The 72,089-nt window shown below is 46.1% G+C and overlaps 2 protein-coding genes across 2 annotated transcripts in view; both read left to right on the top strand.

The window, feature by feature from the left end:
* The window catches only part of LOC130119743 (peroxisomal membrane protein PMP34-like), a 20,448-nt gene extending 1,046 nt beyond the window's left edge, over positions 1 to 19,402 (top strand). The window contains exons 2-6 of the mRNA XM_056288348.1: positions 11,324 to 11,440; positions 11,680 to 11,828; positions 16,688 to 16,783; positions 16,935 to 17,020; positions 18,750 to 19,402. Of these exons, the coding sequence (XP_056144323.1) occupies positions 11,324 to 11,440; positions 11,680 to 11,828; positions 16,688 to 16,783; positions 16,935 to 17,020; positions 18,750 to 18,903 (602 nt within the window). The 3' untranslated portion in view covers positions 18,904 to 19,402. The remainder of the gene's footprint in view (positions 1 to 11,323; positions 11,441 to 11,679; positions 11,829 to 16,687; positions 16,784 to 16,934; positions 17,021 to 18,749) is intronic.
* Positions 19,403 to 40,669: 21,267 nt separating this feature from the next.
* On the top strand, positions 40,670 to 70,839 carry znf598 (zinc finger protein 598). The gene is made up of 12 exons (XM_056287790.1): positions 40,670 to 40,989; positions 41,923 to 42,035; positions 46,549 to 46,678; positions 47,180 to 47,391; positions 48,323 to 48,540; positions 48,739 to 48,838; positions 55,597 to 55,817; positions 56,290 to 56,374; positions 56,571 to 57,514; positions 63,675 to 63,840; positions 64,368 to 64,512; positions 69,523 to 70,839. The coding sequence occupies exons 1-12, from the start codon at positions 40,816 to 40,818 to the stop codon at positions 69,898 to 69,900; spliced, it is 2,886 nt and encodes a 961-aa protein (XP_056143765.1). The 5' UTR covers positions 40,670 to 40,815; the 3' UTR covers positions 69,901 to 70,839.
* Positions 70,840 to 72,089: the final 1,250 nt, after the last annotated feature.

Here is a 72,089-nt window from a genome sequence, read left to right as displayed (position 1 = left end):
AATTTCAGATCCATTAGTTGGACCTCATGTGATAGTAAGATACTAACTATCAACTTTGTAATACATTCTTATGGAACAATAAACGCCCAAGAACGAGCCTGTGAAAACTGCAGAGGCCAGTGGACAGAGGAGGCCTTGCGGTGCCTAACCTGTTATTTTACCATTACGCTTTCACTCTTAGGCATATGGCACAGTGGTCCTTGCCCCCGAAGAGAGCTCCCCCGTGGCTCCATCTTGAGAGCACCATTTGCGTTCCTCTTACGCCCATGAACTATATCACAGCCAAACTAGCCACACAGTATCGGTCACATCCTATTTTGTCCCATATTCAGTGGGTTTGGAAGAGAATAGCTCAGATCCTTAAATTTGATCCTTTTCTTCATCGATCCGCTGGGATCTGGCTAAATCCCAAGCTCTGTACAGATAAATCACCCTTCTCTGGAAGTCATGGTTTCAGAAAAGTATCACAGTCCTAGGCGACCTGTATCAGGCAGAAACATTAAAATCCTTTGAGGTACTTAGGCAGGAATTCGACTTACCACACACTCAATTTTGGAAGTATTTGCAGTTAAGACACCTGCTGCTACAAATTTTCGGCTCGCCGTCAATAGCCCCATCTAGTGGCGACACTCTAGAAAGAGTCCTTAAGATCTTTGGACGTGGTCATGAGGCTTCTGTCTACTACTCTATGATCCTTACAGCCTCAGATTCCAATATACAGACGCTAAAATTGACATGGGAAACTGATTTAAAGGTTTCATTTTCAGAGGCACAATGGGGAAGAATACTTAGGAATGGGAAAAAAATGTCAAGGGAACTGCGAACAAGGCTGATCCAATTCAAAATTATAAACAGAGTCTACTGGACGCCATCTAGGCTTCGTAGAGTGGGTTTGGTGGACAGCCCAGAGTGCTGGAGGTGTCTTGACAAAAATGGTACTTTAGTACACATGCTTTGGAGTTGCCCAAAAATACAGGAGTTCTGGTCTGCTATACACATCGATTTTAAAAAAATTACCAGCTTAGACATCCCTTTCTCTTCCAGTCTGTTTATTTTGGGTGACCCCTCTGCATTAAGTGATTTGACTCCACCGCTTGCTGACTGGATCCAGACTGTTAAAGTGTGTTGTTACCTTCTACTAATGAGACGTTGCAACTCGTTTCAACCCCACGGGGCTATAAACTTTAATAATAACTTCGGCACGTAAGGTTATACATCATCCTCGGTCCGTTATTCCAGGTGCAACAACCTAAACGACCCCTGTGTAAACAAGGAACTAAACAATGGTTCCTAACAATAGTTCCTATTGTTACACAGACTGCCCTTACGTTAGGACGGAAACTCGTGGTCAAAGAATGGAAAGCCTCCTCTGCACCAGCGCCATCTTTGTGGTACACTTCTCTTGATCAGCTGGCTGCCCTAGAACAGTTATCATATAGGCTGCTTGATAAGGTGGATGAATATAACTTGAAATGGGGGCAGTGCCATTCTTATATATTGAGCGTTTAATGGCGTTTCCAGCTCATAAAAATAACAGTAACATATCACATGTAATGCAAATAACTGAGATACATTTGGTTAGAATACCTGTTAACAAGCAATGCTGTAAACTTTTAAGCACTCCACACATCACAGTCATGTGTTTTCTTCTTTAGTTTGTTTGTTTGTTTGTTTGTTTTTTCCTCTTGTTTTTTTTTCTTTCCTTATTTCAGGATGTCTCTCCTATCTTTTATTTATTTTTGGTCTGGTTGTGTTTGTTTCGTTTCTATCGCATTCTGATTTAATGTCCATGTTATTTGTAACAGAAATACTTGTGTGTATATGTTTTGTTATTGTGAAAAAAATAAAAAAAACTGTGGCGGACACTAGGGGCTATGCCTCTCACCCAGCAGGACTTGTGAGCTGGGGGCGTGGTTTACGTTCCCGGACTCGCCGGTGCAGGGTTGTTCCTGCTGCAGTTGGTTTTTGGAGTTGAGGAATAAACATCAAACTCGCCTTGGTCTCCTGTGTTTTTCCCCATTCCTGCCACATTGGTGACCCCGAATTGAACATGTTTGGAGCAGAAGAGGAGTGTGAATCCACTTCGGCCAAGCCGCCCCAACTCTCACAGCCGGCCGTTCTCGCCGCGGCTGTGAAACTCCCAGAGTTCTGGCAGAGCGACCCGGCCTCGTGGTTCCAGCATGTCGAGGCGCTGTTCCACCTGCGTGGAATCTCCGCGGGTCCGCAGGTCCAGGCCCATCAGGTTGGCCCCACGGCGTGCCACATGAAAAACTGCATTGGGCACCAGCTTGGTTCCATAGCGGACAGTCACTTGGAGAGAGCCAACCAGATCGATTTTGGAGTCACCATACCCACAGAGGACAGCGGAGGGTGCGGACAGTGGCAGTGAACCGAAAAATTGACTGTAGGTATCAACATTCAGGAGAGACACACCTGCACCGGTGTCCAACAGCAGGGGGATGCACACATCATTAATGTTGACTGTGCATGGTTTGAATGACACTGGCCCAGAGCTCACCTTATGAATGACGGCGGTTGAAGACTGGGGGGTGTGGCCCTCTGACCCAGCCGGGGAAGATCGACAGACGTTGGCAAAGTGATTGTGCTTACCGCAGCTACGGCATGTCTAGCCACGGGCAGGGCAGTTCTGAGCCCTTGAAACATGAGACCGAGACCCACAGTTACCACAGGACTGTTGAGGGCGGGGCCGAGAACGCCGTCGTTGCAGTTGCAAGACGTCCCCAGTGGAGTCGGCGCCCGCCTCGCTCTGGCTGGGTTGCGTCCCGAGGGGCAGCCGTGAGTAGAGGGAGGAGTCGTTGGCAGCTTGACTGGAGGTGGCCCCTACTGTGTATTTAGCACAGCAGCACACTCAGCTGCTCCCTCAACCTGTAGTGCGATGGTAATTGCTCTGGACAGCAGCAGATCGTCTTTTTCCAGCAGGAGAGTCTCACGCACCTTTGCGTTGTTGGTGTGTTCGATTAGCTGGTCGCGAACCATCTCGTCCTGAAGCGCGCCAAACTTGCATGAGCTAGCTAGCCCTCGCAAATTAGCTACGTACTGTACCGCACAGACTCACCAGGCAGTTGGTGTCGCTGACGGAATATAAATCGCCGAAGGAGGGCACTCTGTGGAGCAGCGAAATGGGTGTTCAGAAGTCCCACAGCTTCGTCAAAGCTTGTGACGTTCCCCAGAGTCCCGAGCACACGATGACCCTCTGCTCCCAAGCAGTGTAGCAACAGAGCCGTCTTCCTAGCCTGGCTCACGTCGTCGAGCCCCGAGGCGATGATGTAATTTTCAAAACTATGTAGCCAGCGAGTCCATGGTACGGAGGCTCGCCAGGTAATGCCAGGAAGGGGGCAGGTGGTGGGAGAGAGATATCAGCCATCCTCGTCGCCAATATTGTATTTAGAAATCACGTCAGGACACAGCGCTGTCGCTCGACACAACCTCTCCGTGGCATTCTTTATTTAGACTGACACAGCATCAAAGGCAGACCCGATCAAACAACCCAGAGCCCGCAGGTATCACCAATCGATCCCAGCACAATAGAACAGCACCAAATCAAATGCAGCACTGTCGATGTGTGCAGACATAACAGGCCAACCAGGCATTGGAGACTGTTCTCCGCTGTCTGGTGTCTGCCAACCCATCCTCTTGGTCCTCACAACTTCCCTGGGTAGAATATGCCCATAACACCTTGCCATCGCCTGCTACTGGGTTGTCCCCTTTTCAATGCCTTTACGGTTATCAGCCCCCCCTTTTTCCTTCTCAAGAGGTAGACATTCCGGTTCCGTCTGTCCAGGCCCATGTCCGTCGGTGCCGTCGGACCTGGCGGCGAGCCCGTGCTGCACTGCTCAGGGCCTCCGGCCGTTACCAGCGCTTGGCGGATCGTCATCGCACCCCTGCTCGGGACTACTCCCCCGGTGACCAGGTATGGCTCTCTACCAAGGATCTACCCTTGAGATCGGACGCTAAAACACTGTCCCCCAGGTATATTGGTCCCTTTCCCATTGTCAAAGTCATTAACCCCTCTGTGGTCCATCTGAAGCTGCCCCGCACTCTCCGGGTTCACCCTTCCTTCCATGTGTCCTGCCTCAAACCTGTCTCTACCAGCCCTCTAGTTCCCCCACCTCCTCGTATGATCAACGATCATCCGGCTTACACCGTTCGTCGTCTCCTGGACTCTCGTCGCCGGGGTCGCGGCCTGCAGTATCTCGTGGACTGGGAGGGATATGGCCCGGAGGAGAGGTGTTGGGTCCCTCGTCGCCTTGTCCTGGACGCGAACCTCATCCGGGACTTCCACAGGACGCACCCTGACGGGCCTGGTAGGTCGCCCGGTGGTGCCCCTCGGAGGGGGGGTACTGTCACAGCCTCTCGCCCTTGACATCAAAGCGATCACCCTTGACACCTGCTACACCAGCTGACACCTGCTACACCAGCTGACACCTGCTGACCCCCCCCCTTCACCTCGGCAATCGCCCTCACCCTTAAAAGGCCTCCACTATGGACCAGTCTTCGCTGGAACGTCGCCTTTCATGGACTTCTGCCTGCCTGCCTACCTGCCACTGAGCCAACTCCTGCTCTACCCCTGAGATCGGCTACTTCAATAAAGATTTGATTCTTCCCTTACCTGGTTGTCCTGTCTGCTTTTGGATTCTTTCCTGATACGTGACAGTACGTTCCAGCCACTATGGACCCAGCAGACCATTCCACCACAGACCTGACCACGGTCTGCCAGGCTGTAGCCAACCAGGAATCGGTCCTCGGCCAGCACAGCCAGGTACTACAGGGGATGGCTGACGCCCTCCGTGGGCTCAGCTCAAAGATCTCCGGAATCCAGACCCAACTTAGTGCCTCCGCTAGCCCGGGATCCGCCCCTCCAGCTCCGCCACCCCCAGCGCCATCAACTTCGGCTAAGGAACCATGGGTTGCCCCGCCCGATAAGTATGATGGAGATTTTGGACTTTGTCGCCCTTTTTTGATGCAGTGTGAGATTGTGTTTAACCAGCAGCCCCAGTCATATTCCACGGATGGAGCCAAAGTCGCTTACATCATGGGTCTTCCCCGGGGAAGCGCCCTGGATTGGGCTACAGCGGTGTGGGAGATGCGGGCCTCCACTTCCTCATCCTACGCTGAGTTCACCACTGCTTTTCGCCAGGTTTTTGATCATCCCGTGCGGGGAAAGGATGCGTCAACAAGACTGATCTCTCTCCGCCAGGGTTCCCGCAGCGTCGCTGACTACTCAGTTGAGTTCCGTACGCTATCAGCGGAGAGCGGATGGAACAACGAGTCCCTCCAGGCCGGCTTTTCCAACGGGCTAAGCGAATCCATAAAGGACGAATTGGTTTCCTACCCCGAGCCTGGAGGGTTGGAGGAATTGGTTACCCTGGCCATTCGTGTGGACAACCGTCTCCGGGAGCGCAGGCGAGAGAGGACGCGCCGCTTTCCTGGTCACAACAACTTACCACGGGCCACACCTCCAAACTCTGGGGGCCGACCTCGCTCGACTGAGGTTGCCGTCCTCCGAGAAAGCCCGAGGCGTGACTCTTCCCCAGCTTCGGAGCCGATGCAACTCGGCTGCTTCCGGCTCAACCCGGAGGAGCGTCAACGCCGCATCACCGAGAACAGCTGCTTGTATTGTGGTCAGCCTGGTCACTTTCTCGCCTCCTGCCCTCACCGTTCCGTCAAACTAGCAGGCTCACGAGGGAGGGGGAGGATCCTCGTGAGCCCAACTGTCTGCCCTCTGTCTCCTCGTCCACGTACCCAGTTGCAAGCTACCATCAGTTTTAAAGGTCAGTTCACTAAACTTTTGGCTTTAATTGACTCTGGAGCTGACGAAAGCTTTTTGGATGCAAGTGTTGTCAAGCAGCTAGGTCTTGCCACTGTGAGTCTGGACCAGCCTCTTGAAGCTAATGCCCGGGATGGACGTCTCCTGGCCTGGATAACCTCTAAGACCGAGCCTGTGCGCCTCCTGTTGTCGGGAAACCATCAAGAGGAGTTAAGTTTTTTCGTTATCAATTCTCCCTTTGTTCCCATTATACTTGGTCATCCCTGGCTGGTTAAGCATAGTCCCCATATTGATTGGTCATCGGCCAGAATTTCAAGTTGGAGTCCCGTCTGTCATGCCATATGCCTCCAGTCTGCTCTGCCTCAGTCTGTCCCCTGTCAGGTGTCAAGCTCCGAGACCTCTGACCTGTCACTGGTGCCTCCAGAGTACCACGACCTCCAAGCCATATTCAACAAGCAGCAAGCTCTCTCCCTGCCTCCTCATCGCCCCTATGATTGTGCTATTGACCTGCTGCCGGGCGCTCCCCTCCCCAGCAGCCGCCTATATAGCCTCTCCAAGCCTGAGTGGGAGTCCATGGAGAGGTACATCAAGGACTCCTTGGCTGCTGGTCTTATTCGCCCATCATCATCACCCCTTAGTGCGGGGTTCTTTTTTGTGGCCAAGAAGGACAAGACTCTCCGGCCGTGTATTGACTATAGAGGCCTCAATAACATCACAGTCAAGAATAAGTACCCTCTGCCCCTCATGACTTCTGCTTTTGATTCTCTCCAGGGAGCCACAGTGTTCACTAAACTAGACCTCCCCAATGCTTACCACCTGGTCCGGGTTCGAGACGGAGATGAATGGAAGACTGCCTTCAACACCCCCCTGGGGCATTTTGAATATCTGGTGATGCCGTTTGGTCTCACTAATGCCCCAGCTGTCTTCCAGAGTCTGGTCAATGACGTCCTACGTGACATGTTGGATCGTTTCGTTTTTGTTTACCTGGATGATATCCTGATTTTTTCCAGAGACCTGTCAGAGCATGTCATGCACGTCCGCCAAGTCCTTCAACGGCTTCTGGAGAACCGCCTTTTCGTAAAAGCAAGGAAGTGCGAATTCCATGCCCCTTCAGTCACCTTCCTGGGCTACATCGTGGCCGATGGGCAGGTGAGAATGGACCCCGCCAAGGTCAGAGCGGTTCTTGAGTGGCCAAGCCCGACCAGCCGTAAGCAGCTTCAGAGGTTCCTCGGGTTTGCCAACTTCTACAGACGGTTCATCCGCAACTACAGCCGCGTTGCAGCCCCACTAACCGCTCTTACCTCCACCTCCAGACCGTTCCTGTGGACCCCTGTAGCAGAGGCAGCTTTCCAAGCCTTCAAGCACTGCTTCACCACAGCTCCTATCCTCATCCAGCCAGACCCAACCAAGCAGTTCGTTGTAGAAGTGGACGCCTCTGAGATTGGGGTGGGGGCGGTCCTTTCTCAGCGCTCCAGTGAGGATGGCAAGACACACCCCTGTGCCTTCCTGTCTCGTCGTCTCTCCCCAGCTGAAAGGAACTATGATGTGGGGAATCGTGAGCTCCTGGCGGTGAAATTGGCACTGGAGGAATGGCGACATTTTCTGGAGGGGTCTGAGCTTCCTTTTATAGTGTGGACTGACCATAAGAACCTGGAATACATCCAGTCAGCAAAGCGACTCACCGCGCACCAAGCCAGGTGGGCGCTCTTTTTTGGTCGTTTTAATTTTTCTTTGACGTACAGACCTGGCTCCAGGAATGCCAAGCCCGATGCTCTGTCTCATGTGCATGGGGAGGAGTCTGACCCCAAGCTCCAACCTGACACCATCGTTCCCTCTACCTGTGTGGTTGCGGCTGCGGCTGTCACCTGGAACATTGAAAGGGAGGTCATGGCAGTACAACAGACTAAGCCTGACCCAGGTAACGGTCCCCCCGGGCGCTTGTTTGTTCCAGACGCTGTTAGATCTAGCGTGTTGCAGTGGGCTCACTCTTCCAAACTTACCTGCCATCCTTGAGTAACCCATACCCTAGCCTTCCTCCACAGGCGGTTCTGGTGGCCTTCCATGACGGAGGATACTGGGTCTTTTGTTTCTGCCTGTCCTGTTTGTACCCAGAATAACCCTCCACTCGGGCCAGTGCCGGTCTGCTGCACCCCCTGCCTGTTCCCCACCGTCCCTGGTCGCATCTGTCCTTGGATTTCTTCTCTGGTCTGCCCGCCTCCGACGGTAACACCGTTATACTGACTGTTGTTGATCGCTTCAGTAAATTTGCTCACTTTTTGCCCATGTCTAAACTGCCTTCGGCCCGAGAGACTGCGGATCTGCTGGTCAGGGAGGTTTTCCGGGTCCACGGTCTTCCCCGTGATATAGTGTCTGACCGTGGCCCCCAGTTCACTTCTGCTGTCTGGAAGGCTTTCTGCTCTGCCCACCATCAACCTGTCATCGGGGTTCCATCCTCAGACCAACGGCCAGGCCGAGAGGGCCATATTGTATTTAGAAATCACGTCAGGACACAGCGCTGTCGCTCGACACAACCTCTCCGTGGCATTCTTTATTTAGACTGACACAGCATCAAAGGCAGACCCGATCAAACAACCCAGAGCCCGTAGGCATCACCAATCGATCCCAGCACAATAGAACAGCACCAAATCAAATGCAGCACTGTCGATGTGTGCAGACATAACAGGCCAACCAGGCATTGGAGACTGTTCTCCGCTGTCTGGTGTCTGCCAACCCATCCTCTTGGTCCTCACAACTTCCCTGGGTAGAATATGCCCATAACACCTTGCCATCGTCTGCTACTGGGTTGTCCCCTTTTCAATGCCTTTACGGTTATCAGCCCCCCCTTTTTCCTTCTCAAGAGGTAGACATTCCGGTTCCGTCTGTCCAGGCCAATGTCCGTCGGTGCCGTCGGACCTGGCGGCGAGCCCGTGCTGCACTGCTCAGGGCCTCCGGTCGTTACCAGCGCTTGGCGGATCGTCATCGCACCCCTGCTCGGGACTACTCCCCCGGTGACCAGGTATGGCTCTCTACCAAGGATCTACCCTTGAGATCGGACGCTAAAAAACTGTCCCCCAGGTATATTGGTCCCTTTCCCATTGTCAAAGTCATTAACCCCTCTGTGGTCCATCTGAAGCTGCCCCGCACTCTCCGGGTTCACCCTTCCTTCCATGTGTCCTGCCTCAAACCTGTCTCTACCAGCCCTCTAGTTCCTCCGGCCCCCCCGCCCCCACCTCCTTGTATGACTCTCGTCGCCGCGGTCGCGGCCTCTAGTATCTCGTGGACTGGGAGAGATATGGCCCGGAGGAGAGGTGTTGGGTCCCTCGTTGCCTTGTCCTGGACGCAAACCTCATCCGGGACTTCCACAGGACGCACCCTGACGGGCCTGGTAGGTCGTCTGGTGGCGCCCCTCGGAGGGAGGGTACTGTCACAGCCTCTCGCCCTTGACATCAAAGCGATCACCCTTGACACCTGCTACACCAGCTGACACCTGCTACGAAAGCTGACACCTGCTACACCAGCTGACACCTGCTGACCCCCCCTTCACCCCGGCAATCGCCCTCACCCTTAAAAGGCCTCCACTATGGACCAGTCTTCGCTGGAACGTCGCCTTTCATGGACTTCTGCCTGCCTGCCTACCTGCCACTGAGCCAACTCCTGCTCTACCCCTGAGATCGGCTACTTCAATAAAGATTTGATTCTTCCCTTACCTGGTTGTCCTGTCTGCTTTTGGGTTCTTTCCTGATACGTGACAAGAACTTTGTTAAAAGGAACACTCAGTGGTAGGGAAAGTTCTCAACAAATAAGGAGAAAAATCCTCAGCTGTCAATATTGACAGCTGATGATTGCTTATGGCATGAAACAGGCTTGTACTGTCTCATAAAGAATTTACTTGACTCACTGAATTATAGAGAGAGAGAGAGAGAGAGAGAGAGAGAGAGAGAGAGAGAGAGAGAGAGAGAGAGAGAGAGAGAGAGAGAGAGAGAGAGAGAGAGAGAGAGAGAGAGAGAGAGGGAGGGAGGGAGGGAGGGAGGGAGGGAGGGAGAGGCTTTTTTCCTGAAACCGTCAATGGTGCTGATAAAAGTGCACAACAAATGAGGAGTGGAATATCAATATAGATGTGGGGGGGGGGACTTTAATGCATAGCAGTACAAGCTTAATTAATTAATTAATTAATTAGTTAGTTAGTTAATTGATGTAATTCGAGTTACATCACATGCTGCAAGTCTAGCCTACAACTTCATTATACAGGCTGTATTTAGGAAAGGCAAGCGACGTCATCTTAGGTCATTTAATGCATCATTAGAAACTGATTTGTTTCATAGCCCGTGCAAAAGAACTGGGGTAACACACTTTGCGTTTTAATACATCAAAATGAGAGAAGCATTAATCGATTTAACTTTGCCTGACTGACTACACACTTTAAGGCTGTGAATGACGTGCAATTGATTTTCTATTAGTACATTATTGAACATGGCCCGGCCGTTATTGTTGAGCGAATTTTCAGTACGAGTCAGAGCAAACGTTTAAGACCGACGCAAGATTCTTGGGAATCTATTGGCCTTAAACTGAAGCTAATGGGTTGGGTTAGTTTTTGATTGACAGTAGTAATGTCAAATCATATGCAAGAAAATGTCCACGTCTGCCAATCAGACAATCGATAGTTGGCTGTAATGTTGAAGCGTATCCAAACAGGAAGGAGGACTGTAGTTCCCTAAACCGTAGCTGCCCCTTCCTCTTGGAACTCCCTCCCCAAGCACATCATATACTGCTGTGATCTGCCCACATTCAAGTCATTAATCAGGACTCGCATCTTCAGACTTGGTTTCATGTGTGATTAATGTTGTGTTGCATGTTTTTGGTGTGTTGCTTTTAAGCTTATTCTGATTTATGTAAAGCATCTTTGAGTATGATGAAAAGGGCTATATAAATAAAAAGCATTATCGTTATTATGTGATAGTTAGGCAAGTACAGGCAATAACATGCAGTTTTATAGACACATCATCAGCTGTCCAGCATCTATGGCACAGCTAAATTTGAAACGAGTAAGTTTGTATTTGCACTTTGGGTGTTACTGATATCGGCAGCATGGTGGCACAGTGGTTGGCGCAGTTGCCTCACAGCAAGAAGCTCCTGGGTTCGAGCCCCGAGGTAGTCCAACCTTGGTGGGTCATCCCGGGTCGTCCTCTGTGTGGAGTTTACATGTTCTCCCTGTGTCTGCATGGGTTTCCTCCGGGGCTCTAGTTTCCTCCCACAATCCAAAGACATATAAGTCGGGTGAATTTGCCGTACTAAATTGTCCCTAGGTATGAATGTGTGTGTGTGTGTGTGTGTGTGCACGCACGCACGCCCTGTGATGGCCTGGTGGCCTGTCCAGGGTGTCTCCCTGCCTGCCGCCCAATGACTGCTGGAATAGGCTTCAGCATCCCCGCGATCCTGAGAGCAGGATAAGCGGTTCAGATAATGGATGGATGGATGGATGTCACTGGTATCAGGAACATTAATTTTGATGCTAATCTTCTGTCTGCTTCTCTCTAGGTATTGCCAATGTGCTTGTTACCACTCCCCTCTGGGTGGTCAACACCAGACTGAAGCTCCAGGGTGCAAACTTCCGCAATGCTGATATCCAGCCCACTTGCTATTCTGGAATTCAAGGTAAAAATTCTCTGTGGGTGATACTGTTATTGTCTATTGGAGAACATGCTATGCTCTTTTTTACCTTTGTCTCTCAAGGTCAGTCACTGAGTGTTGTAAACACACACACACACACATACTCAGGGACTGTCAATTTATATGCCTTACTTTACTGCCTTCAGGGTAAAGCGTGAACCTCATTCTCTTTTTTAAAAGATTTTCTTCTCCCCTCATAATCTTGTTGTTTTTGTGTGCCCCAGATGCTTTTGTACAGATTATTCGTGATGAGGGGGTGGGAGCCCTGTGGAACGGGACCTTCCCCTCCTTGCTACTGGTACTGAACCCTGCCATCCAGTTCATGGTGTATGAAGGCCTGAAGAGACAGTTGATGAGGGGCATTCACAGAGAGGTGAGTGAGGAAGAGAGAGAGTGAGAAGTAAAAGAAGGATAGAAACTGTAGAGGCAAGGCAGGAGAGTGGGAAATAGGACAGTGGAGGAGTAAAAGCATGGTAGGTGGATGTGGCACACATACAGGAAAGACAGAATGGAAGGAAAGTGAAAAGAACAGAGAAATTAAATGATTTTAAAAAGAATTACAGCTATCATAGTAGGGTTGTGATAGATATAGAAATGTTGGAAGATTTATTTTTAATAGTGTTACACTGATGATATCGGTTATCACAGTCATTTTGGTTTTGTTAATTTTGCCTTACATTTTGATAGGATTGGCCTAAAATGGCTTAGGATTGCTGCACACAGTAAGAAAAGAGTGGAATTTAAAGGAGGGAAACTGCATCAGATTATCCAATGATCTGGATGAGAAGACACTTGATATGCAGAGACTTGGTAATCTTAGTCTCGTGAAGTTTTCTTGGCTTTTCAGAGAAGGGAAGTTATGCAGAAGTAATTATGACAGCATTAAAAAAAAGATTTGAACATAATCTATCCCCAGTTTTAAGAATAGTTTTATTTGTTCATGGAAATGTATCTGTTAGTGTTTACGCTCTTATTGAGCAGGGCACTGCTGCACATATAAATTGATGAGCCAAACCATTATGACCACCTGCCAAATATGCTGTTGGTCCTCTATGCGTTGCCAAAACAGCGCTGACCTGCCGAGGCATGGGCTCTACAAGATCCCTGAAGGTGTCCTGTGGTATCTGGCTTTAAAACATTAGCAGCAGATCCTTCAAGTCTTGTAAGTTGCGAGGTGGCACCGCCGTGGATCGGACTTGTTGGTCCATCACATCCCACAGATGCTCAATCAGATTGAGATCTGTTGAATTTGGAGGCTGGGGCAACACCTTGAACACTTAATCATGTTCCTCAAACCATTCCCGATCAATGTGTGCATTGTGGCAGGATGCATTATCCTGCTGAAAAAGGCCACTGCCATCAGGGAATACCATTGCCATGAAGGGGTGTACCTTGTCTGCAATGATGTTTAGGTAGGTGGTGCATGTCAAATTGATGTCCATATGAATGGCCTAGGGCTGGGCGATATGGAAAAAAAAATCACAATATTTTTGGACCAAATACTTCTATCGATATTGCGACAATATTGTGGGGATGACTATTGGTGCTTCCATAAAACGTTTAAACAATCAGATTTTTGAAAAATAATCATGAGTAATGCCTATATAATAGCTAAGTGGGTAAAGGCAAATAATAGAACAGCTAGAACAATCTGGTAAGTTCAAAAAAATAAATCACTATTGTAATGCAGCCTTTAACACCAGGGAAAGACAACACTTATGCCATATCATGCTATTACGATATCCAAAATCCCAGACGATATCTAGTCTCATATCACGATATTGAGATAATATCGATATATTGCCCAGCCCTAGAATGACTGTACCCAGGGTTTCCCAGCAGAACATTGCCCAGAGCATCACACTCCTCCACTGGCTTGTCATCTTCCCACAGTGCATCCTGGTACCATCAGTTCCCCAGGTAAACGGCACACACCTACACGGCCATCCACGTGATGTAAAAATACATGGGACTCATCGGACCAGGCAACCTTCTTCCATTCTATGGTTCAGTTCTGACAATCACGTGCCCATTGTAGGCGCTTTTGATGGTGGATAGGGGTCATCGTGGGCACTCTGACTGGTCTGCAGCTACACAGCCCCATACACACAGCCTCCCTCGGGATACACGAGAACTTCTTCCAGAGGTGGGAGTTGAAGACCTCATGGACAGGGGCCTCTAAAAGACATTCCTAGCTCACCCTCACTACGCGTTTGGATTTGCCAGGTTTCTTCGGCAGCCTTCCCCGCCATCTGATCCAACTCACCACCAGGTCGTGATCAGTTGACAGCTCTGCTCTTCTCTTCACTTAAGTGTCCAAAACATATGGCCGCAGACCTGATGATACGACTACAAAGTCTATCATCGATCTTCGGCCTAAGGTGTTGTGGTACCCAGTACACTTATGAACTACCTTATGTTCGAACATGGTGTTTGTTATGGCCAATCCATGACTCGCACAGAAGTCCAATAACAAGGCACCGCTCGTGTTCCGATCAGGGAGGCCGTTCCTCCCAGTCACGTCACTCCAGGTTTCTCCATCATTGCCCACATGAGCGTTGACGTCCCCCAGCAGAACTATAGAGTCCCCAGGCAGAACCCTATCCAGGACACCACCCAGAGACTCCAAGAAGACTGGATACTCCAAACTGCTATTCGGTGCATAAGCACACACAGCAGTCAGAGCCTTCCCCTCCAGCGACTCGCAGTCATATCGAGGCAACCCTCTCATTCCCCAGGGAGAACTCCAACATGGCAGCGATCAACCGGGAACTTGTGAGTATCCCCAAAGATTCCAGCCCCTCTCCAGGAATTTGGTGCCAGAGCCCATGCTATATGTTGAGGTGAGCCCAACTATATCTGGTTGGTACCGCTCCACCTCCCGCACCAGCTCAGGCTCCTTCCCTCCCAGAGAGGGGACATTCCACGTCCCGAGGACCAATCTGCAATGCTGGAAGTCGGCACGCCCCAGTGCCCACCTTTGTCTGCCACCCGGCCTGCATTGCACCCTATCCCAATGCTAATCCCCACGTGTGGTGAGTTCACGGGGTGATGGCTCCATGTTGCAGTGAGAGAAGCCATTAGGCTGAAGAAGGAGGCCTTTTGGGCATGGTTGACCTAGGGGTCTCGTTAAGCAGCAGACAGGTACTGGGAGGCCAGAAGGGTTTTGGTGGTCACGGAAGCAAAAACTCGGGTGTGGGAGGAGTTCGGCAAAGCTATTTAGGAGGACTTTCGGTTGGCCTCAAGGAATTTCTGGCAAATCATCTGGCAACTCAGGAAGAGGAAGCAGGGTTTGACTAAGGCTGTGTTCAGCCAGGGAGGGAAACTGTTGACCCGGACTGGGGATGTTGTCGGGCGGTGGAAAGAACACTTTGAGGCGCTCCGGAACCCGGCTATCACGTCCTCGGTGGTGGAGGTAGAGTCTGAAGACTCGGGGGAAGGGAGCCCCATATCCTTGGCAGAGGTCTCTGAGGTCGTTAAGAAGCCCCACGGTGGCAAGGCACCGGGTGTGGATGAGATTCGCCTGAGATGCTGAAGGCTCTGGACATTGTTGGGCTGTCTTGGCTGACACGTCTCGTCAGTGTCGCGTGGAGGTGAGAGACAGCACCTGTGGAGTGGCAGACTGGGGTGGTGGTTCCCATATTTAAAAAAGGGGACTGGAGGGTGAGCTCCAATTATCGGGACATCACGTTGCTCAGCTTCCCTGGGAAAGTCTACTCTAGGGTGCTGGAAAGGAGGCTCCGACTGATTGTCGAACCTCGGATCCAGGGGGAACAATGCAGATTCCGTCCTGGCCGTGGAACAACAGACCAACTCTTTACCCTTGCGGAAGTGCTGAGGGAGGCTTGGGAGTTTGACCAGCCAGTCTGTGTTTTGTGGACTTGGAAAAGGCTTATGACCATGTACCCCAAGGCACTCTGTGGGGGGTACTGCGAGAGTATGGAGTACTGGGGCAGTTGCTACAAGCCATCCAGTCCTTGTATAACCAAAGTTAAATGCACTTATTGTAAGTCGCTTTGGATAAAAGCGTCGGCTAAATGACTGTAATGTAATGTAATCTGTGTCCACGTTCTTGGCACAAAGTCAAACACGTTTTTGGTGGGTGTCGGACTCCGCCAAGGTTGTCACTTGTCTCTGATTCTGTTTATGATATTCATGGACAGGATCTCAAGGCGCAGCCAAGGTGAGGAGTGTGTCCATTTTGGGAACCTCAGAATTGCATCTCTGCTCTTCGCAGATGATGTGGTTTTGTTGGCTTCATCAGAACGCGACCTCCACTACGCACTGGGGCGGTTTGCAGCTGAGTGTGTAATGGCCAGGATGAGAGTCAGCACCTCCAAGTCTGAGGCCATGGTTCTCTACTGGAAAATGGTGGATTGTTCCCTCCAGTTTGGGGATGAGGTTTTGCCTCAAATGAAGGAGCTCAAGTATCTCAGGGTCTTGTTCATGAGTGAGGGTAGGATGGAGCGGGAGATTGACAGGCGGATTGGTGCAGCATCAGCAGTAATGCGGACGTTGTACTGGACCATTGTGGTGAAGAGGGAGCTGAGCTGGAAGGCAAAGCACTCAATTTATCAGTCAATCTTCGTTCCAACCTTCTCTTATGATCATGAGCTTTGGGTAGTGACCGAAAGGGTGAGATCACAGATACAAGTAGCTGAAATGAGTTTCGTCTATAGGGTGTCTGGGCTCAGCCTTAGAGATAGGGTTAAGAGCTCAGACAGCCGGAGGGAGCTCGGAGTAGAGCTGCTGTTCCTTTGTGTCGAAAGGAACCAATTGAGGTGGTTCGGGCATCTGATTAGGATGGGTAGATCCAGAACTCACTGGAGAGACTACATGTCCAATCTGGCCTGGGAATGTCTTGGGATCCCCCAGGAAGAGCTAGAGGGCGTTGCTGGGGAGAGGGATTTTGGAGTGCCCTACTTTGCTTGCTGCCACCGTGACCTGACCCCGGAGAAGCGGCTGATGATGAGAATGGGAGTTGTAAAAAAGGTCTATGTGATGATCCACCTTCTTTCCTTGTCTAACATTTATTCAACTGTCAGATTTGAACCAGACAACCCTGACAGTCACACGCTTACTTTTCTAACCTCAACGCTATTCCTTTCTATGACAATAGAGTAGAGTCGTACAATTTCACATATCGGTAGACCAGATACTAAAAACCGATAGAATTTATCATCCTAATAGAAAAAGTTGATGATGTTTCTATTTTTGTTTTTTCCTCTCAAGCTGTCATCTGTGGAGGTCTTTGTGATTGGGGCTATTGCCAAAGCACTTGCCACCACCATAACTTACCCCCTTCAGACTATACAGTCCATCCTCAGGGTAGGCTAAATGTGTGTCTGTGAGTGTATGTCATATGTGAGATGCGCATGATTCATCTGGGATACTTGCAATTTTTACTTTTGAGTACATAACAAAAAACAGCAGATATCTCAAACATTTCTATTTTGTGGTTTTAATGGTTTTTCTCCAGTTTGGTCAAATGAAAGGGTCAACAGGGAAATCCCAACTGCTGACCAGTCTGATGATGGTCAAGAGTTTGCTGGTCAACAGAATGAGGTGGGTAAATACAATTCTGCACAAGTCAACATGCCTGTGTTTTGTTTGTGTTTGCTTGTTTGTTTGTATTTGTTTGTTGTGGCTGTGTTTTGTTTCCTTGTAAAATATTCATTGTTTTACTTGCATTTCAACACTTTTATAAAGATGATGTACCATATTTAACATCTATTATTAGACAGCACCTTTGAAGAGGGGAGAATAGCTTGACAACTTGTGTGTTTATTAATTTATTCTTTTTAATTATTTTACACTTATTAAATTACACCAGTGGCTGCTTTTCATGAAGTGTGTCTCTCGTCTTTTTTTTAGATATGACAAACTAGTTCTCAAGGTTTGATATTTTTAATGAGGTGGGGGTTGTCTGGGGTTTAGTAGACTTTTAACTAAGGCTCTGCATTTAAACATACTATACAATGCCAAAGAGGAGGTTTATGGATGTGGTGAGAGAGGACATGCAGGTGGCTGGTGTGACAGAGGAAGATGCAGAGGACAGGAAGAGATGGAAATGGATGATCCGCTGTGGCGACCCCTAACGGGAACAGTCGAAAGTAGTAGTAGTATATAATGGATTATTATCGAAACACTATCTTACTTTTAACACCTGCTGAAAGATGTGAAAATGTTGACATATGATTCAATAAATAAATTGTGTTCCTCAAATCATCATGACAAGTAATTTGTAATTACAGTATCGAGCAAAAGTTAATTGTGAAACCCAACTTTCAATCCATGTTCCCTTGTGTGTACACAAATAACGCAGTTTAAATTGGCTCTAAAACATCACATAAAGTTGAATTGGTTCATCTGGACCCAACGTTCAGTGGGAGAAATGTTTCATCACTCATCTAAGTGACCTCTTCAGTCTCAACTGACTGCAGGTATCCCCACCTTATAAACAATAGTGTCATAACGACCGAAACCAACAATCAAATTCATATGCAAATTGCTGTGATCATTAACTAGAGTTACAGTGGCCATGTGTACTATTCAGAGAGGATTGGGGCATTGTAAGATGACGACAGATGTACTGCTAGGCCCCCTCCTCGGTTCAGGGATAGTTGTTTCCTCTTCACATATGCCTGTTTTCCACTGCATGGTACTGGCTCAACTCGACTCTACTCTTTTCAGCTCTACTCGTTTTACTTTTTGGGATTTCATTTTCCACTGCAGATAGTATCCCGTCACGGCGAAGCCCCGCTGGTCATTTGTGGGCGTGTTGACTAATTTTTTTTAATATTTAAATAAATATACATATATTTATATTTTATTTATTTATTTATTTATTGTAGTATTTTCATGTCACCTTTTAGTATCGGTTCAGCTCACTTGGAACCTTGACGGTGGTGGTACCAAAAAAAGTATCTGGTCCCAGGTACTATCCCTAACTTTTTCCCAATGGAAAGCCAAAAAAAACGAGTAGAGTTGAGTCGAGTCAAGCCGGTACCATGCAGTGGAAAAGGGGCAGAGATGGCCTCTTTGACTCCCCGTTCAAACCAGTGTTCCTCCCTATCAAGGATGTGCACATCCTCATCCTTGAAAGAGTGGCCACTGGCCTGTAGATGGGTGTAAACGTTGTGTCCAGATGAACTGATTCAACTTTCTGTGATTTTCTTACCTTGATTATTGAGTATACATGACAAAAAATCGCTCTAAAGCAGTTTTTTGACTTCCGTATTTTTAATACTAACGTTTTTTTTCTTTCTGTTTTGACCCCTGTGCCCTGCTGTAGGAAGTACGGCATGTTGGGTCTTTTTAAAGGACTGGAGGCCAAGCTGCTGCAGACGGTCCTGACGGCTGCCCTCATGTTCCTTCTCTATGAGAAGATAGCCAGCAACACCTTCAAAATCATGGGTCTGACGAAAGCTGTGCAGAGCAAGCGATAGCCCCCTTTTTTATTTCATATCCCTCCATTCAGCTAAGTGTGCACCTCATAAAATGGGGAAAATATGTACCTCAGTAGGTATTTGCCATGTACAAAAGACTATTGAGTATTTTAAACCGAAGCCACGTGGCCCTGTAGGATTCTGCTGTTGTACAGTGTGAACACAGGGCTGTTGATCTCAGCAACTTTAAGTTTAATGTTTTCCTCAGGGACACTTTAACGGGGGAGATACACCAACACGTTGGCTGTTGTGGGGATCTGGTCTTTGAGGCCACCTACTTTTTACTGAATTTTCTTTTCATTTAAATATTTGTACCTGCTGGTGTATCTTTCCCATGAGAAGGTATTGTGTAGTAGTTGGTTATCGCCTACAGTCATCCTGAGAGGTTTATGGCCTGCATATATATATCAAAGAACTGTGCTTTTCAACTGCAGTCATTTTGTTGATGCAGCAAAGACTCCTTTGTGTGCCACTTGAGCTACACATAACATGTCTTTTTTATTAAAACCCACGTAATCTGAAGTAAGTTCAGAAATGTCTGTGCTGAAACACTGGAAGTGTAATTTGCCTTGTTCGTATAATAGGATATAGGTTATAATAGCTGCCACAAAGACCTGGTTGCAATGCTGCTGTTGTCAAAGAGACAGGCTATTCACCTCAATGTGAAGGTGTCCAGGACTGCATGTGAGAAACAGCATGTATTCTTCAGATACTGACCTTTTTGTCAATGTTAAGTAGTAAGAGCATGTTAAACATACATATACAGTGTGTAACGTCCTCACACACACATATCAGGAACACTGTCATTTGAAACGAAATATTTCCCCCAGCCCACAGCAGTGCAACACAAAGAAAAAAACACATTAAAAAATTACAAGAACACATATATCAAACTAAAAAAAGTCACTGTCCAAGAGACCGAGCGTAGGATGACTGTCAGAACTGCCAGTCTGCATGGGCTAGCAGTTAGCTTAGCCCGCACCGCTTCCGTGTCCTGTCAGACTGCCCTCAGTGTTTCCTCCTCAGGCGCAGGTCCAGCAGGTCCATGGTCCCTGGGCCCATTGGACACAGCAGACCAGGGGCCTCATGTATCAATTGTTACTATGGGCAAATTTGTTCTTACACACCCATGGAATTTTTTAGCCCTCAAGATTGTCTGACAGTCATTAATAGAAAAGCATGCTGGTTATTTGTAATTCATTCCTCCTAACATCTATTGTCTACCTCTTAAAATGAGCAATCACCCAGGCCTGCAAAGACATCAGTGTTAGCCAATCGGTGTCTAAATTCAGGGGTTATCCAGATTCTACACTGGTCTCTGAGACCAACTTCAGGGCTAAAAAAATCCCATGGGTGTGCAAGAACAAATTTACCCATAATAACGATTGATACATGAGGCCCCAGGCTCCCCCAGCTGATCCAATGCCAGTTCTCCCAGCCAGATACCCTGGACACACCTCCCCGCACTCCACACGAAGACACTAAAAATAGTCAACGCAAGGCGGCGGCGCCACCAGACAGCCCTCGGTGTTATCAGAACTGCCGGTCTGCATGGGCTAGCAGTTAGCTTAGCCTGCCCCGCTTCCCCGTCCTGTCTGACCAGCCACGATGTTTTTTCTTCGGGCGCAGCTCTGGGCAGGGCTGTGGTCCCTGGGCCCACAGGATGCAACAGACCAAGCTCTCCCAGCCGATCCAGCGCCAGCTCTCCCAGCCATCAAATGAAGACACAAACTTAGACACAGACGTGGACAAACATCCATTACGTAATAGATAACAATAGATAACATCCATTACTAGCAATAGTTTAGAAACACCCCCACACAACAGCCATTAGTATAAATACAAAGAACATCAGTCCAAATATAATTAGGAATAAAAACAGTGTCATGGAATAAACTGATAAATAAATATGAATTGATTGTTGGGTCAGATAGGTTAACTACAGTTGGAGAACATGAAGGAGACAGGCCCTAATACAACATCTGTTGGATGAAGGTAGTTACCGTATGTTATTGTATATCTGTGTGTATATGCTGAAAATGTCTTTTATAACAGCTCTATGTGAATGTTTACTGTACTTTATGTAATTGATAACAGTTTTTTCTTGCACTACAAATTGATTTTATATCTTTCGGGACTTGTTTGCTTTCACAAAAGGTATAGCATGGCTTTTTTTATGCTGTTTGTGGTGTTATTTGCCATCACTTGACTAATCTTCTGAAGTGGAGACATTATTCTGTCCTACGTGTTTGTGGCCATGTATAAACAGGCCGACAGATAGCCAACATGAAGAATCCCAAAGAAATACAGAGTCCCGGTCCAAGTTGAGGAACTTTACTGAAGAACTTTGAGAAATCAAACTTTTTTGTAAAGCTGTATAGGGGGGCAATACAGAGAAAGAATGTTTCAATAAACATCGCATAAATTATAAAATGTTATCACATGTCTATGACATAACTACATAACACATGTAAATAACTGCACATGACTGCATGTAAATAGCTGTACGTAACTTAGGAATTACGAAATCACACATGACTTATAAATGATTTATGAACTAATTGTAAATAATGTACGTATAACATAGATCAGTATGCTATAATATAGGCGGAATACGCAGACAGAATAACGTGACATTTCTACCACGGAGCTGACACAGCTAACTAGCAACCGAAAGCCTGGCTGGCTAACTAGCTAACAGAAAATGGGAGAAGCTAACGTTACACATAGCTATTTTCGTATTAACATGAATACAACGAAGTTCTTATGACGGACATCATCGATCACTTAAATAATGTCGCAACTGAACTTACAGACTATTGTATTTAGAAATCACGTCAGGACACAGCGCTGTCGCTCGACACAACCTCTCCGTGGCATTCTTTATTTAGACTCACACAGCATCAAAGGCAGACCCGATCAAACAACCCAGAGCCCGCAGGCATCACCAATCGATCCCAGCACAATAGAACAGCACCAAATCAAATGCAGCACTGTCGATGTGTGCATACATAACATCCCCCCCCCCCCCGGCAGGATTTCAAACATGAAAGGTTGACACAAAGTCCTCTAGGTGGCCAGGGCGTAAACGTGTGCGAACAGGTCGCGGGGCGGCCTGAGGCTGGGCAGGCCGAGGTGGGGAGGGAGATGGCAGGGGAAGCTGAGGCCCAGAAATGTCTGGGGCCCGTGTAGGAGCTGCATGAAGCCCCGGGGCGTCTCGCCATGCTGAGGGAATGGCTATGGTTGTGTCACCAGCTGTGTGTGGCGGAGCTGACACCTTCCGTAGACGACTGGAGTGCCACCGAGTGCCATCGCTGAGGAGGTAAGTGGCTGGGCCCAGCTGACGGGTGACTTGGAGAGGAGAGGACCAGTATGAAGCCATTTTATTGTCCCTGTGGGGCCTGCGGACCCTGACCCAGTCTGACACATTGATGTCTGGCACCCTGGTTCGTTTTGACTGGTCAAACCGTTGCTTCATCCGCGTCTGCTGACGAGTGACTGAGGCTCTGACCCCAGAGGGAGGTGCCTGAGGTGTGGAGGGGCGGAGCCTGTCAAGGGGCATGCACAGTTCCCGGCCTAGCATGAGAGAGGCTGGGGAGACGCCTGTGGTCGAGTGCTGTGTGGCCCGATAGTGCAGCAGAGTGTGACGGATGGCCTGCGTGAAAGAGCACCCTTGGGCCATGTGTGCTCTGAGGCCGTTCTTCAGTGACTGGTGAAAACGTTCAACGCCGCCATTGGCCTGGGGGTGGTAGTACGCAGTGCGTATATGACGGATGCCCTTGCTTTCGAGATAAGCAGTGAACTCAGCAGAGACCAGCTGAGGGCCGTTGTCAGTGGTGATGGCCTTTGGGAGGCCCCAGCGAGAGAAAAGAGAGTCCAGGAAGTCGATGATGATCTGTGAGGTCACAGTGCCGGAAGTGGTGAGTTCAGGCCATTTTGAGTGTAGATCGTAGGCGACCACCATGAAGCGTTGGTGGTGGGGAACTCCATGGATCTCACCACAAATGTCCAACTGCAGGTGTTCCCAGGGCTGAGAGGGCCAGGCGAGAGGTTGCAGGGGTGGGGGAGCCTGGTGGCCAGTCTTGCCACTCACAAGGCAGGCAGAACAGTCCTTCACCAGAGCCTCAATATCTCTGTCTATCCCCGGCCACCACACCAGGTCTCGGCAGCGCTGTTTCAGTTTCACAATGCCCAGGTGGCCTTCATGCGCCGTATTCAAAACACGTGCACGGAGAGCAGCTGGGACCACTGTGCAAAACCCACGTGCCACGCAGGTGTCGTTCCAGCAGGAGAGCTCCTGTCTGACTCGGGCGAACGCAGCCAGCTCCTCTGGGACCTTGTGAGGCCAGCCGTTCTGGATGTAGGTGCGGAGCTGGGAGAGGACAGGGTCCTGTTCGGAGGCTGCCCTGAGCTCCTGCAGAGAGACAGTGGCCTGGAGGGGTGTGTGTAGCATTTGGACAATGTCCTTTTCCACACAGTCAGTGTCCGTCTGTGGAGCTGGGGTGGAGACAGAGCGAGAGAGCAGGTCGGCGACAACATTGTCTCTGCCTGGGGTGAACTGCAGGCTGAAGTTGTACTGGTGGAGGCGGTCAGACCAGCGGTGCAGCCTCAGGGGTTTGTGGCCTGTCCCAGATGTGGACAGCAGCGCTGTCAGGGCCTGGTGATCTGTCCTGAGGGTGAAGGAGCGGCCATAGAGGTAGAGGTGCCACCTTTCACAAGCCCAGATACAGGCTAACGCCTCACGCTCACCCACGGAGTACCGCTGCTCGGTCAGGTTGAGGGCACGGGAGGCGAAGGCAATGGGCTTCTCCACACCGTTCTGGGTTTGAGACAGCACGGCCCCTATCGCTGTGGCTGATGCGTCACAGGTCACAAAGGTGGAGCTGGAGATGTCGAAGTGAGCCAACACCGGTGGTGAAGTCAGTTGAGTCTTGAGATCACGCACAGCGTCACTGCATGCCTTTGACCACACCCATGGCTCGTCCTTACGCAGCAGCTGGTGCAGGGGGGCTGTGGTCGCAGAGTACTGGGGAAGAAACCTCAGGTAGTAACTTGTCATACCCAGGAAGGAGGCCACCTGGGCGGCCGAGCTGGGCTCAGGGATGGCCTGAATGGCGTCCACGTTGGATTGTAGTGGAGTTACACCGCTCACTGACAGCCGGAACCCCACGAAGTCGATGGCTGGCACAGAGAGGACACATTTCTCAGCATTGAGAGTTAGCTTGTGCTTGGACAGGGCTGCGAAGACCATGTTAAGGCGCTTGTCGTGGATTTCACTGGTGGGCCCGTGTACCACTATATCGTCCAGATAAATGGCCATGCCCAGTATGCCAGCCAGCACGGAGACCATGGTTTTCTGGAAGCAGCTAGGGGCGGAGCTGAGACCGAAAGGCATCCTGGTGTAGCGAAACACTCCTGCATGTGTCACAAAGGCTGTGAGGTTTCGGCTGCTGGGGTGGAGGGGCACCTGTAAGTACCCCTGTCTGAGGTCGAGCTTGGAGAACACCTCAGAGCCATAGAACTGAGCAGTGAGTTCTTCTGAGGTGGGCAGTGGATACTTATCAGGGACCACTGCCTTATTTACTGCACGTAGATCGACGCAGACACGCAGGCCCCCCGACTTCTTCTTAGCCACCACGAGGTTTGAGACCCAAGGTGACGCGTCCACCGGTTCAATGATGCCAGTTTCCAGCAGTTGTTGCAGCTCGGCGGAGACCCCATCACGGAGAGCCAACGGGATGCGGCGCAGTGGTTGGATGACAGATTTCACAGCAGGGTTGAGGAGAGGTTGATGGGTGAAGGCGGAGAGGCAGCCCAGCCCCATAAACAGCGATGGCCACTTCTGCTGCCAAGGTGTGGCGACAGTCAGGATTGCTGCCCCCCTTGTGTCTAAGAGGGAGAACCCCAGAGCGGAGAACAGGTCCAGGCCCATCAGGTTGGCCCCACGGCGTGCCACATGAAAAACTGCATTGGGCACCAGCTTGGTTCCATAGCGGACAGTCAGTTGGAGAGAGCCAACCAGATCGATTTTGGAGTCACCATACCCACAGAGGACAGCTGAGGGTGCGGACAGTGGCAGTGAACCGAAAAATTGACTGTAGGTATCAACATTCAGGAGAGACACACTTGCACCGGTGTCCAACAGCAGGGGGATGCACACATCATTAATGTTGACTGTGCATGATTTGAATGACACTGGCCCAGAGCTCACCTTGTGAATGACGGCGGTTGAAGACTGGGGGGTGTGGCCCTCTGACCCAGCCGGGGAAGATCGACAGACGTTGGCAAAGTGATTGTGCTTACCGCAGCTACGGCATGTCTGGCCACGGGCAGGGCAGTTCTGAGCCCTTGAAACATGAGACCGAGACCCACAGTTACCACAGGACTGTTGAGGGCGGGGCCGAGAACGCCGTCGTTGCAGTTGCAAGACGTCCCCAGTGGAGTCGGCGCCCGCCTCGCTCTGGTTGGGTTGCGTCCCGAGGGGCAGCCGTGAGTAGAGGGAGGAGTCGTTGGCAGCTTGACTGGAGGTGGCCACTTGCTGTGTATTTAGCATAGCAGCACACTCAGCTGCTCCCTCAACCTGTAGTGCGATGGTAATTGCTCTGGACAGCAGCAGATCGTCTTTTTCCAGCAGGAGAGTCTCACGCACCTTTGCGTTGTTGGTGTGTTCGATTAGCTGGTCGCGAACCATCTCGTCCTGAAGCGCGCCAAACTTGCATGAGCTAGCTAGCCCTCGCAAATTAGCTACGTACTGCCGCACAGACTCACCAGGCAGTTGGTGTCGCTGACGGAATATAAATCGCCGAAGGAGGGCACTCTGTGGAGCAGCGAAATGGGTGCTCATAAGTCCCACAGCTTCGGCAAAGCTTGTGACGTTCCCCAGAGACCCGAGCACACGATGACCCTCTGCTCCCAAGCAGTGTAGCAACAGAGCCGTCTTCCTAGCCTGGCTCACGTCGTCGAGCCCTGAGGCGATGATGTAATTTTCAAAACTATGTAGCCAGCGAGTCCATGGTACCGGAGGCTCGCCAGGTAATGCCAGGAAGGGGGCAGGTGGTGGGAGAGAGATATAAGCCATCCTCGTCGCCAATATTGTATTTAGAAATCACGTCAGGACACAGCGCTGTCGCTCGACACAACCTCTCCGTGGCATTCTTTATTTAGACTGACACAGCATCAAAGGCAGACCCGATCAAACAACCCAGAGCCCGCAGGCATCACCAATCGATCCCAGCACAATAGAACAGCACCAAATCAAATGCAGCACTGTCGATGTGTGCATACATAACACAGACGATGCTCTCCAAGGCACAAACGTAGATAGAAGCAATAAACACAGGAGCTGGGCAAACATATGATACTCCGCATGGAAAGCTGGACTGTACTGTTACCATGACTATCAGGCAGCAAACTATTTCTTGAAGTAAAGTCGCGTGAGTAAGGCTAGAGGGGAGCAAATAAACTTCAAAATAAAAGTACTCTTCTCACATTCTAATAAAGTAACGTCACAGACATAATTCTTATGAATGGCGGACCGTGCAGTTCTTCAAACATACTGTAACCGGTTATTTTCTTGTCCGGTGCGGGATTCGACACGAGGTGTACTGCACCACAAGGCGACACCACCAACCGCTCGGCTAAAGGGGCAGATCCGTTAGCTAGGGACTAACGTGTCTTATTAGTAGTTTACAATAAGATTATCATTCATGGTGACTAAAGGATATTGCTAGCCCACTTCTCTCTCACCTTTTTTAATTCAACTGATGATTTGCAGCAACACTGGAGATACAATGGATAAAAAATGACCCCCCCCCTTCCGAACAGTTTTTATATTTAGTTGACCTGTAGCCTAGAATTAAAATTAAATCAATCTATTTTTTTTGCTAATCTACACAGTACTTAACAATTTCTAAGTGAAAAGCCAATCTTTGTCCAACATTAATTAAAAATAACTGCGACATCTTGATTTGATGAGTATGCATCCTGTTTACTATAACATCCCTTAACCTATCACAGGAATAACCAATTGCCTTCAAGATCATACAATAATAACTCATTGCCCAACAGCCATGTGGAATTACGGCAATTGAATTGATAACATGAAAAAAAAACCAGCTGTTTACAGTTGAGCCGTGGTAACCCCCTGCGAAACGGAGTAAACCGAAAGAAGAAGAGGACAGTTTACAAGTGCAGGCCCACACTAGGACAGCAATATGGGCTCCAAAGACCTCCCAAAACAAGTTTGTGACAAAGTTGTGGAAAAGTAGTGCACATCGGGTCAAGGATATGAAAGGATTTCCAAGGCTTTGATGACACCTCTGACCACTGTTAAATCCATCAAGAAGAAGTGGAAAAGTGCTTGACACCACCGACGGTCTGCCAAAATAAGGGCATCCATTTAGATGGTATTCGTTGGCCGCAAAATGAAGCCGTCCAATTTCACGTTTTCGGGGGTTTTTTCCCCTTCTGCAGTCTTTTTATGTTGACCCATTGCATGGAAACTCAGTGGACTTGACGCCCAGGGCTCCTACTGCCTTTGATCCCTTTCTTCTTGCACTGATTTTGTCTTTCAGGGTTGAGAGGTCTTCTTTTCTTTTTTTTTGACCCCCCGTTTTCTTCTTCTTCTTCTTCTTCTCTCCCGTCCAGTTACCCCACTCTTCCGTGCCGTCCCGGTCGCTGCTCCACGCCCTCTGCCAATCTGGGGAGGGCTGCAGACTACAACATGCCTCCTCCGATACATGTGGAGTCGCCAGCCGCTTCTTTTCACCTGACAGCGAGGAGTTTTGCCAGGGGGACGTAGCGCGTGAGAGGATCACGCTATTCCCCCCAGCCCCCCAAACTGGCGCCCCGACCGACCGACCGACCGACCAGGACACATACCCATATCCGGCTCCCCACCCGCAGACACGGCCAATTGTATCTGTAAGGACACCCGACCAAGCCGGAGGTAACATGGGGATTCAAACTGGCGATCCCCGTGTTGGTAGGCAACGGAATAGACCGCTACGCTACCCGGACGCCCCTTGTAACGTCTTCTTTATCAACCCAGGACTGTCTTTGTTGGCAAAAGGCCAACATGGCCACTGCATCGCCCAATATAAGCAAACATTTGCTGATCAGTCATCATCACTCGCACCAATTTGTCAATCTGCACAGAAAAAGAAGTAGATTCAACTGACTTGTTATAAATAGTTTGCTATCCAATGAAGAACACTCATCTCCACTTATAGCAGTTTTTGAGTTGTTTTTTTTAACGTTTTTCCCCTATGTGGAACAAGAGGGTACACTATAGCAGTTGACATTTAAATGACAAATGAAAACCTGATATTTAACACATCTTTATTGTGTTTCCAGTGGCACATCTACCACCCTTTTCTCATTTGGAAACGTGTCAAACATGGCTAGAAAGAAGGCGGTGTTTGAGAAATGATGCGGTAATTCATGGACAGTGGGTGCATTTTGCCTAAATAATGTGATGTCTTTATGCATGCTCAATAATCCAGGTAAGAAAATCAAGTTGAAATGGCCATTCAAGCGTATCAATGGCCATGTGACTTGTACATTGGGGGTTGAAAACGTATTTGGCTGGCCAAGAGGATGGCACAACACAGAAGAGCTAACGCGTTAGGCCAGGACTCCGCCGTCTGCACCCATCTACAGGCCAGTGGCCACTCCGTCAAGGATGAGGATGAGCACATCCTTGATAGGGAGGAATGCTGTTTTGAACGGGGAGTCAGAGGCCATCTATGTGAAGAGACAACGACCATCCCTGAACCGGGGGGGGAAGAGTACATCTGTCGCAATCTTACAATGCTGTGATTGCAACCATTCCCAAATCCTTGGTGAATAGTACACATTGCCACTGAAACATGAGGGTTAATGGTCACGCCCATATTTGCATATGAAACTGATCCTTGGTTTCGGTCGTTATGCCACTGTGATGTTTATAAGGGTGGGGATACCTGCAGTCAGTTTAGACTGAAGAGGTCACTTAGATGAGTGATGAAACGTTTCTCTCAATAAACGTGTCCAGATGAACTGATTCAACTTTCTTTGATAAATAATGTGACGTTCACGCAGTGTTTGAAACTGGTGTCTCCCCTGATTCTGAGGAAGCATAGTTCTGAAATCAATAAAAAATGTTCTCATGGCACAGCGAGATATCAGACAGAATGAAGTAAGAGGTACTAATGTGGCGTTGTCTCTGCAATGTCGAATAGTGGCTCATAGAGGTTGGCTGTAAATTACCTGAGTAGCTAAGTTAGCTAACAATGCTCACAGCAAACACGATATATACTCGCTAGGTAGGTAAATATCCGAACAAATAATCTACTACTACTACTTTCGGCTGTTCCCGTTAGGGGTCGCCACAGCAGATCATCTGTTTCCATCTCTTCCTGTCCTCTGCATCTTCCTCTGTCACACCAGCCACCTGCATGTCCTCTCTCACCACATCCATAAACTTCCATGTTAGAAAGGGTCCAGATGTGTGTGTGTGTGTTTGTGTGTGTGTGTGTGTGTGTGTGTGTGTGTGTGTGTGTGTGTGTGTGTGTGTGTGTGTGTGTGTGTGTGTGTGTGTGTGTGTGTGTGTGTGTGTGTGTGTGTGTGTGTGTGTGTAGATCCCCATTGGTACCGCCTCCCGTGGTGGGGCGGAACTTTCCTTTAACTTCTACGGGAGCGTCGAACCTGTTTAAGGGGCGGACCGAAAACCAAGTTGCGGTTTACCGTAGATTACCCTAGAAGTTAAGGGAGAATTCGATTATATTTTTCTCCTGTCTGCCGAAAGACCTGTTGTGTTCCTGTGCGTCCAGAGAAATGTAAGTTGTGCTGTTTATGTACCGGATAGAACTTCGCTGCTTTGTTAGGTTTCTGTAATTAATGAGTACTAGAAAGGCACTGAGCTAATGGTTAGCAGCTAACAGCTTTCACATTTGTGCTTTATTCTTCTGACAGTTCTTACCCGTTGTAATTTCTGTATAATGTTGCTAATGATTACTTTGTATTGTTTCGTTTTCAGAACCACACACACACACACACACGTCTACTTGTCAATAAACATCTTTGAAGATAACATCTTTGCATTCTTGCCGATGCACCACAGTGGTCACATACTCCCAAACCAGCTACAGTTATAGTCCAAGCTGTCAATCCTCATTTGGTCCTTCGAGCCGGATTGAGTGACCACTGTGGCGAGTGCAGATGTTTCCATATAATAGAAGTGAAGCAACGCAGCCGGCTGATACCCGACCCATACATCAGATACGTCCACCAGCCAGGGTCGCTGACTATGACGTCTCCCTGCCTGCCGTCGAGAGACCTCCCCTTGCTGCTGCTGCAGCGCTCTCAGTCCAGCGCCCCCAACAGAGGCAGGAGTCCTATCACAGTATGGAGAGGACTGCTGAGATGCTACCTCTCACCCCCCTGCCCTGTGATCAGTGGAGTCCAGTGGATGGTACCCGTCCGAAGTATCCCAGGGAGTCAGTGTACTTGGGACCCCAGCATAAAACCACCCCAGACCCACTGTCTCCCCGACAGGTGCCAGAAGCTTCACCTACAATACTGGAAGCACTGCAACAGATCAGGGGGGACAACCAGAGGCTCCAACTCACCATGATTGAGATGCAAAGGCAGCTTAATGCAAGTGGAGGGCTAGATCTATCACTTCTTCCTCCACCCCTCCTCCATGGTGCACAGCCCACTCGCTCAGCCAGCAGTGCACGCCGCTGCTCTCAGTCCGCCAGGCCCAGCACAGGCCCAGCACCACAGGCCATCGTCCACTCTTCATCAGTGCCTGTGCATGCTGTCAGCAAAGAAAAAGCGGAGGATGGAGACTGGCCACTCCCCTCTCCTCCAGTGGCAGAGGACGACACGAAACCTCAGCCCTCCACTATCACACTGCCCACAGATCTAGTGGCGAAGCTGACTGCATGCCTGAGGAGGATGGGGATGACTCCAGAGCAGTTGCTCAGCAGCCTTATGCCGAGTCGGTTGTATCAGGTCTTGTGGAGAGGTCACACCATCTGACAGAGCCACTAGTCCGCACGCATAAATCACCTTCTCCATTAACCCCATTGCTAGGCCCCCTTGATGACCACAGACATGAGGACTTCCACGCCAACTGACAGACAGAGAGTGTATATCAGGGCCCTCAACCCACCATCCCAGACTTCAGTCGGGGGGACCTGCCTGAGTTTGCCAGGCTAAAGATCTCCCTGGAGAACCTTCTCCCTAGGGATGCAACGGAGAGGTTTAAATATCAGATCCTGGTAGACCACCTGATATTTGAAGACGCACTGCTCATTGCGGACTCATATACAAACTCTAGTAAGCCCTATACAGACACCATGGCCTCTTTAGCAGAGCATTATGGGCAATCCCATCAGCTAGCGTTAAGGCGCATCACAGACCTAATGGAGGCACCTAACATCCGTAGCCATGACACAGCTGCCTTTAAAATATGTGCCCTCAGAGTGAGAGCCTTGGTGGGCATGCTCAACCAGCTGGGAGAGAAAGGCCATATTGAGCTTCACTGTGGTTCCCACATCACTAGGCTGATGTCCTCCCTTCTCTCTACCCCCATAAACTCAGCCCGCATGTCCACAAGACATGCGGGCTGAGTTTATGAGATATTTGTACCCCCTCCACATCCGTATCCCTACTCTGCTCGACTTCGCTGACTGGCTGGAGTTTGAGCTGAAGATTCAAGAATACAGTTACGAGACTCAGCACAGAAGGGGCGAAGAGAGCACAGAGGCGAAGAAAGAGAGACCAAAGGACTCAAAGGCTGGTAGGCCAGCCACAGTCCTCCATGGGGCTGAACAGACTTCAGACAGCCCTGCCATTCCAGAGTCCTCATTCACCAAGGCCAGTCCACAAAGTAAAGTCGTCCTGTCATGCCAATACTGGGCCAATGACCAGCACTACCTGAACCAGTGCACTAATTTCAGCCAGCTTACCGATGAGCAGCAGAGTGCATGGGTCAAGAGTAACAGGCGGTGGTGGCGTTGTGGCTGCTTTCACCAGGCCACACAGTGCATGCAGACTGAGTGTCCGGTGTAAGAGATGTGACGGCAGATATCTGGAGGCTCTCCATGACTGCAACACTAAGCCAAACGCAGAGAACACCTCATGCCTAGTGAGTACCGCCAATGAAGTGCTTTACCTTGATGAATGAAGTGCTCTACCAATGAGGTGCTTTACAACCTTGCCCTCACCATCGATGGCACTACTGTCTCCTCCTCCTCCCAGGCACGCAAACTTGGTGTGATCCTTGATCCCACCCTCTCCCTTGAGCCACATATCTGCCAAAGGGTCAAATCTTCCTTCTACCACCTTCACAAAATTGCAAAAATAAGATCCTCTCTCACACACGCCCTGCTGCTGAGACACTGATCCATGCCTTTATCTCCTCCTGCCTTGATTACTGCAACTCACTCCCCTATGGCATCAGTGCTAGCTCTATCAAGAGACTCCAACTGGTCCAGAACGCATCCGCCCGACTTTTAACTTTCACCAAATCCTGGGCACCACATCACCCCAGTCCTAAAAGACCTCCACTGGCTACCCATCTCCCACCGGATCAATTAAAAAAATCTTGGTTCTTACTTATAAAGCCCTTCACAAACTGGCTCCCCCATACCTCACCGATCTCCACTCCCCCTACCAACCCTCTCGGTCCCTCAGATCCAACTCAGCCTCCCTTCTCTCTACCCCCAGGTCCAACCTCCGCGGCTTTGGTGACCGAGCCTTCTCCAGAGCAGCTCCCAGACTCTAGAACTCACTCCCCCAAATCATTAGAGACTCATAATCCCTCCCACTCTTCCAATCCCGTCTCAAGACACACCTTTTCTCCATTGCCTTCTTGTGCCCCCCGTCTGCTCATTCACCCCTGGTCTGGGGCAGGCTGGGTACTGAGCGCTCGACCTGCCCCCTCCCTCAACTCCCTCCCCAAGTGCATCGGACACTGCTGTGGGCTGCCCACATTCAGGTCATTGGTTGGGACTCACCTCTTCAGACTTCATCTGTGATTTATGTGATTTATAATGTTTGTTTTTCTTTCCCTTTTGTATCTGTCCAAGTCGGAGAGTACTGCTGGCATTGTGTGTGGCTGCCGCTTCTCCCTCTCATAGCCCCCCTTCCCATCCACCCCTTTATGTCTGTGTTATGTTTATCTATTGTTTTGTTTCACACCGTTTATTCTAAAGTGACTTTGAGTATTAGAAAAGCGCTATATAAGATTGATTTATTAGTATTATTATTATTATTATTACTTGGATAGGAAGTCCGGTTGCAGTCAGGTGCTCCTGAAGGTGGCCAAGGTTGTGCTACATAATGGAGAGCAGGCCATGGAGAACTACGCAATACTAGACAACGGATCAGAGCAGACCATGCTCCTTCCGGTCGTTGCTAATGAGCTAAAACTTCAAGGGGAGCCAGAGCACCAACCTTGAGGACTGTTCGCCAGGATCTCAGAGTTCTGCATGGTATATCCGTCTCCTTTTCCATTTCTCCTGCCAGTCACCCCCAAAAGACTTTCAAAGTCCAGAGGGCCTTCACTGCCGATCAGCTGGGACTGGCGGAGCACTCACAACCCGTCAAGACGCTCCAGCGCATATATAAGTACCTGAAAGGCCTCCCCCTGCAAACGCTGGATCGCGTCCGTCCCATGGTTCTCATTGGGTCTGACTACACCCATCTAATTACCCCAGTAGAGCCGGTCCATCGGAGACCCCCTGGAGGACCAACTGCTGTGAAGACCAGGTTGGGCTGGACCATCCAGGGGCCCATCAGAGTCGTCCGCCAGCAGCTCCAGCCACAGCAGTGCCTGCATATAGCCATACAGTCACCCTCCGATGAGCTCCTTCATCATGTGGAGAAGCTATGGCAACAAGACGTGTTGTCCTACAAGAGTGAAAAAATGGTGACACGATCAAGGCAAGACCAAGAAGCAGTGCACCTGTTGGAACCTGGAACAGTGAGGGTGGACGTTGATAGGATACATCGTTATGCCACCTGGCATTCTTGTGCCTATCGCCTTAGCGCTAGCCTACCAAGCCAGAGGCTGAGCCTTTGGATGGCACCGAGCTGCATAACGCTGCTTTCTGCGGCTCCATCACCACTGCTCCTCTTCCTCACCTAATCAATGCCAGCCAGTCTACTTGTTTCAGGGACATGGTAGAGGTTGTTGTGTGGTCACGTCAAGGGGGGGCTAGTAACCAGTCTACTCCAGTTGCAAAAGACTATCAGGAAGCTGAAAGAGACCTGCTGAGACAAGCCCAGACAGACTGTTTCGCTGAGGATCTCCAGCACCTGTCAGACAGCAAACCTGTACCCTCCACCAACCGTTTGGTCACCCTAGCTCCTGAATATGACAACAAACTGAAGCTGATCCGGGTTGGAGGTAGTCTGCATCGTTGTGACCTGCTGGACCCAGAGACCATTCACACCATAGTCTTGTATCCGGCCCACCAGGTGACCAAACTCATCATTCAGAATGCTGACAAAGATCCCCGTCATCCCTACTCAGAGCAACTCTTGGCAGAACTCCGTCAAAAGTACTGGATCCTCCGCGGAAGAGAGGCTGTAAAGTGGCACCAGCATGCCTGCCCTGATTGTCAGAGATGGAGGGTGAATCCTGCAGTACCACAGATGGCAGACCTACCTCCTGCTCGTCTGCAGCTGTTGAAACCACCTTTCTTCTCTACAGGCATGGGTTGTTTTGGGCCCTTTATGGTTAGAGTTGGACAGCGTAATGAGAAGCATTGGGACATACTATTCAAGTGCCTGGACCAGGATTAATTCCTGATGGCCCTCCGCTGACATCAGGTCAGCCGATGTGCGGATCCAGGACCTTGTCTACACCAGACCGGCTGCACGGCTGGTCATCCTACAAGCCATTCCAGAAGGCGAAGATGAGGGAAACCCTAGCGCCTCAGTTTCCCCTCAGGAGACTCTTTTCACCTTTTTATGGAGCAAATAAAATCTCTACATTTGGGGGCAGCTGTTAGAAAGGTTCCAGATGGGTGTGTGTGCAGATCCCGATTGGTACTGCCTCCTGTGGTGGGGCGGAACTTTCCTTTAACTTCTACGGAGTATCAGACCTGTTTAAGGGACAGACCGAAAACCAGGATGAGGTTTAATGTCGATTACCCTAGAAGTTAAGGGACAGTTCGATTATATTTTTCTCCTGTCTCCCAAAAGACCTGTTGTGTTCATGTGCATCCAGAGAAATGTAAGTTGTGCTGTTTACATAGCGGATATAACTTCGCTGCTTTGTTAGGTTTCTGTAATTAATGGGTAGTAGAAAGGCACTGAGCTAATGGTTAGCAGCTAACAGCTTTCACATTTGTGCTTTATTCTTCTGACAGTTCTTACCCGTTGTAATTTATGTATAATGTTGCTAATTATTACTTTGTATTGTTTCATTTTCAGAAGCACACACATGTCTACTTGTCAATAAACATCTTTGAAGATAACATCTTTGCATTCTTGCTGATGCACCACAGTGCTCACATACTCCCAACCAGCTACAGTTACAGTCCAAGCTATCAATCCTCCATTACACTCCTCTTTGGCCTTCCTCTTTTCCTCTTCCCTGGCAGCTCCATATTCAGCATCCTTCCCCCAATATACCCAGCATCTCTTCTCCACATGTGTCCAAAGCATATCAATCTTGTCTCTCTTGCTTTGTCTCCAAACTGCCCAACCTGAGCTGTCCCTCTAATATACTTGTTCCTAATCCCGTCCTTCTTCGTCACTCCCAGTGAAAATCTTAGCATCTTCAACTCTGCCACCTCTAGCTCTGCCTCCTGTCTTCATCTGTGCCACTGTCTCCAAACCATATAACATAGCTGGTCTCACAACCATTTTGCAAACCTTCCCCATAACCTTTGCTGGTACCCTTCTGTTGCAAATCACTCCTAATACTCTTCTGTACCCACTCCACCCTGCCTGCACTCTCTTCTTCACCTCTCTCCTCACTCCCCTTTACTTTGTGCAGTTTGCCCCAAGTATTTAAACTCATACGCCTTCATCACCTCTACTCCTTGCATCCTCACCATTCCACGGTCCTCCCTCTCATTCACGCATATGTATTCTGTCTTGATCCTACGGACTTTCGTTCCTCTTCTTTCCAGCGCATACCTCCACCTCTCCAGGATCTCCTCCACCTGCAACCTACTCTTGCTACAGATCACAATGTCATCCGCAAACATCATAGTCCACGGACACTCTTGCCTGATCTCGTCCGTCAACCTGTCTGTCACCATTGCAAACAAGAAAGGGCCCAGAGCCGATCCTTTATGTAATCCCACCTCCACCTTGAATCCGTCTGTCATTCCAACCACACGCCTCACCACTGTCACACTGCCCTTGTACATATCCTGCACCACTCCTACATACTTCTCCGCAACTCCCGACTTCCTCATACGTACAATGCCACACCTCCTCTCTCAACACCCTGTCATATGCTTTCTCTAAATCCACAGACACAATGTAACTCCTTCTGGCCTTCTCGATACTTCTCAGTCAACATTCTCAAAGCAAACATCACATCTGTGGTGCTCTTTCGTGGCACAAAACCATGCTGCTGCTCACTGATCATCACCTCTTCTCTTAACCTAATTTCTATTACTCTTTCCCATATGTTCATGTTGTGGCTGACCAACTTTATACCTCTGTAGTTGCTACAGTTCTGCACATCACCCTTATTCTTGAAAATCAGTACCAGTATACTTCTTCTCCACTCCTCAGGCATCCTCTCACTTTCTAAGATTGTGTTAAAAAAATCTAGTTAAAAACTCCACTGCCACCTCTCCTAAACATCTCCCTGCCTCCACGGGTATGTCCTCTGGACCAATTGCCTTTCCACTGTTCATCCTCTTCATAGCTGCTCTCACTTCCCCCTTGCTAATTCACCACACTTCCTGATTCACTATCCCCACATCATCCAACCTTCTCTCTCTCTCTCTCTCTCTCTCTCTCTCTCTCTCTCTCCTCTCTCTCTCTCTCTCTCTCTCTCTCTCGCTCTCATTTTTTTCATTCATCAGCCGCTCAAAGTACTCTTTCCACCTCCTCAACACACTCTCCTCACTTGTCAGCACATTTCCATCTCTGTCCTTGATCGTGCTTACCTGCTGCACATCCTTCCCAGATTGGTCCCTTTGTCTAGTCAATTGGTACAAGTCCTTTTCTCCTTCCTTAGTGTCTAACCTCTCGTACAACTCACCATACGCCTTTTCCTTTGCCTTTTCCGCCTCTCTCTTCGCTTTACGCTGCGTCTCCTTGTACTCTGTCTACTTTCTTCATCTCTCTCCCTATCGCACTTCTTCTTTGCTAACCTCTTCCTCTGTATAATTTGCTGTACTTCCTTGTTCCACCACCAAGTCACCTTGACTTCCTTCCCCTGTCCTGATGACACACCAAGTACCTTCTTAGCTGTCTCTCTCACTATTTCTGCAGCGTTTGCCCAGCCATCTGGTAACTCTTAACTACCACCCAGTGCCTGTTTTAACTCTTCCCTGAACTCCACACAAAAGTCTTCCTTCTTCAACTTCCACATTTGATCCTTAGCTCTGCCTTCACTCGCTTCCTCTTCTTGGTCTCCAAAGTCCTCCTACATACCACCATCCGATGCTGCCTAGCTATGTTCTCCCCTGTCACCACCTTGCAGTCTCCAATCCCTTTCAGATCGTGCCTTCTACATAAGATAATAGTCCACTTGTGTGTACTTTCCTCCACTCTTGTACGTCACCTTGTGTTGCTCCCTCTTCTTGTAATATGTATTCACCACAGCCATTTCCACCCTTTTCGCAAAATCCACCGCCATCTGTCCTTCCACATTTCTCTCCTTGACAACCATACCTGCCTATCCCCTCCTCATTACCTGTCTTTCCTTCACCAACATGCCCATTGAAGTCCGCTCCAATCACCACTCTCTCCCCCTTGGGTACACTCTCCACCACTTCATCCAACTCACGCCAGAATATATATATAAAATTATACATATAATTAAATAATTATTATATTATCACTCATATATTTTTGGAATGTGTGTGTGTGTGGTGTTAGTGTGTGTGTGTGTTAGTTAGTGTAGATAGCGGGACCGAAAACTAAAGCACTTATGATCTTAATTCTTTTTGGAGGTGGTAGGTATTGTCTCAGAGAGTAAGGGAAAAATCCCAGAAAATTAAAATTATGTATAATTATGCATAAATATGCAAAATATGAATTTTTCTAAAAATTGCTAAAAAACACTTTTCTCGGCATTTCGGATGATTCTGAGCATCTTTGATTTTTTCACCTATATAAAAAAAATTTCTGGGACTTAGAAATGTTTTGGCATTATGCAAAATATATGCATTTTTGCAAAATTGCACTTATGATCCTAATTTTTTTTTTTGGAGGTGGTAGGTATTGTTCCAGAGAGGACCAGAAAAATAGCAGAAAATTAAAATAATTATAATAATTATGCAAAATATGCATTTTCTAAAAATGGCTAAAAACCACTTTTCTCGGCATTTTCAGATGATTCTGAGCATTTGGGGGGAGGGAGTTGGAGTGGGGGGGGTTTAGGGACAGGGGGAAAGCGGTTAGCTGGCAGGATGAAGAGGAGGGAGATTTAGACGGGTGGATAACCAAACCGCTACATTGTAGCGGGGTTCTTCGTCACTCATATATTTTCGTAATGTGTGTGTGTGTGTGTGTGGTGTTAGTGTGTGTGTGTGTGTGTGTGTGTGTGTGTGTGTGTGTGTGTGTGTGTGTGTGTGTGTGTGTGTGTGTGTGTTAGTTAGTGTAGATAGCGGGACCGAAAACTAAAGCACTTATGATCCTAATTCTTTTTGGAGGTGGTAGGTATTGTTCCAGAGAGTAAGGGAAAAATCCCAGAAAATTAAAATTATGCATATGCAAAATATGAATTTTTCTAAAAATGGCTAAAAACCACTTTTCTCGGCATTTCAGATGATTCTGAGCATCTTTGATTTTTTCACCTATATAAAAAAAAAATTCTGGGACTTAGAAATGTTTTGGCATTATGCAAAATAAATGCATTTTTGCAAAAATGCACTTATGATCCTAATTTTTTTTGGAGGTGCTAGGTATTGTTCCAGAGAGGACCAGAAAATTAAAATAATTATAATAATTATGCATAATTATGCAAAATATGCATTTTCTAAAAATGGCTAAAAACCACTTTTCTCGGCATTTTCAGATGATTCTGCGCATTTGGGGGGGGAGGGAGTTGGAGTCGGGGGGGGGTTTAGGGGCAGAGGGAAGGCGGTTAGCTGGCAGGATGAAGAGGAGGGAGATTTAGACGGGTGGATTACCAAACTGCTACATTGTAGCGGGGTTCTTCTAGTCTACTCATATATTTTCGGAATGTGTGTGTGTGTGGTGTTAGTGTAGATAGCGGGACCGAAAACTAAAGCATTTATGATCCTAATTCTTTTTGGAGGTGTTAGGTATTGTCTCAGAGAGTAAGGGAAAAACCCCAGAAAATTAAAATTATGTATAATTATGCATAAATATGCAAAATATGAATTTTTCTAAAAATGGCTAAAAACCACCTTTCTCGGCATTTCAGATGATTCTGAGCATCTTTGATTTTTTTTTTCACCCATATAAAAACATTTTTCTGGGACTTGAAATGTTTTGGCATTATGCAAAATATATGCATTTTTGCAAAAATGCACTTATGATCCTAATTTTTTTGGAGGTGGTAGATATTGTTCCAGAGAGGACCAGAAAAACAGCAGAAAATTAAAATAATTATAATAATTATGCATCTTCTTCTTCTTTCGGCTTGTTCCGTGTTTCCCAGGGGTCGCCACAGCAGAGTCGACAGTTTCCATCGGTACCCTGTGAGGGCACAACACCGATGGCGGTCTTGTCAATCCACATAATGATCTGGCAAAATTTTACGTCGGATGCCCTTCCTGACACAACCACTAACCCTATGGACGGGGGCACAGGTAAAGCGCTGGATGCCATCCCAGTATTCATGGACTTGCGTCCATGCCTGTCACCATAATTATAATAATTATGCATAATTATCCAAAATATGCATTTTCTAAAAATGGCTAAAAACCACTTTTCTCGGCATTTCAGATGATTCTGAGCATTTGGGGGAGGGAGTTGGAGTGGGGGGGGGTTTAGGGGCAGAGGGAAGGCGGTTAGCTGGCAGGATGAAGAGGAGGGAGATTTAGACGGGTGGATAACCAAACCGCTACATTGTAGCGGGGTTCTTCTAGTATAAATTATATATAGCATCATGTCCAAATACAAGTTTTTTTCACCCCGCAGGTATTTTTCCACCCTACAGATTTTTTTCACTCCGCAGAAATTTTCCACTCCGCAGAATTGTTTTCCGTCTTCGTTGCATAGTTGACACGCCATCCGTGTGTGTGTGTGTGTGTGTGTGTGTGTGTGTGTGTGAATTAATGAATTAATTGTAAAGCGCTTTGAGTGGCAGTTGCAGCTAGAAAACGCTATATAATGCAACTTGATTGGTTGAGTGATTGATTCGGGTTTTTTTCTCTATGCACGTCCCTTAAGGGGCTCTTTTTCTATGCAAGTCCCTTAAGGGGCTCCGTACCCACACTCAAGTGTATTTGGTGACGGTGACAATGCATTTGCAAAGTATTTTTACGGGCCACCAATAAACAACGAAGCAGAAAAGGAAGAAGGGCGCCTGCGCAGACATGTACCAGAATGATGTGCATAAACCGGCAGATCGCTACTGCGGTCAACAGGGATAGGTCCATCTACATGTTATATAAGTCAACTGACTGCAGCGATTGCGACGTTGCCTTAGACTGGCTCATATCACGCACAGTCGCGAACACGCAGCCTAACGTATGAATTTGTCTCTCGACTAGAAACACAGTGCTGAGGAATTTGTGCCTTTTCGCCGTCATGGATTCGACATCTAGCAAGGAAACTGAGAAGAACTGCGTCCTGTGCTGCCAGGATCTGGATACATTCGCCCTGGGAAAATGTGACCACCCGGTGTGTTACCGCTGCTCCACCAAAATGCGGGTGCTATGCGACCAGAAGTACTGCGCCGTCTGCCGGGAGGAGCTCGACAAGGTGCGGCGCTCTCCGCTATTCCACCCCGGGGACGCGGTGTGGTTGTGTGGGTTCAAACTAGCCGCGTCGTTATTTTGAAGTTAGGCCGCCGATTCCGGCCAGCTCGACTGTGTTTAAAAACATTTTCGAGTCAAAGAAGTTATAACCAATTAGACTTAGAAATGCTGTTTACATATTCAAACACGACGGGCTACTTATTTCAGTTATTGACATTTCCTAGCTAGCTGCTATCTCGCTAGCCACGTCAACTACACAACTTGAACAAACCCATCACCTTACGTATCACATTACTATCTAGGTGCTAATTGACAGTGTAGCCATTTTTACTATGGTTATCAGCCCTTGTCTTTTATAGGGGATGTGAATGTTGGACTCCTCCAACGTGTATTGTAACATGTATGTAATCTGGCCAGTCAGCGGTTAGCTTGTGAAATGGCCAACTTTAGCATGCTAACTAGCCGGTACTACTTGTTATATAATAGAGACAGATTGCTGACCAGCGTTTCTAGCTGCTACTCACCTCTGCCGTGTGTAAATCAACGTGTGTCTCTCTCAAACACCTAGTTGTAGCCACCTGTCAAACTTTAACCTTTTGTTACGCAAACTACACACTAAATAAATCAAGGCCCACCAGTCATAGTGGACACGTCCATCGTCGGAATTAATTCAGCTATCAATTTCTGGGAATTGGGACATAATCTGAATTACAACATATTACGTTACACTTTGGATAAACTGTACTTTAATAATGCCTTTTTCATAGACTGCGTTCCCGCTGCCCCACAACCATTGTCAGTAAAATGCCTCTTAAGTGTCTTCCGTGGTTTGCACAGTTTCACAATCCTACCGCTTCTACTGGAGTGTAGCCGTGCTAAGGGTGGGCTGGAGTTGTACGTCATTGTTCCTGAAATTGTGATTGTCTAATAATCTCAGGTGGTGTTTGTGAAGAATCTGGTTGCCTTCTCCACACTACCCTACCAGCAGTTCCAGTGTGAGAAGAAACATGACATCTATTTCAGTAATGGAAGGATCTACGCCCAGTTCAGGTACTTCTTTGGTCAGGATATGACCAAATTAGCTTATGACCACAAACACTTTGTTGGTGTTCTTGTTCCTCACTAGTGCTGGGCCATATGGAAATTATCACAACAATCATAGAGAAATGTACTATATATATTCTCTATACTACAGAGAAATTATATATATATATATATATATATAGGGGGTTCTTAATATCGGGGACCACACACACACACATATCAGGGTCTCACCCTCACTGGCTAACCCAAGGTAGAACAATGCTGATCATGAAGGATCCCCAGAAGGGTACAACACCTTCAAACTCCTGGCCAATAACCTGCCTCATTACAACATGGAAGATCTTGTCAGGCATCATAGCAGCTAAGCTGAATGGGCACATGAATCAGTACATGAGCGAAACTCAGAAAGGAATTGGGAACAACCCCAAAGGGTCAAGGCATCAGGTACTGGTTGATAAAGCAGCCACTCAAGACTCTTAAGACCAGACAAACCAACCTGAGCACAGCCTGGATTGAATACAAGAATGCCTACGATTCAATGCCCCACACCTGGTTACTGGAGTGCTTGGCACTATACTAAGCCAACAGGACACTAATAGCCTTCATCAAGAACTCAATGCGGCAGTGGAAAACGACACCAGAGGCCAACTCAGACAGTCACACAGGTAACCATCAAATGTGGCATATACCAGGTTGATGCACTATCCTCGCTGCTGTTCTGCATAGACCTGAACCCCTCAGTCAGATCATCACAGAATGGATATGGATACAGGTTCAGAAGTGGAGTTACCATCAGCCACCTCCTATACATGGATGACATCAAGCTGTATGCCAGGAATGAGCAAGACATTGACTTGCTGATCCACCTCACCAGGATCTACAGCAACAACATCAGGATATCATTCGGACTGGACAAGTGTGTTCAAATGGTGGCAAAAAGAGGAAAGGTGGTGAGCACTGAAGGCATTGAATTACCAGATGACAGGATAACAGAGACAGTTACAAGTACCTGGGTATTCCACAGGCATATGGAAACCATGAGGAAGCAACAAGGAGGTCAGCTACACCCAAGTACCTCTAGAGAGTGAGGCAGATCCTGAGGAGCCAGCTCAATGGGAAGAATAAGATCCAAGCCATCAACACATATGCCCTACCAGTCATCAGATACCCAGCTGGAATAATAAGCTGGCCAAAGGAGAAGAGTGAGGCAAGTCCTGAGGAGCCAGGTCAATGGGAAGAATTAAGATCCAAGCCATCGACGTATATGCCCGACCAGTCATCAGATACCCTGCTGGAATAATACGCTGGCCAAAGGAGGCGCTAAAGGCCACAGATATCAGGACATGCAAACTCCTCAGAATGCACAGTTTCCACCCGAAGTCCAGCAGCCTGAGACTAGTGAAAAGATGGGGACCGAGGGTTAGTGAGTTTCAGGGCGACTATCTAGGATGAAACGACAAGGAACATCCATGAATACATCAGAAAGAGGGCCCCCCAGGATGAACTGCTGAGTGAATAACTCAGGAAGCAGAGGGCAGAGTGTGGAGGAAGAAGAAGAGGCGGTATCATGGTAGATCAAGCCCCTCCATGGGATGTACCATTGACAGATAGAAGATGTAGATGATATCAAGCAATCATACCAGTGACTAGTAAGGCTGGACTGAAGGACAGCACAGAGGCTCTGATCATGAAAGCCACTTTCTTTGGCATTTTATTGTACATTGTATTCTTACAATGAATTGTATTCTTACAATGAATTTGTTCTTTGCATTTAACCCATCCTAATTTATAGGAGCAGTGGGCAGCTGTAGCGCCCGGGGACCAACTCCAGTTCTTCTTTCCATTGCCTTGGTCAGGGGCACAGACAGGAGTACTAACCCTAACATGCATGTCTTTCTGATGGTGGGAGGAAACCGGCGCACCCAGAGGAAACCCACGTAGACATGGGGAGAACATGCAAATCATAGCAGCACAAGAAGAGACACTCAGAACCAGATTAGTTGTGGCAGGGGTCTACCACACAAGACAAAGACCTAAGATGCAAGTTGTGCAAAGACACCCCTGAAACAGCCCAGCACTTGGTTGCAGGGTGTAAAATCCTTGCTGGGAAAGAATACACTGAAAGGCATAACCAAGCGGCTTGGATATAATGTACAGGAATATCTGTACTGAATACAGACTGGAAGTCCTTAAGTCCAAATGAGAGACACTGCCAAAGGTGTTTGAGAATGACAGAGCTAAGATCCTGTGGGACTTCAAGTTCCAGACTGACAAGCAGGTGCTGGCTAACCAACCAAACATTATGGTGGTTGACAAGGAACAGAAGACAGCTGTAGGGATCGATGTAGCAATCCTGAGCGACGGCAACATCAGGAAGAAAGAGCATGAGAACTAGAGAAATACCAAGGGTTGAGGGAAGAATAGATCGGATGTGGAAGGTGAAAGCCTCAGTAGTCCCAGTGGTAATACGAGCACTGGGGGCTGTAACCCCCAAACTGGGAGAGTGGCTCCAGCAAATTCCAGGAACAACATCTGAGGTCTCTGTCCAGAAGAGTGCGGTCCTAGCTAACTTGTGAACAGCGGAGATACTGCACAGAACCCTCAAACTCCCAGGCCTCTGGTAGAGGACCCGAGCTTGAGGGAGACGCACGCCACCCAAAAAAGGGTGAGAGGAGGTTTTTATATATATATATATATATATATATATATATATATATATATATATCTCACAAAATCTGTTAACATGTGCAAAAAATGTCATGTTGAAGAATCCAACTGAGGTTCATCCCATTAAACTGTTTGATAATGTAAAGTACAATATCAAACCAAAATTATTTTTCAACCAACACTCCCTCAAATATTTCAGACCTTGTTTTGTGAGATATTTTAGGTTTGAGAGTCTCATTATCGTTACTTTAGACAGAAAAATTGTGCATCATGATATGACTAACTAAATTTCATCGTGATACAATATCATTGACAGACAATAAACACTGATGTTGAATTAGAATAGTATGTGAGGAGTAGTACCCAGCACTACTCCTCACATACTATTATTAAAGTGCAGATTTCCAATCAAGTTGGAAGTAATATTGCCCATAATAATTTCTTCAAAATTATTCCCTACATGTTGACATAGCTTTGCAAATTGTCAACATCTAGCAGCAGGCAGAAACTGGCTTACAATCTCAGAGAGCATGACATGAAGACTGACCATCAGAATATGTGGGTACATTTTGGATGTGACTGGTAATCTTGCCATTCTCTGCTACTTTGGTTGGTAGGCAGGTAGACTTTGTTCTAAAAGTTAAGTGGGTTTGTTTAATGGATAATTTTGTTATGCAGTCTGAAATGAACAGTGTTGTGGCTGGCAGATAAAAGTAAAGTTTTCCACTGCTCATAGAGATCACAATCCTCCATATATGAGAGATTTGTTCTTGATACAGATGTGCAACTTAGTTGACCATTATACCTTTAACTTTGTGTCTACCATGCAGTGCCACCAGAGTGTCCTGTATGTATCAAAGAATCAGCAGATTTGATGAGAGAAGGTTCTGTCATTCTTGTTCTGCAGATAAAAGATTCTGATCAGCAGTTAATCTTTGCTTACAACTGTCACACACGTGGCCACAAGATGAATTGGCTAATCTGGGTAGTGAGAAGACACAGAAAAACTGAGCAAAATAGCTTTGTAAATTAGGAGAGGCCCCCAGTGTTGTCATCTTAGAATAGCATGGCTGTGGGCTCTGTCCTCTCTGGTTAGATAGGCTCTAGCATTTTTAGATATGGGTGGGTAGGCCAAAGTGCATTCATTTATGTGTGGGATAAGTGTGAACTGGGCAGTTTTACTGTAATGTCTCTTCTTCCATCTATATTCTAGCTGTTTCTTCACCTTAATAACAGAAGGCACCTGGCTCTTATCTCAGACGAGCCACTATCAGAAGCAGTTCTTTATTTTGTAAACCTGCAATTTATCTGCCTGACATTATTTGGATCCCAGTGAAAATACCTTCCATGGTTGTGTTTCTGGATGCTTGCTCTGCATATTTCTTTCCCTTTTGTACAAAATTCCTGTCAGCGTCATGTTGCAGCGAGCAATTATTAATAGTTTGACAGTAAAATAATTACGATTGTTATATTTATAAAGGTTTTAATCTGACCTGTATTCTTGTGCAGTAGTACTCTGTGATGTAACGCTTAAATTAATCAATTTCTCCCCTTCATTTGAGCAACTGCATAATTGTATATATGGTTGTTGTAAATAAACTCAAATTAGAGCGCACACTAGATGGAGAGATTGTCCTTCAGTGGGAGGATCCAGAGTCAAGCCTCTGTTGGCAAGAAACTGCCCTGTTGAGGCTTCACTGCTCCAGTGGCACTGCTCTGTGGGCAATCCTCCATCCTGTATAAGGAAGCAATTGTAAACAGAACTTCACTCATGAGATCAATAATGCATTAAGAATCACATTGTCATTTGAATTTTAACTCCCGCCTTGTGTGTGTGTGTGCTCTTGTACAGGAGGCTGTTGTTACCAGAGTGTCCTCACTGTCCAGACCCCAAGGTCTTCTCCAAATTTGAGGAACTGGAGCAGCACATGAGGAAACAGCACGAGTTATTCTGCTGTAAGCTGTGCACCAAACACCTCAAGGTAATTCATTAACCATAACACATTCAGCCAGTGGCTTATTGGTAAACCAATTATTACACAAAATTAAAGGCACTATCCATTGTTGACAGCACAACTGTCCCCAGCTCACCACTTAGACCAGTAGAAAAACTGGAGTTTTATTTTGAAAACTAATCTCGCTGGTTTTAAATAAAGGGCACAATAATACCATAGAGAGCTATGGCAGCTTCACTTAGTGCTTGTCACACAAATTGGAGATGAACTGCTTTTATCTTCTCATTTTGAGAATTACACAGTGCACCACCTCGAAGGCATGATAATATTTAATGAAGATGATTATTTTGATGAAGACATTTTTTTTTGTTAGTGCTGACAAGATATCTCTCGGCTTCCTTGGTCAATGTTGATTACTACACTAAAATTGTAATCAGATTGTGTCAAATGTGCTCTGGTGTATCAAAATGATTCAACAATCAAAAGGATGCATTCTGTTTTCCTGAGCCTGACCTTCACCCTCAACAGATCTTTCCCCATGAGCGGAAATGGTACAACCGTAAGGATCTGGCTCGGCATCGCACACAGGGTGACCCCGATGACACCAGTCACCGCGGGCACCCCCTCTGCAAGTTCTGTGATGACCGCTACCTTGACAATGATGAGCTGCTCAAACATTTGCGTAGGGACCACTACTTTTGCCACTTCTGTGATGCAGACGGTGCACAGGAATACTACTGGTTTGTACTGATGATTGATGCTCTCACATTTAAACGTTAAAAGCACTTAACTGACTAATTAGAGGGGCGAGTTAGAGAAGTGGGGGATGTAATTCAGCTGGGAAAGGGTACAAGGAGGCACTCGGCTGTTGTAGTTTACTTATCAGATTTAGTCTGTTTTATTTTACGCTGCAACAGCTCTGCTGTTTTCTGCATATGACGGATGTTCTCTGATCAACATTTGACACTGATTTCCCTGGGCTTTTTAAATCATTTGTTCAGTAAGACACATGTTAGTGCTAGCCACAGATCAACATATTAATTGCTGACTTGAGAACATCTCTCCCTTGCAAAAAACAGGACATACATAGTATTTTACCACTAACATGTAGTATATGTTAGTCTGATTCCAAAACAAATAAATGAGTAGGTTTGGTCCTAGACAGACTGAAAGTCTGAACTCTAGCAGTGTTATTTACATGCTCTTCCCTTTGAGTTGCACAGAGGCTGTCACATAAATGTCTCAGGCCATTCCTGCAGGCAATGACTATAGTTTTTCTTTCTCTAAACCCAGGCATCTATTGCTCAGCTCAGATAGCAGTTGTCCTTAATTAGTTGAAGAATAATATTTGTTCCAGAGAGGCAGTTAAAGTGTAACAAATGCTGAAATAGAAAAATATGTATTCACACAGAACTATAAGTTGTTCACGTACTTGCATAGCAGTTGAAAACTACCATTCTTATTACTCAGTTATTCACTTACTGAGACTCACTCTCTCTCTGATCCTACCCAGCACTACTTTTGTTTTTCTATTTCACTTTCACACAACAGTACTTTATTCCTCTTTCATGTTTCAGTTAAGCTGTTTGTTTTATATTGGTTTACTACTATGTTTTGTCATCCTAACAATAAACTTATAGACTTTTTTTTTATTCACCAACTAATTGACAGTGATTACGAGTACCTAAGAAAGCACTTCAGAGACAGTCACTATCTGTGTGAAGAGGGCCGCTGTGCCACAGAACAGTTCACCCATGCCTTCCGCACAGAGATAGACTACAAGGCCCACAAGGCTGCGGTGCACAGCAAGAACCGGGCTGAGGCCCGACAGAACCGCCACATTGACCTGCAGTTTACCTATGCACCAAGACCGCAGAGGAGAAATGAAGGTGCATCATATCTTTTTAAGATCTTCTACAGGATAAATGCTATCCTATTATCAACATCATGAAATTGGGGGGATTATTATCAGAATACTTGTGGTTGTAGGTTGTGTGATGTATGCACTGCTCTGCATACTGTAGTTGTGAATGTTTGTGTCGCTGCAAAAGTAAGACGTGTGTGTGTATGTGTGTGTCTGTCATTAGGACTGGTGGTGGGAGAAGACTATGAGGAGATGCGCCAGGGTCGAGGAGGAAGAGGTCAGAGAGCTCAAGGTGGACAGCAAAAGAGCTGGCGATACAATCGGTGAGTGTCATTCAGCAGTGTTGTGCAGGAGGTAGTGGTGAGTACTAATAGAAATACTGTAGATGTTGAGAATGATATTGTTGAACTTGTAGTTGTAACAGTGGTTGTGGTATAATTAATAATAGTAGTAGTTGTTTTTGTTGTACTTGTATTAAGTTCAAATTCAGCCACAGGGTTCCTACTCGTCCTGGAAAACCTGGAAATTCAAGAGACTAGATTTCCAGTCATGGAAAATTGACTAAAATAATCAAATGTCCTGGAAGAAAATCTATGTTGTCCTGGAAAATTTTAATTGTATTTAGCCCCTCACTCAGATCATAATTTTTGGCCATTCATAGAAAAGAATTTTTGGGCACCTCTGGATTATAGGATAAGGGTTGCTGTATAACACAGGTATACCCTCCTCTGGCACACAATGTCTCCACCTAGTGACTGACTGTGTTTTAAACCCATTGGGCATTTTTAGTTTGAGTTTTGCCACTGATCTCCATTGTGAGTGTATTTCTGGCTTTGTTGTACTGGATCCTATCTCCACTCCTGTAGGGTTCCTCTTTGGCATGACAAAGTTGCCTGAGTTTTGCTGTAAACCAGGGCTTATTGTTGTTGAATGTACAGAAAGTTTTGGTGGGCACATGTCTTCACAATAGCTGATGTAAGATGTCACAGTGTCAGTAAGTTCATCTAGGTCCATAGATGCAGTCTCATAAACACTCTAGTCAGTGCAGTCAAGGCAGGCCTTGAACTCCAGTTTTGACCCATGGTCCATTTCCTCACAGTTTTAACCACAGGCTTTGCAGATTTTAGTTTCTGCCTGTTGGTTGGGATAAGATGAATCAGACAGTTATCAGAGAGCCCCAGAGCTGCATGGGGGGACAGAGCGATAGGCATCCTTGAATATTGTGTAGCAATGATCCAGAGTGTTTTTGTCCCTGGTGGGACATTTAGCGTGCTGTCTGTATTTTGGCAGTTAGTGGCTGAGGTTTGCTCTATTAAAATCCCCAAGGATAATGAGAAGGGAGTCTGGATATTTGCAATCCATGTTTGTAATTTGATCAACCAGGTGTTTTAACGCCTCTTTAACACAGGCCTGGGGTAGGGTATAGACACCGACCAGAATAAATGATGAAAATTCCCACGGTGAATAAAATGATTTACAGTCAATGAAAAAGGTCTCTAAGTGAGGGCTACATGATTTCTTCAAAACTGTGACATCTGTACACTAACCATTTATGTAGAATGATCTCCCCCCTGGTTTTTTTCCTGTTAGCTCCATTTCGCGGTCCGCTCAGTGGAGTTGGAACTGCAGCAGATGACGTGTACTGTTGAGTATATGCTCACTAAGCCTGGTTTCAGTGAGGCACAGGGCAGCAGATCTGGAAAAGTCAAGAGGTTTTTCCGTTTAGGAGTAGGAGTTTGTCCAACTTGTTGTTGAGAGCGGACATTTGCCAGGTGGATTGATGGGAGTGCAGTTCAGAATCCCTGCTGTCGCAGTTTAACGAGCGTACCCGCTCACTTACCCCTTCGGCATCTCTGCCAGAGCCCGCACAGAGCTTCCCCAGCCAAAAGTTTGGCAAGACTTTCATTAAAAGGTTCAGTTAAAGTCGGTAAAAAAAAGTCTGTTCACTTTGTCCAGTGGACAGCTGAGGGCTTAAATGTTCTTCCCTGATATATGTGATCAGTGAGTGGGGTGCTGGAAACTAAACACCCATTCATCCATTATCCAAACCTCTTATACTGCTGTCAGGGTCTCGGGGATGCTGGAGCCTATCCTAGCGGTCATTGGGCGGCAGGCGGGGAGACACCCTGTACAGGCCGCCAGGCCATTACAGGGCCAACACACACACACACACACACATTCACACCTAAGGACAGTTTAGTATGGCCGATTCCGGAGCACCTGGAGGAAACCCACGCAGACACGGGGAGAACATGCAAGCTCCACACAGAGGAAGACCCGGGACGACCCTCAAGGTTGCACTACTCCGGGGCTCGAACCTAGGACCTTCTTTAAATTAAACAAATAAAACTAAACAAATAAACAAAACAGAAGAAGTACAAGAGTGCAGAATCAAGGCTACCATCCGCGGCGCCATCTTGAAGGAATGCCACACAGAGAACAGTAGCGATACTTCAATTATCATTTAAATGTCATGTTAACCTTAAAGCAGAATGTTCCGTGTCAGTGATTTTTATTTTTTATTTTTTTCAAAAATATTTTTATTGGAGATGTAGGTACAAATGCAGTATCCAATATTAACACATATCTCCACATTTTATATTTTTAAAGAAATGCAAAACAAACAGAACAGACAAAACACCAGATGAACCCCCCCCCCCATGCCTTAGGGGTATCGGAAAATAAAATGACTATACCGTATCTCAGTGTCATCTGTTTGAAATAGGTTCACGTGTTTGCATTGATTGTCATAGGCAAGAGTATTATTAAACAATGTACATTTGTAAAATAAATGTAAAAATTAAGCAAGCCAGCCAAAGCTGCAAGGGTACAGATGAATAATGACAAATTCAGCATAGTTTTGATAGATTTAGGACAGCTCTCATCACCATCTGATCTATACTCCGAGGGTAATACAGACAGGTTCGCAAAATAGGAAAGGAAAGGCTGCCATTTGCAGTAGAAACGTTCTTTTGATCCCCTCAAAAGTATATTTAATTTTTTCTAAGGTTAAATATGACTGTCTTTTAACCACCCAGAATGTGATGGTGGTGAGGGAGATTTCCAGGCTAAACGAATCCTTTGGCATGCCAGAAAAGACATGAATGCAATAATATCACTTTGTTTAGTGTTAAAGGATAAGAACAAATTATTTGTTTGTACTCCAAAGATGGCGATTTGTGGATTTGGTTCAATGGGGACTCCTAAGACATCTGAAAGGGTGTTGAAAACTAAAGACCAATAATTTTGAAGTAATTTTGACCAAAACATATGGGTCAGATCTGCGGGTGAGTGAGAGCAACAGTCACACCGTGGATCTAAGCCTGGATATATCTCAGCTGTGAGTGAGCGCAACAGTCACACCGTGGATCTAAGCCTGGATATATCTCAGCTAGCTTGTATTTGCTCAAATGGATTCTATGTAAAACCTTAAATTGAATGAGTGTTAGGCTGGCACATGATGAGGAGGCGTTAACCCGTTTTAATGCTACCTCCCAATAGTCATCTGTTAGCTCAATATCTAGTTCCTTCTGCCAGTGTACTTTGATTTTCTGAGTTGAATGGTTTTCTAAGCTTAAGAGGCTCTCATACAAGAATGATATTAGCCCCTTTTGAGCAGGGAGGGTAGGGTTTAACATATTTTCCCAAGTGAGTTGGGGTGGAAGAGAAGGAAATGAGGGAAATTGTTTATGTATAAAGTTACGCACTTGAAAAACCTGAACATATTGGAGCAAGGTAAATTGTATTTTTTATGTAGATCATCAAAGCAGGGAAATGTGTCGTTGTGAAATAAATCTTTAAAACATTGTAGACCTACATCTTTCCACTTAGAAAAAGTAGAGTCAAGGGTTGAGGGAGGGAATGGATGATTGTTGGTGATAGGTCTTAATACAGATGATGTTTTGAATTTGTAGTGACGTCGGAATTGGATTGATATCTTTAAAGTAGAAAGTACTATAAGGTTCAAGGTGTAGCGAGATGCTTTTATAGGGAATGATGAAAAGACTAATGCTGGAAGTAAAGACAAGCGGCATGATTGAGCCTTTAATGAGCACCAACTACATTCCGATGCATGGAGCCAAAATTATATTTTTTGTATATTCGCTGCCCAGTAGTAATGGATAAAACTGGGAAGAGCTAAGCCACCCATTTCTTTGTTTTGTTGAAAAAGAGTATGGGTAATTCTGGAGTGATTGTCTCCCCAAATAAAATGGCTGTTTGTTTGATTTATTGTGCAAAAAATGTTTTAGGGAGGAATATAGGGAGACACTGGAAAACGTATAAAAACTTCGAGAGAATGTTCATTTTTACTGATTGGATTCTACCAGTTAATGATAGTGGCAGGCCAATACATCTATTGACATCAAGTTTCATTTGATTTAGCAGTGAGGTGAAATTTGCTGTGTAAAGAGAGGAGAGGGAGCGAATAATTTTTATACCAAGATATTTAAAACCTGAATAGGATAAGTGAAATGGGATTGAAGCTCTTCAAATTTGTAGGGCTTTTTCATTGATGGGGAAGCATTCACTCTTATTAAAGTTTAATTTGTACCCAGAAAATGACCCAAAATCCTCAAGGAGTGAGACAGTTGTTAATGTACAAGATTCAGGGTCAATTAAGTAAACTAATAAATCACCTGCATACAAAGCCACACGGTGCTCAACCCCTCCTCTTCTCACACCTTGCAATAATTGTGAAGTCTGTAGTGCTATGGAATGCGGTTTGATGGCTGTAGCGAAAAACAGCGGGGATAGGGGGCACCCCAGATGAGTTCCCGTAGAGAGATGAAAGAACGGAGACCTTATAGAGTTAGTGCAGACCAAAGCTTGTGGCGAGGAATAGAGAAGACGGATCCATGCGATAAGATTATTACCAAAACCAAATTTGTCAAGTACTGTGAATATATAGCCCCATTCAATTTGGTAAAAGGCCTTCTCTGCGTCTAGAGATATGACCCCTTCTGTAGAATATTTGTTGCTGGGAGAGTAGATAATATTTATAAGTTTACGAATATTTGAGAATGAATGCTTTTTTTTCCTTTTTTTTTTATGAAGCCCGTTCGGTCTTCGGAGATAACATCTGGAAGAATTGATTCTAAGCGGAGAGCAAACACTTTTACAATGATCTTAAACATCTACATTAAGAAGTGAGATAGGGGGAAAGGATCCACAGTTAGTGGGGTCTTTGTCTTTCTTAAGTAGAAGGGATGGATGCTTGACAGAGTGTCGGAGGTAACTGACCTTTTTCAGTTGAGTCTTAGAACATATTAAGCAAAAGAGGAGAGAGCTTGTTAGCAAACTTCTTATAGAAATTGGTAGAATAACCATCTGGACCCAGCATCTTCCCACTCTGCATTGATCTTATAGCTGTAACAATTTCTGCCAGACCTACTGGCCTCTCAAAATATGAGGCAAGAGCCTCACTAATTGTTGAAATATTTAAATTGTTTAAAAAATGTATCATTTTGGAATTGTCTACTGGTGCTTCAGAAGTGTATATAGTGGAGTAAAATGATGTAAAAATTTTGTTAATCTCTTTAGAATCTGTCACCAGGTTATTACCAGGGTCCTTCCCCTGAGGTATAAGTCGAGATGCAGATTGTCGTTTTAACTGATGAGCAAGAAGCCCACTCCCCTTTTCTCCATACTCATGATAAAAACCACGAGAATGGAGTAATGAGCGCTCTGCCTTATTTGTAGATAGTAAATTGAGTTGTGATTGTAGATCTAATCTTTTTTTTAAGGAGTTTTGGCGTAGGATTCATGGAACGTTGGCGATCTATGTTTAATATTGATTCTGTTAATTCTTGAAGTTGTTTTTTTGTGTTGTTTACTTATATGAGGAACAGGAAATTATTTGGCCCCTTAGGAATGCTTTCAAGTTTTCCCACAGTAATGAGGGGGAGATGGATTCATCTATTTTTGTATTTAAGAATGTTTCTATAGATTTTGATAGATAGTCGTAGAATTTCTCATCAGATAGCAATAGTTAGTTAAATTTCCAAGGAGGATGATCTGTCAAGAGATTGGAGAAGTCGGTGATTTTTATAAGGAACTTGCCTGGAAATCTTATAGAAGATTGACGTTCACTTGAGTGTTTCATCGTGTTATCCTAGCATGATAACCTAATTGGACCATTACACATGAAAATTACCTTGTTACTCAGTGTGTTTACGATGTTGAATTGTAAAGGTTGTCTTTGGTAGCATGGTTAAGACTGTCGCCTCAGTCCTGTTGTCCTGAGTTCAAGCTCTTCTTTTTGAGGTTGGCATTTTTGCACTGTCTTCCAGTTAACATGTGGGTTTTAGTTTGCAGTCCAAAGACTGTTGGGTGGAATAGGAGACTTGGGGTGTGAATGCTGTGTAAATACATGGACCCTACAATGAACTAGAGATCTAACTAGTGTGTTTCCCTGCCTTGCACCCAGTGCCTGCTAGGATTGAGTCCAGCTCTCTTTGGTCCTGATTTAGATTAAGTGGGTCTTGAATGTGAATGAATTTATGGACTAAGATGGCAGCCCTTGCAGGGTTGTACAATAAAATGCATGCTACGTTGAACTAGATCGGTTGTTCTCAATCAGGTCCACAGATACCAGCAGCACTGCTTTTTTTCTTTTCTGTAACTACATTCACCTTGTCTGGTTTTTATTTCTTTGTAAAGCACTTTGTAACATTGTTTTAGAAAAGTGCAAAATAAAGTTATTATTATTATTACTATTTTTACCTGTTTTTATAGGTTTAAAGCCTTCCTGTTTGGAGGCTGGAATACCTGACACAATAGGTGAATGCATTAAACTACCAAGCAGAAAAGAAAACCAGCAGTACCTGCGGTGTCCGAGGACCTGACTGAGAACCACTGGTTTTGATCATTGACCAAAAAAAAGCATGGGATTTCGCAATCACATTTCTCATTCCCACACTTCTTTCCTTTGTTTTTAACCCTTTCAGTTGGACTATAAAGTGTTCCTAAAAAATGTCACTGTTGAGCCTTCTTTGTATTCTCTACCCATATTTAAAGGGCTTTATTAATTTGAACTGTCAAATTTGTGTTTGTGGGTGTGTGGGTGTGTGTATACACACAGTGAGGAGGAGGATAGGGACGTTGCAGCTGCAATGAGGGCATCTTTGGCGGTCCGCAGACAGGAAGAGAGGGATAGGACCACACCCAAGCACCGCAATGAGGAGAGGACCGAGAGAGTGGATCGAACGGAACCAGATAATTTTAGACACAAGACCGGACCCATCAAATCAACAGCAAAGCCAACAGCAAAGCTGACAGCAAAGCCGACAGCAGAACCTCCAGGTAAAATCAACAACACCATACAGGAGTAATGACCCTAGCATGAGGCTTCCTATTTTGTAGTCATAGAAATGGAAAAAATACTTTTTAGCTAATTGCCAAAAATGTAATTTTGATGGCCTGCCATTGGCAATGAAAATTTAATTCCCATTTTGCATTCTTATTGAAATTGAGGCCAATCTCTGTTGTCCATGCTACACTGAACATGTACATTATAAGTGCTCTTCAGTTTAGATCAAGTTTTGTCACTTTATTTGTTTGTACTCTTTTTATGGAAGATCAGTTGGCAGATGGTCAATATTGCCATCCCTCTTCTAGCATTTTCATTTATTGCCAGTGCAATAAAATGATCAAGATGCTTCAAATGACATGGGCGTTGCTGCAAGTTTGTATTTATGAGCATTTTTAAAAGGATATTTTGCAGCTTAAGTCTTAACCATGCTGAATAATGTGCTTGTTGCTTACCATTTGGCAGTAAGAACCATGAAAAGCAGTAATCCAATGGATGAAGACAATGACTTTCCAGTCTTGGGAGCCACTGCCGCCCTACCCATGGCAAGGTACAGCACTACGCACGCGCGAGTGCACGCGCGCGCGCACACACACACACACACACACACACACACACACACACGCATACTCACTCCTGCTTTGCCTATACTCAAAATATGCCTTTACTCATGTTAAAGCTGACATATTTCTTTAATCAATCTTATGTGTATTTTCCATTTTGTGCATTGCATGTATTGCCTCCAGTTTGAAGCCAGCTCCTACCCTGGCTCCCGATGCCCGTGGACCTCTAAAAGAGGATGACTTCCCCAGCCTGTCAGCCACCGCACCGGTTACAAGCCCCATGGCCCCAACTTACTCCGCCCAACCCAGGAAGACTTCGTCTTTCCAGGAAGAAGATTTTCCTGCCCTTGTGTCCAAGATACGGCCCCTCAGACCTCCAGGAAGCACCAAGTCTGCCTGGTCCAATCATGCTCCTGGAGCTAAGCCTGCTACCCAGCCCCCTCCCTCATCCAAGCCTCCTCCTCCATCCAACAACTTCCACCACCATCCCCCCTCATTATCATCCACCTCTGGTCCTCAGCCAATTGCCTCCACCTCCTTGTTGTCCTCACTGAGAAAAAAAAGAGGGGAGAATGTGAAGCCCATGACTGCCCGCTCCCTGGCATCCTCTGACGATGAGAGCAGTGGCATGACACAGCAGGAGTTCCGTGCAGTGCCCACCATGCTGGACATCTCTTCTCTCCTTACTGTTAAAGGAAACAACAGCAAAGCTTCAACCCCGACCCCCAACCTCCCAAATCCGACGCTGAACCCAAACACTAATCCTCTGACTTCCAAAGCCATCAAGAAGAAGAAACAGCAGCAGCAACAAAAGGTCACTCCTTTTTTATCCATGACGTCATCATCAGGGACAGCGACAACGACGACTTCTATTTCCATTGAAACAGCAGCACAGAAGGAGAATGTGCCAGAAAAGTCCTGGAGCAAACCCTCTCCGGTCACGGGGACGACAGCCCCAGCAGTGTCAGGACTAGTGATGAGCGGTTTAGCTAACGGGTACACAGAGAAACAGTCTCCCCCTGTGACCAAGAAGACCACTGCCCCGTTAATTCCACATCCCAACCCAGACCCACCTCCAGAAGAGGAGGAAGAGTTCCCAGCCCTCATCACGAAGAAACCACCTCCAGGTATAGTACCACACAGAGAAAATGGCTGCAAGGAAATCAGAATCAGAAACGCAATCAACTTTATTGGCCAAGTGTGCCTATGCACATGAGGAATTTGACTCCAGTACACAGCAGCTTCTAGCACTTGCAGACATCACTCACACGAAAAGAAAAAAAAAGGAAAAAAAAGATGAAAAAGGAAAACAAAACAAAAAAGAAAAAACATAAATAAATGAATAAATGTCTTAATGCATGCTCAATAATCCAGGTAAGAAAATCACAAAGTTGAATCCGTTCATCTGGACGTTTATTGAGAGAGAGAAACGTTTAACTAAGAGTACATCTATCAACATTTTACAATGCTATGATTGCAACCGTTCCCAAATCCTGTGTGAATAGTACACATGGCCATTGAAACTCTAGTTAATGCTCATGTCATTTTGCATATGAAACCAATCGTTTTTGGTCATTATGCCACTGTATTGTTTTGTAAGCGGGAGGATACCTGCAGTCAGTTGAGACTGAAGAGATCACTTGGATGAGTGATGAAATGTTTCTCTCAATAAACATGTCCAGATGAACTGATTCAACTTTCTTCTTTGGTTTTCTTACCTGGATTATTGAGCATGCATAAAGACAAAAACAAAAAAGTACTAGAGAGTGCTGTAATGTGGCTGCCAGCCCGGTGCCATCTTGATGACGTAAATGGAAGCAAAGTCAAATGTATTTGTATCCTTAAATCGTAGTTCAGTCCCAGAGGACTTTACAGTCACGATTACATTCTGTACAATGTGTGACACTCCTAACATTAGACCCCCTTATTTCATACTGTATTTGGTAATCAGGTTTGTCCTTAAATCTTGTAGCTTGATGTCTTGAAGGTTTTATTAGCACACATTCTTGTGCAGAGTAGTTAATTGTAACGAGACTTAATTTATGTTCATTCTTGTTCGAGGGGTGTGCAAGATAGGCATGTTCTGGCATTATGACAAAGGTGATAATTTGGCATAATCACTTTTCTAGTTAACGATTCAGTTGGTGTTGTCAGAACACGTTTTTTCACTTTGAGCTTCGAGTTTTTTGGGGGAGCTGATGACTCGCGAAGCCATTCACTCTCTTTATATTCTTTGCGTCAGTTACCCACTTGTAACAGGGTCTCAGAATAAAGGCAGAGGCAGAACTTTGTCACATAGCTCGTTTTCATAGCAGATGCACATTAGCAAAAAAAAATTTTTTTAACCCCCCCCCTTTTTCTCCCCAATTGTACCCGGCCAATTACCCCACTCTTTCGAGCCTTCCTGGTCACTGTTCCACCCCCTCTGCCGATCCGTGGAGGGCTGCAGACTACCACATGCTTCCTCTGGTACATGTGGAGTCGCCATCCGCTTCTTTTCACCTGACAGTGTGGAGTTTTGCCAGGGGGACGTAGCACGTGGGAGGATCACGCTATCCCCCCTCCCATTCGCCCCCCCCCCATTCGCCCTCCCCCCTGAACAGGCGCCCCGACCGACCAACCAGAGGAGGCGCTAGTGCAGGGACCAGGACACATACCCACATCCAGCTTCCCACCCGCAGACACGGCCAATTGTGACTGTAGGGATGCCCGGAGGCAACATGGGGATTCGAACCGCAATCCCCATGTTGGTAGGCAACGGAATAGACCGCTACGCTACCCGGACGCCCTTAGCAAAATGTTTTATCATGTTTACTGTTTCACACGACAATTTGTCTACTATTTTGATAACTTGTTGCAGGGCCCTTGGCAGTAGGATGCACCAATACCACTTTTTTTTTTCAGACCAAGTACAAGTACTTACATTTGGGTACTTGCCGATAATACCGAGTACTGATACAAGTACTTAATGATACCATTACAGTTCTAACAATGACTTTAAAAACACGTTTTATTTTCATCAGATGTTCCTCGCTTTCTGATTAACAAATTAAATATACAACATGATGCTGTTGCTGACATTTTAACATTCAACTTTGTGTTTTCCTGAACAGACATGTCACTGGCACACATTTCACTTAAATGTAGCCTGTAACACATTCAGTGGATTTCAATACAATATGCAACTGTAGCAGAGCAACTGAAATGATATGTCATCATACATTGGTGCCCGGCTCTGACGTGGTGCATCAAATGGGTGGGGTGGAGAGGGTTTTTTTTTGTTTGTCTTTTTTTTAACCTGCTACACCAACTGCGTCCGTGTTGGGTGTGGTCACGTCCCAGCGGTGTTATCTGCTTCACTGCATGCATATTGAGTTTTGTGAAGTGATAATGCAGTTGGTTATTATCGTGGCAATTACTATTATAATTATTACTGTGCCACTCTGACATTAAATAAGGAGCGAGACAAAAATCTCTTACAGTATTGTCACACTTTAATATACGTTCATGAACAGATGCATTCAAGCACTAGATGCGTGAATGCATGCTGATCAGTACAGTCTCTCTTTTAGGGCAGTTGTCTGTTCTTCCCCTCCTTATCTCATGTCTTCCAGCTCTCATCCCATCAAGGCCAATTCTCCAATTAGTGTGTACAGAATTTCTACACTCAGTGAGTCTCCAATACATTCCTCTGCTATCAACCAACATTTAACAATAGACCTTTATTTATTCACATGGAGAAAACACTTTATAAGACTACCTTTGTTCTGTTACACATGAACTTTAAGCATCTATCTAAAAAATCTAAAATCAAGTTAAACCTGTTATAGGTTATGCATGGTGAAAGTAAGCAAACTTCAAATATGAATTGCTCGCACAATCCCCCCTTATCGATTACTTCTAATCAATAACAAATCGTCTAGATAAACATCAAATGAAAACATAACAATGGTTATATATCCTGGGGATCATCTTACCTCACACAGAATGACTGTGAGGCCTGTCTGTCAGTTGTAAGCCAACTGAAATGCATCAGATTCACATCAACACACTCCATATAAACTCAGCAGACAGAAGTCACAATCATCCCATGTCCTCTCGAGCCAAACATGTCTCACCCCACTCTTGACTAGAAATGAGTAAAAGACTCGAGAAGTTATGTATCTACACTAATCTGAGCAGACACGTTGCAAAAAAACCCAGTGCTGACATTTGGGAAAAACCTGTGTGAATGCTCAAAATCCATCTAAAAACAGAATAGAAGAGAATAGAATAGAACTTTATTTGTCATTGTACAAGTACAAGGAAATTTGAAAGTGCAGTTCCTATCAGTGCAAAGATCAGTATAACAAGAATTAAAAACATAAAACACACACATTCATTTCTACATTCTACTGGACACCAACATATTGTACAAAAAGTCAGGAATCAAGACTTGGCAGCATTTAGTGTGGTTATGGCTCGGGGGTAGAAGCTGTTCTTTAGTCTGTTTGTCCGAGCTCTTATTGTCCTGTAACGTCTGTCCAAGGGCAGCAGTTCAAACAGATGGTGTCCTGGGTTGGATGGGTCCTTGAGGATGCCATGGACTTTTTTGAGGCAGCAGGAACTGTATAGGTCTTCCAGGGAGGGGAGTGGGCATCCGATAGTCTTCTGGGCAGTGGTGATGACCCTCTGGAGCACTTTCCTCTCTGCTGCTGTGCAACTTGCAAACCAGACACAGATGCAGTAGGTCAGTATGCTCTCTATGGAGCAGCGGTAGAAGGACACAAGCAGTGAGGTGGTAAGGTGGTTCTTCCTGAGGATCCACAGGAAGTAGAGTCTCTGCTGTGCCTTCTTAACCAGCGCTGTGGTGTTAACGCTCCAGGTCAGGCCCTCCTCTATTTGTATGCCAAGCAACCGTTAGTCCGAGACGCACTCCACACAGTCCCCGCCAATGAAAAGGGGATGATAGTCTATAATCAGCTCCTTTGTCTTGGAGGTGTTGAGAATCAGGTTAGTTAGTCCCCAGTAATGTTAAGCAATGATTAAAATGATGAAACAATAAATGGGAGTTATATTCATAACACACATATGTAGATTGATTACAGATTCACTAAGCAAGCATTAACATAGGGAAAAAGAAACCAATAACTCTAAATAAAAAGAGGATTTGGTGGAAACTACTATATCAAGTGAGGTCACTGCAGATGCTTGCTAAAATAGTGTGATCCTCCCATGCGCTACGCCCCCCTGGTGAAACTCCTCACTGTCAGGTGAAAAGAAGCAGCTGGTGACTCCACATGTATCAGAAGAGGCATGTGGTATTCTGCAGCCCTCCCCGGATCGGTAGAGGGGGGATGGAGCAGCGACCGGGACGGCTTGGAAGAGTGGAGTAATTGGCCAAGTATAATTGGGGAGAAAAAGAGCAGGGGAAAAAAATCGCTTTGCCCCGCCCACATGATGCACCACATCTGTGCTGCCTGGGCTGTCTGCACTCATCCAAGTTACACACACTTGTAACTTTGTCATTTCTTGTCCCGTTTGGACAAATGACACATAGACATATTCGTCTGCTTCTCAGCTGTCTTTCCATGTTGTCTATCTGGCTCCATCTCCTCCTGTTCTGTACAAATGGCAAAAAAAAAGGCACCGCTCATTTTTCACAATTTCCGCTGGAATTGTCTAGATGGGTACCAGGTGCAGTTGTATCGGAGTAGTTTTATGAGTACATGAGGACGGTATTGGACTGATACCCAATACTGGGCAGCAGTGTGGCCGAATGTCTAGAGCGCCTGGCCTTCAGTAAGATGACCAAGGCTCAAGCCCCTATGTCAGCAAGCATCTGTGCTGCTGAAATTTCCTCATGCATGATGTAGACTCCCTACCATCCATGTATCTTATTCTTGTTTAATTTTGATAACGGTTTGATACCATTTACTCCTTGTTCATTTGAGCTCTATTTATTGTCCCCTGAAGGAAATTTAGTTTGCACCTGTGGTTTGAAATAAAGTACATTGGCCTAACATCACCAGACCATTTATCATGGCTAGCATCAGAGCAACTAAGTCCAGAGCTTTTGAACTGTAGTGACATGACTACATCATTTCATGCCAAGTTAAGATGTCTTGTTTTGAAGTTGGGGTAAATGAGCACCTGGCTTTTGGGTTGAAGTCCTGTAAAGAGATGTGCGAATTGGCACTGTTGGTCGGGGCATCAAGTGCAGTCAAGAAAGACATTGGCCCCCTCAATGCATGCCTATCAAAAGATTTTAGATTGCTAAATCACAGAGGCTGTCAAGAATAAAATTAGTGGGGCAGGCTTGAATGCCATTTTCCCCCCACTTCAAAGCTTCATTGGCATTTGTTTTTGCAGTAATTTAATTAACATTTAGCCTTTTTGGATTATCACCAGTAACATTAGGGTATTTCCACAAGACTAACTTCCTTGACGTTTCACTGTATCTTCACCTCAGACTTTGGTGACGTGTGGAGTCAAGTGAAAGGCTGAACGGTACTGGGAGTGCAATCTTTTTTTATAGGCTCTACATTTGTTAAACTGCCAGGCTATTCAAAACTTAAATCAATAAAATACATACATGTCGTTCAGGTGACATAGCGGTCTATTCCGTTACCTACCAACATGGGGATCGCTGGTTCGAATCCCCGTGTTGCCTCCGGCTTGTTCAGACATCCCTACAGACAATTGGCCATGTCTGAAACTGGGAAGCTGGATGTGGATATGTGTCCTGGTCGCTGCGCTAGCGCCTCCTCTGGTCGGTCGGGGCGCCTGTTCAGGGAGGAGGGGGAACTGGGGGGAATAGCGTGATCCTCCCATACACTACGTCCCCAAGGTGAAAACTCCTCACTGTCAGGTCAAAAGAAGCGGCTGGCAACTCCACATATATCGGAGGAGGCATGCAGTAGTCTGCAGCCCTCCCCAGATCAGCAGAGGGGGTGGAGCAGCGACCGGGACAGCTCGGAAGAGTGGGGTAATTGGCCAAGTACAATTGGGAGAAAAGGGGGTAAAAATTAAAAAAAAGGGAGAGGGGGGGAATACATACATTAACAAACATCCAGTGATAAACAACCAATTAAAAAAATGTTTTGTTATTTTTCAAAGTGGGAAGAAGTGAACTACTCAAATCTGAATTTAGCATCGAAATCCCAATCCAGTGTTTGAGGATCCAGAGCTCCTGAGTGTTTGACAGTCCTAGAATTTAGGCAAAAATTAGTGTTATAGCCAAACATTGGATTTTTGTAATCATCCATGTTGAATTGCAAGAGTATCTGTCATGTGTCCCTTCCTCAGGCTTCAAGACCTCTTTTCCTCTGAAGACCTCGACCCCTGACCCATGTTCCACCGTGCCCCCCCCACCGCCAGGCCTGGGGAGCATGCTCAGTAAGCCCCCTCCAGGGTTCACTGGTATCCCTCTCAACAGCAATGTTGTAGAGCCTGATCCCCCAGCATTCGACAGGTGACCATATACACTGTATTTATTATTATGTAATTCTCATGTAAACTCCTCATATGCTGATCATGAATAAATTCAAGATCTCAAAAGGTGAATCTTTTTTATTTTTAGCTTGTTTGTTTATTCATTTGTGTATTCACCATTCATCTTGTTGATTTGTCTTTCTAACAAAATTACACTGGTCAAACCTTCAGACCGGTGGCCTACCAAATGGATGTGATGTATTGTCAGAATGTTTTGGTCAAGCTTAACCATTTGACCTGTCATCCTCCATTTTCATATTTTGTATGATCTTACCACAGCATATTACCAATTTTAACTAAACCTGACAGAATATTACATATATTATATTAAGAGTAATTTCTTCCCTAATTGCTAATTCTACCACCTATAAAGTATATTGGGGCACTACCTACCTTTTTATGGGTTATTTTTTGTAGTCAAGCTGTGTGTGCATGCGTGAGTGTGTGTGTGCGTGTGTGTATGTGTTTGTATGTGTGTGTGTTGTGCTTTTGTGTTTTCTCAATCAGGCCCCCCCAGGCCCCCCCAGGCTACTTGGTGCCAGAGAACTTCCAGCAGAGGAACATGGACCTGATTCAGTCTATTAGGAACTACCTCCACAATGACGAGTCACAGTTTAACCAGTTCAAAAACTACTCTGGACAGTTCAGACAGGTAGGACTGCCGAGAATTATTTATAGAGAGCATCTATCTCCATCAATTTATCTATCCTTTTCTTTTCTTTTTTTTTACCTTTGGATCAAACATCTTAACAATACCCTCATCATTTTGAAATTTGATCATCCTTATCATATGCTCAGCCTTATTGTATTTCAAATTACATGATTATTCTAGTATTCTACAACTATTAATTGTTTGGACGGCTATCATGATTTTGAAAAATGATACAAAATTGTTTTGTGTAGTCTTAAGTCCTTTACAGGAATGGATTGTTTTATTTTGTACAGTCTCCTTGAAGATGATGGAAAGAGATGCATGTCAAATTTCCTATGTGGAGCTTGTCCACCTTGTAGAAACAAATTTTGGCAACCCCTGAACACATCATAGAGATGGCGCCGCAGATGGCAGCCTTGGTTCTGCACTCTCTGGTACTTTTCTGTTTGTTTATTTGTTTGGTTTCCAGCTCTCACTCTGATCCCATTCAGCAGGGGAGAACTTTTAAACCTCCGACTATCCACTGGTCAGACTTTTTCACCGATATTCATTGAACCGGAAAGTTTTATGGAGCTTTTAGTTGGAGGAGCAGCAGCTCTTTATAGGCTTTGCCGGAGGTGACAACAGGGGTAGTGAGCTGGCGCGCTCGTTAAACTGCGACAGCAGGGATATCGAACTGTGCTTCCGTCAATCCACCTGGCGAATGTCCGCTCTCTGGCCGACAAGATGGACGAACTGCTGCACCTCAACAGAACAAACACAGACTTCAAGATCTGCTGTCCTGTGCCCCACTGAAACCTGGCTTCGTGAGCACATACCAGAAAGTACACTCCATCTGCCGCATTTCAACTCTACCAAGCAGACTGTGAAACGGAGCTTACGGGGGGGAAATAGGGAGGTGGAATCTGCTTCTATATAAACGAAGGTTGGTGTACTGATGTCACAGTGTTGAAGAAATCATGCAGCCCTCACTTAGAGACCATTTTCATTGACTAAACCATTTTATTCACTGTGGCAGTTTTCCTCCTTTATTCTGGTTGGTGCCTATATCCCACCTCAGGCCTGTGTTAGGGAGGCATTACCACACCTGGCTGACCAGATAATAAACATGGAGCACAAATATCCAGACTCCTTTTTCATTATCCTTGGGGATTTTAACAGCACAAACCTCAGCCACGAACTGCCAAAATACAGACTGCATGTTAAGTGGCCCACTAGGGACAAAAACACACTGGATCATTGCTACACAATATTAAAGGATGCCTCTCACTCTGTCCCCTGTGCAACTTTAGGACTGATTGCTGTCTAGTAGGGATGGGTGTCATTAAGATTTTAACGGTACTACTACTCTAAGCGATACTGCTTATCGATCCAGTACTTAACGGTACTCTTATCGCTTCTTTTTTGGTTACTTCGTTTTCTCTTTTGTAAGAGAAAAAACAAGACAAAGTAAGTACAGAATAAACATTGCTTTATTTTCTCATATCTGGATAGAAGGTTACTTTTAATCACTAACCCATGTTTGTATAATTTAGTTAACTCCGTGTAGGCTCTAGGCTGTTAGCACACATAACATACTAGAGGTGGATCGGGCAACAAGAGATGAAGTACGTGCTAGGAAGTCCAAAACTGCATTTCTCCGCCTGTATTTGATGCACTTTTGTTAGATGTTTCTAAAGATTGCTTGTGTTTCTGCCCTGACATGCAAAAGACTTGTTGCACTTGTGGCATTGAGCATTGTCAGCATCAACTCTAGTGAAGTATAACCAGACTTTGGACCGCTTAGTCCTCTCTCCACCATTTTCACGAAGAGCAGTCTGTCTGTCTGCGTGCGTGCGCGTCTGAGACCGACAGAGAGCGAGTTGGCTTCGCCCTTCGGCTCGCACATAGGACAGGCTCCGAGAGAGAGATTTCTCTTCTGTATTGGGAATACCCAAAATGCATCATAGACAAATGTCTTAATCTTATTGTAAATTATAAAGGGAGTTAGTGAGATAACAGGTGCAAGATAACATTTATGTAGCCCAAACAAATAGGACATTTATTTTCTTAATTTCTCCAATACCGATAGCAGAATCGTTAATGTCAGCGCTTATCAATACTACAGTCTTTAATAATTTAGCACCAGTGCCCGTTTAATACCTTGTTTCTGTACCCATCCCTACTGTCTGGTTCATCTTCTCACAACCTACAGGCAGAAACTAAAATCTGCAAAAACTGTGAGGAGGTGGACAAACGAGTCAAAACTGGAGCTTCAGGTCTGCTTTGACTATACTGATTGGAGTGTTTTTGAGGCTACAGCTACATACCTGGATGAACTTAGTGACACTCTCACATCTTATATAGGCTTTTGTGAGGACGTGTGTGCCCACCAAATCTTTCTGCACCTTCAATGACAATAAGCCCTGGTTTACAGCATAAGTCAGGCAGCTTCGTCAGGCCAAGCAGGATGCCTACAGGAGTGGGGACAGGATCCTGTGCAATCAGACCAGGAACACACCGACTAAGGAGATCAGAGTAGCCACAAGGGGCTACACTGAAAAGCTGAAAAACTGGTTTGCAGCTAACGATCCTTTGTCTGGGTAAGATACCTGCAGGGCATGACTAACTACAGGAAACCCTCCCCCAAAACTGTAGAGAATCTTCAACTAGCTGAGGACTTGAATGTATTTTATGGCAGTTTTGCTCAGCTGACTTTCATACCCCTTACCTGCTCCAACTCAGACATTACACAACCAACTCTACCCCCTGCCATCATTCCTCCTCTCCCATTGACTCCCCCACTGGCACTGACGGTCTGTGAAGAGGATGTTTGTCAGCTCTTGCAGAGACAGAAGATCAGGAAGGCACCAGGCCTGAATGGCAGGTCACCCTCCTGTCTGAAAGCCTGTGCTGACCAGCTGGCCCCCATCTTCACATGGATCTTCAACAGATCACTGGTGCTGTCTGAAGTCCCTTCCTGCTTCAAATGCTCCACTATCATCCTGGTCCCCAAGAAATCTTCCATCACTGGACTGAATGACTACAGGCCCATTGCCCTGATGTCTGTGGTCATGAAGTCCTTCGAGAGATTGGTGTTGACCAACCTGAAGGACAGGCCACCTGCTGGACTTCCTGCAGTTTGTCCACTGGGCAAACAGGTCAGTGGATGATGCAGTCAACATGGGACTGCACTATATCATGCAACACTTTGACTCTCCAGGGACATATGAAAGGATCCTGTTTGTGCACTTAGCTCAGCGTTCAACACCATCATCCCAGAAGTCCTACTCATCAAACTCACCCACTGTGCCTGCCTCCACCTGGTCAAGTGAATCACAAACTTCTTGACAGACAGTAAGCAGCAGGTGAAACTAGGGAACATCACATCCAACAACCAGACAGGCAGTACTGGTCCCCACCCAGGGATATGTGCTCTCCCCACTGCTCTTCTCCCTCTACACCAATGACTGCACCTCAGGAGACCTGTCTCTTCAACTCCTGAAATTTGCAGATGACACTACAGTTATCGGCCTCACCCGAGACTGAGATGAGCCTGCATACAGACGGGAGGTCCAACAGCTGGCCCTGCGGTCACAACAACCTGGAGCTGAACACACACAAAACTGTGGAGATGACAGTGGACTTCAGGAGGAGCCCCCCAACACTGCCCCCCCTCACCATACTCTAACAGCTCTGTGTCGGCTGTTGATTCTTTACAGTTTCTGGGCTCTACAATCTCCCAGGACCTCAAATGGAAACATCAGCACAGTTATCAAAAGGCCCAACAGAGATATACTTCCTGCGCCAGCTCAGGAAATACAACCTGCCTCAGGAGCTGCTGATCCAGTTTTACACTGCAGTCATCGAGTCTGTTATCCGGAATTCCATCATTGTCTGGTTTGGATTGGCCACCAAAGAGGACAGGAACAGACTACAACGGACAGTCAGGTCTGCAGAAAAGATTATTTGTGCCGACCTGGCCCCCATCCAGGACCTGTACACCTCCAGAGTCAGGAAACGGGCAGGGAAAATCACTGCAGACCCCTCACAACCTGGACACAACCTGTTTCAACTTCTCCCCTCTGGTAGGCGCTACAGCACACAGTACACCAAAAACATCAGACACAGGAACAGTTCCTCCCCCCTTGCCGTCACACTTGTGAACAGTTAACTCACTGTGACACTGTTCAGTATCCCTGGGAACACTATAATACCCACTGTACCTACAAATCATATTTTAGTCTAAAATATGAATTTGCAATATATTTCACTCACTCCTGTATATCTAAACAGGCTGTGTACTGTACATAAAAAAATCCACCTACTATATGTATATATATATATATATAACTTTTTTTACACCTTAATATTTATATCAGTACTCTTTTTTGCACTATTTGTATCCTGTTTACAGTTAACAGAAACGGTTTCACCTGTATAGTCATTCTTTGTATATATTCCTGAAGATTGCTGTGTTGTTATTCTGTGTAGGCACATTTGAGAGCCACTCAACCGGAATCATATTCCTTGGATGTGCAAACATACTTGGCCAATAAAGATGATTCTGATTCTGATCACTGGCTTGTCAGCGGCACAGTGGCCCAGTGGTTAGCACTGTTGCCTCACAGCAAGAAGGTCCTGGGTTCGAACCCCAGGCCGTCCCAGGTCCTTTCTATGGGGAGTTTGCATATTTCCCTGTGTCTGTGTGGGTTTCTTCCGGGTGCTCTGGTTTCCTCTCCCCATCAAAAAGACATGCATGTTAGCGTTAATACGCCTGTCTGTAACCCTGACCAAGGCAATGGAAAGAAGAACTGGAGTTGGTCCCCAGGCGCTGTAGCTTCCCACTGCTCCTATACAATAGGATGGGCTAAATGCAGAGAACAAATTTCATTGTAACCAAAACAACTGTACAATGATAAAATAAAGTGGCTTTCTTCTTTCTTCTACCTTGTTTCATATAACCAATGAAAATACCAGCTTTACTCTTATTTACACCCAACTCTAATCCTCTCCTCTGTTCCTTCATAGGGTCTGATGTCAGCAGCCCAGTACCACCGCAGCTGTAAGGACCTGCTAGGCGAGAACTTCAACCGCATCTTCAATGAGCTGCTGGTTCTCCTGCCGGACACCGGCAAACAGCAGGAGCTCCTGATCGCCCATGGGGACTCCAAGGCCCTTGAGAAACAGCCTGTTAATGGAGCAGGAAATGGCAAGAAAAACAAGAACAAGAAGAATGTCTGGCAGATGCCCGCCAACGCCAATGCCATGGCTGATCTAGACTGCCTGGTGTGCCCCACCTGCAGACAGGTGCTTTCCCCTAAAGACTTCAACTCCCACAAGACCTCACACATCGACGAGAGTGAGGAGTTTCCCTCCTTGCAGTCGATTAGCCGCATAATCAGCTAGCCCCTCCTGCTCCCTCCTTTCCTTGATTATCATTGGTACTTGTGGGCGTCCCCCCCCCCAAAAAAAAGCTCAGCGCCTGCTGGTGTGGGGAGGAGGAGCCTGTTTCCAGGGCGACCGTATCAACAAGGACTTTGGGACCTAAAATAAAGTAAGGCCATATATATGGCTATTTTGTTTTTTTCCACCAGCCCTGTTGGGGATTGGGTTGATATATTAAGTTAAAGGTTTATCAGTTGAGACATCACTGGATTGCCACACTGCTGTCTCAACTTGGCTTCCATTTCAAATGGGAAATACTTTGGCCTTTTCCAGGTGGCTCTCACTTAGCAACCCAAAACAGGAGCTCTAGCATTTGACATTTGTTAAGAGACCAGAGACAAGCTAACGCTTTACTTGAAGAGTCCAACACAATGCTCCTTAATACAAAAAAGAAACAAGTCTGTATATTGATTTAAATATATTTTTACTCATCCTTTATGCTTCTCTTCTGCACTGCACACATTTTCCTCGAAATAACCATTTTCCTCTGCCTTTTTTTGTTAAAAACAGATTTATTATTGGGGGGAGAACAACAAAGGTCCCAGTTGAGCTGTTGACCTATTGAGCTTCCTGTGTTTTTGAGGTTTTTAGTTGAGTTGTATGAGTGATAATACCTGTAGGAAGTATTAGGATGGCGAGTGAAGAAACAGAAAAAGACGGGTTGATGAACAGACTTTTCAATAGCTCATAGGTTTTGCACTTGTGTTGGATGTAATTTAACGCGTGCTGCACTCTTTCTCAGCACTCTCCAATTGCATCAGAAATGGTTTGTTGTAATGGTTCATTAGTTGGTAGTTTGATTGTTCCAGGGAAGGGTGTTCCTTAATTTGTACACTTATCAAGTTACAACTTGTAGGAGTACTACCCAAAACAAATTAAAAGGTTTTCTTGCCTGTTCTGCAAATATTTCCTCAGTTATGCTTCTATATGTTTTGTTGATCACTGATCCACCCTTCTTTTTTTGTGCACTCAGGGGCCGGTAGAGATTTAACCATTCATGCATACCTGGAAGTAAATGAGATGAGAGATACTATTTGCTTATCGGTAAAATGAGACTAAAATAGGCCTACATTTTACTCACCTAGATCACCTGTCACTCTGTTTTTCCATCCCCCTTTCAACAAGCAAGGAGGTCATTTTGACCGTTTTCGATTTTCAAAGTTTGATATCTTTGTGGGGGGGTTACAGACCTGCCGCTCCCTGAATGCTCCTGAAATTGTCTATATTTGCATTAAAATGAGTTTTAGATCAATTGCACAAAAAAAGTTATCATAAGATCTACCTAAAACGACCATGACCATTCAAAATGACTGCACGTGCCACTCTGATGGCCGAGCGGAACAAACCGCCGTTCTTGCAGTCCGCTCGTCATGTGGCTGGGAGGTTCGTATCCCAGACTCGCCGTAACCGGTCACGGCCAGAGCGTCCACGGGGTAAGGCATTCATTGGGCCACCCTTACCCGAGGGATAGTGGGTGTAGATCGGTGTAGGGTTCGGGGACTCGTCGTTCTCCAGCGACACCTCTGGCCCATCCGGGCGCCTGCAGCCAAGCAACCGAAAGCATTCTCCCTACGTCTCCTTCGCGGCCTGAAGGTAATGCAATCCATGCGAGGCTTCAGCGTGTAAGATAGCGAGAGCAGCCGACACGCGTTTGAAGGAAGCTGGTGTTATGACTATCCTTCCTGTGGAAACGTGAGCCAGGGGAGTTATTCGACAAGAGTTCCGGCCATATGCCATTGAGTTAATCGGGTGGGATAAAGGGGAAAAACTACATTTAAAAAAACTAAATTTATTTTTTTTTAAAAATGACTGCACGTAATTTGCGCGTCATGGTGCGTGTCATGTTACTATTTATGACGCGTCTTAGTCGCGTCATTTCCTTCGTGACTTCATTGCTCTGTCCTAGAAACACACTAACATTCTCCAGTGCAGAGTAACAGTCTAAACTTGATTTTTGATGATTTCCAACATGTCTGGGTACAGCCGCCGTTTCAGACGCACCATGACTACCACTGAGGTGTTGCAGTATTTACAGGTGTTGGACAGCGGCGATTTTAAATTGTTCGAAAAATAGTATTGTTCAAATGTTAATTTTGGTGTCAATTGTTTCTTAATAGTTATATTAACATATGCAATGCATTAATATCTCA

The sequence above is a fragment of the Lampris incognitus genome, chromosome 10 (genome assembly GCF_029633865.1).
Source record: "Lampris incognitus isolate fLamInc1 chromosome 10, fLamInc1.hap2, whole genome shotgun sequence".
Classification (NCBI taxonomy): Eukaryota; Metazoa; Chordata; class Actinopteri; order Lampriformes; family Lampridae; genus Lampris; species Lampris incognitus.
The sequence above is the reverse complement of the archived record's forward strand: the minus strand, read 5'-3'. Positions and strand labels throughout refer to the sequence as shown.

What these genes read in the sequence shown, in the direction of transcription:
- znf598 (XM_056287790.1), top strand. Translation starts at nt 40,816, where the DNA reads ATGGATTCGACATCTAGCAAGGAAACTGAGAAGAACTGCGTCCTGTGC. An exon ending in TGTGCACCAAACACCTCAAG is followed by an intron (nt 46,679 to 47,179) that starts GTAATTCATTAA and finishes CACCCTCAACAG; the next exon opens with ATCTTTCCCCATGAGCGGAA. An exon ending in ACTCTGGACAGTTCAGACAG is followed by an intron (nt 64,513 to 69,522) that starts GTAGGACTGCCG and finishes GTTCCTTCATAG; the next exon opens with GGTCTGATGTCAGCAGCCCA.